This window comes from Alexandromys fortis, unplaced genomic scaffold (genome assembly GCF_014885135.2).
Source record: "Alexandromys fortis isolate MF-2015 unplaced genomic scaffold, M_Fortis_MF-2015_v1.1 scaffold_7, whole genome shotgun sequence".
NCBI lineage: Eukaryota > Metazoa > Chordata > Mammalia > Rodentia > Cricetidae > Alexandromys > Alexandromys fortis.
In genome coordinates, this window is record NW_026067920.1 from 6,539,880 (window position 1) to 6,603,007 (window position 63,128).

General features: G+C 48.9%; 4 protein-coding genes across 6 annotated transcripts; 1 reads left to right on the top strand and 3 right to left on the bottom strand.

The window, feature by feature from the left end:
• Positions 1-9,157: 9,157 nt before the first annotated feature.
• Positions 9,158-17,182, bottom strand: CUNH5orf52 (chromosome unknown C5orf52 homolog). The gene is made up of 4 exons (XM_050140955.1): positions 16,935-17,182; positions 12,924-13,032; positions 11,256-11,399; positions 9,158-9,911 (listed from the first exon to the last, which is right to left on the bottom strand). Exons 1-4 carry the CDS (start codon positions 17,180-17,182, stop codon positions 9,783-9,785), a joined length of 630 nt encoding a protein of 209 aa, XP_049996912.1. The 3' UTR covers positions 9,158-9,782.
• Positions 17,183-17,368: 186 nt separating this feature from the next.
• Dusp18 (dual specificity phosphatase 18) lies at positions 17,369-25,877 on the top strand. Of its 2 annotated transcripts, XR_007591434.1 has the most exons (3): positions 17,369-17,675; positions 19,463-21,019; positions 24,651-25,877. XR_007591434.1 is itself a non-coding variant. In XM_050140957.1 (2 exons), exon 2 carries the CDS (start codon positions 19,537-19,539, stop codon positions 20,101-20,103), a length of 567 nt encoding a protein of 188 aa, XP_049996914.1. In that variant the 5' UTR covers positions 17,369-17,675; positions 19,463-19,536; the 3' UTR covers positions 20,104-25,877. The 2 variants fall into 2 exon arrangements, 1 of the variants encoding a protein (XP_049996914.1); XM_050140957.1 differs by having other exon boundaries at positions 19,463-25,877.
• A 4,853-nt stretch (positions 25,878-30,730) lies between these two features.
• Slc35e4 (solute carrier family 35 member E4) lies at positions 30,731-37,659 on the bottom strand. The gene is made up of 2 exons (XM_050140954.1): positions 36,495-37,659; positions 30,731-31,694 (listed from the first exon to the last, which is right to left on the bottom strand). Exons 1-2 carry the CDS (start codon positions 37,102-37,104, stop codon positions 31,261-31,263), a joined length of 1,044 nt encoding a protein of 347 aa, XP_049996911.1. The 5' UTR covers positions 37,105-37,659; the 3' UTR covers positions 30,731-31,260.
• Positions 37,660-39,640: 1,981 nt separating this feature from the next.
• On the bottom strand, positions 39,641-55,962 carry Tcn2 (transcobalamin 2). Of its 2 annotated transcripts, none has more exons than XM_050140952.1 (10): positions 55,798-55,962; positions 55,244-55,421; positions 52,019-52,211; positions 50,117-50,286; positions 48,796-48,957; positions 46,999-47,171; positions 46,690-46,876; positions 45,304-45,475; positions 42,863-42,978; positions 39,641-39,878 (listed from the first exon to the last, which is right to left on the bottom strand). In XM_050140952.1, exons 2-10 carry the CDS (start codon positions 55,305-55,307, stop codon positions 39,775-39,777), a joined length of 1,341 nt encoding a protein of 446 aa, XP_049996909.1. In that variant the 5' UTR covers positions 55,308-55,421; positions 55,798-55,962; the 3' UTR covers positions 39,641-39,774. The 2 variants fall into 2 exon arrangements, with proteins under 2 accessions (XP_049996909.1, XP_049996910.1); XM_050140953.1 differs by lacking the exon at positions 39,641-39,878 and adding an exon at positions 41,354-41,819 and having other exon boundaries at positions 55,798-55,959.
• Between the last annotated feature and the right edge of the window lie 7,166 nt (positions 55,963-63,128).

Here is a 63,128-nt window from a genome sequence, read left to right on the forward strand (position 1 = left end):
GATGATTCCTATTCCTTATTATTTCTTGTAACTGAATAAATAATAAAGTCAATTCTGTATCAGCTGGAATAAATTCAACCATTTCAATATATAAAACAATTCTTTCTGCATATTGCAAATCAGTGAGTATGTTGAGAGGTTCTGTAAAATCCATTAATACCATGAAAATAGCATATAATTCTGACTTTTGGACAAAACCATAAGGACTTTTAGCCAATCTACTTAAATTTTCTGATTTGTAACCTGCTTTTCATGATTTATTTGCATCAGTATAGAGTATAGAGGCTCCAGATATTGGTGTTCCCCATACAATGTGAGGAAGGATCCAATCAGTTCTCTTTATAAATTGAATTCTCTTCCTTTTGGAATAGTTGTTAATCCCTTCCAAAAAAAATTACTGCACGCTCTTTGCCAAGGTTCACTTTCTGCCCACAATTTGTCAATTTCATCATTAGTAAAAGGCACTACAATTTCTGACGGGTCTATTCCTGTTAATTGACAAAGTCTCAATTTCCCTTTTAGAATCAACTCAGAGACCTTTTCCACATAAGTTTCTAATTTTTACTCTGTTTATGTGGTAAAAGATTCTGTGATAATATCTTTCCTCTGAATTAATATTCCTGTAGAAGAATGTTTAGAAGGTAAAATAATGAAAATGCAATTTAGCTCTGGATCCAAATGATCCACATGTGCATCCTGTGCACCAAAAGAACCAAAGCCAGTTCTCCCTCAGCTTCAGCTGGTAATTCTCCTGAATTATTTAAGTCCTTGTCACTGTCTAAGGTTTTGAAAAAAATTACTTAGTTCATCATTGTTTACCCCAACAGTGGGCTGTAGATAGGATATGTTTCCTACCAATTTTTTTAATTCATTAAGAGTCTGCAATCAATCTTTCCTAATTTGCACCTTTAAGGGTCTAATTTTTCTGTAGATCTATTTTAAATCCTAAATAATTAATAGAATCTCCTCTTTGTATTATTTCAGGAGCAATTTGTAATCCCCAATAAGGCAAAAATTTTCTTTACCTCTTCCAATATTCTAAAGTATCTACATTTGAATCAGCTAGTAAGATGTCATCCATGTAATGGTAAACGATAGACTGCAGAAATTGCTTACATATCATTTCCAATGACTTACACACAAAATATTGACACAGGGTAGGGCTATTTAAGATTCCCTGTGGGATATCTCTCTCAAGATAGTGTTTCTTCCTGTAGCTTTGGAGCCTGCCCTGGAACTCGCTTTGTAGACAAGACTGGCCTCGAACTCACAGAGATCTGCCTGCCTCTGCCTCCTGTGTACTGAGATTAAAGGTGTGTGCCACCACTGCCCAGCTTGGATTTTGTTTTTATTTTTTGTTTTGTTTTATTGTTTTTGTTTTTTTCACTGATATCTCTTAACAGAATGAGAATTGCTATAAGTAGGCACCATGAAATCAAGTTTTTCTCTGTCTTTTTCTTGTAGAGGTACAATGAAGAACCAATCTTTTAAATCAATAACTATAAGAGGCCATCCTTTAGACAATAGAAAAGGCAAAGGAATTCCAGACTATAGTGAGCTCATTGGCTGAGACACCTTATTAAGAGTTCTTATATCTGTTACCATTTCTCCATTTTCCAGATTTCTTTTTAATAACAAATACAAGACAATTCCAAGGGCTGGTTGATTCTTCAATATGTTAAGTATTTAGTTGCTCCTGTATGAGCTGTTCTAAAGCCTGCAGTTTCTCTGTTGTTGAAGGAAATTGCTCAATCCATACAGGTTTGTCCATCAACCATTTTAAAGGTGGGGCTTTTGGTGACTTTGAAAGATCAGCAGCTGTTGTGCCCTGTTCGTGTATGTTTCTGGAGAAAATATTAGAGGGAAAATATTAGAAACATACATTAATTTATGGCTTGTTTCTAAGATTGGAGGAATGTTGACCTGAATATACCATTGCTGTAACAAATCACATCCCCATAAATTCATTACTATGTTAGACACATATGGCTTTAATTTTCCTCTCGGTCCTTCTGGCTCTATTCAACCCATCTTGCTCTCTATTTTACATGAGATAATGTTCCAATCCCTAAAAGCTGAACAGTTACCTCCTAAAGAGGCCAATTTGAATGCCAAGATTCTAGTGCAATTGTTGCTACATCTGCACCTGTGTCTACAAGATCTTCAATGACAGTGCCATTTATTTGTATTTTTAATTTTGGTCTTTGTTCATTTTTAAAATTTGCAAAACTACTTGCTTTACAGTTTTTCTGAAATTTTGTTCTCTCTTCGAGAGCTTTTCTATCATCCAAAGCAGTACGGTTTCTTAAAATAGGCATTAGGTTCTTTCATTGCTCTGAGAAGGAGCTTCCCCCATGATAACGGGAAATGACTGAACCAAATTTGGCATGGGGGCCAGCAAGAGGCCCCTCAAAGTGTTTCCTAACAGCAAAGTGTTACCTTGACTATCCCTTGTCAGTCTACATTTGACCAATAATTGCCCTTGTCACACCTTCTGCACAATCCAGAAGAGAGGGGCATTCTGTTTGAATTATGCTTAGGAAAAAAAATTGTTTCCAGGAATGTTCTGTTCACAATCCCTTTTCAGGTGACCCTGTTTACCGTGATTGAAACACTCTCCTGTCCAAGTATCCTCATCGTCATGAAATTCAATATTGATTGTATCTCGGATCCATTCCACCAAGGGTACTGATTTTTAATGGCCTAAGTACCTTTTTACATTGTGCATTAGCAATTTCAAAAGCCAGAGATTCAATTATTATTTGTCTACCTTCTGAATTTCGTATCATTCTATTTACTGCTGAAGTCATTCTTTATAAGAAATCCATGAAGGTTTTCTTTGGGCCCTTGTATAACTTGTATAAATGACTCAATTTTCTTTCCCATTTCTCCAATTCTGTTCCAAGTATTCTGAGTGGCATAAAGTCAAAGTCTGGTCATCATATAGAGATTGCCATTGTACATTAGCATAATCTTCCTCCCCAAGAAATTGATCTTGGGAGATTTCCATACCTAGCCCTACTTCATTATTCAATGGTCTTAGCCTCATCTTTCTACCAAATACTCTATTGTAATTGAGGACCAGGCTCTAAGACTGCTGTAACCAAGTCTTTCCACTCTTGAAGAATAATTCTATTACAAGTTGACCACAAGTTTAACATCTGCTTCACAAAAGGTAAATGGATGATATATGAGACTATTGCTTCCTTGAATCTCCTTAAATCTAAAATTTTCACAGGACTCCATTTAACTCTTGCACAGCCTTGGGGATATCTATCATTTGGCAGTTGTTCCTGTAAAATTTACTGCTTAAATTAAAGTTGGCTTTGGCTTTCGAAAACCTTGGGTTGTTCCCTCTTACCTTAAAGTGCAATGCTGAGATTGGTTCCCCTTTAAATTCCTCTGTCTGGGTCTGACTATATCTATGATCTGCTTTAATTAGTTTTCCTAAGGCTTGTTATCTTGGCACTCATATCAACCAACTTTTTAAAGAACAAACCAAAAATTATAAAACCAACAATAAAGATTATAAAAATGATAATTAGCATTATGTCAATCTTGGTTAAATTGATTACCCCTTCATTTAATTGCTCTAATTTTAAACCATCCATTCCCTCCATTGCAATAGTGTTTCCGTCTTTTGACGTGGGAAAAACACTCTTTCAACTAATTTTCCCCTTTAAGAAGTCCCCATTGTCTCACCAAATCTGATGATGATGTTGGTGAAATAAGAGGCACAGCATATCTGAGTGGAGAACACAGGCGGTAAACAGCCTGGCTGAAGTCAGCTGCAGCTGCTAGCATGTAGCCATGAGCTGAGAGTGGAGCCCGAGGGAGGGGGGGTCTTGGAGAAGCCGGTAATCCATGGGGGAGAGGGAACTGGCTGTCTGAAAAACACACACAGGATTGTGCAGAAGGAGCATGTGTGGCAGTCAGGCAGTCTCGGGCAGGTAAGTCTTGTGGCATTTACAGCCTAGGTGCTTCTGGAGTTTGGATGGCAGCTGAAGACTGTTTTAGAAAGGCTGCAACAGGAAAATCCCAAAACTTGCTCAGAGGCTTGGGGAAAAAAGAAAAAAAAAACCTAGCCAGCAGGGGGGGTGACTCTGGAGGGAGCCCCACATGCAGCTCCAGCATGAGCAGAGTCACAAAGCCACAGGCTAGTGGCTTTTCTGTGAATTCGTGCCTGAAAGTGGGGCGCCAATTGTTGCAAAGCTCTAATTGGTCTTAAAAATAAAAACCCATAATAATAATAAAAACTGGTAGGTCTGCCAGGCAGAGAGAATAACTATAGAAGAGGAGGAAGAGGAGGAGGAGGAGGAGGAGGAGGAGGAGGAGGAGGAGGAGGAGGAGGAGGAGGACGCCATGGGGTAGGAAGACACCCAGGCAGTCAGCCACGGAAAAGGAAAGAAAAAGTAAAAGCCCAGAGGCAGAAGATAGACAGCGTTATTTAAGAAAATCTGGCTAGAAACAAGCCAAGTTAAAGCCAGGCATTCATAAATAAAAATAAGTCTCCATGCATTTATTTGGGAGCTGGGTGGTGGACCCCTCAAAGAGCAAAATAAAATAAAATTTAAAAATAGAAGAAAAAACCAGCAACAACAGTAGTGGTTCATGCCTTTAATCCCACTACTGAAATATGGTAAAAGATCCAAAATTAAAAACACAGGGAGCTCACACAAAGAGAGACTGCATTTAAATGGCTTCTCTCTGAGTCCTAAAACTGGAGACTTTTGGGGACATGAAGACTTCTTCTTGTCTTTATGTTTTTGCTGATGCTGACCCTGTATTGGACAAATACCCAATGTCTTCCAGAGCGATCTTCACTTTAGTAGCCTCCCTTCCTTTTGGACCAAACATCCTCTTCTGGCCACACACAGCTTTGCCGTCTGTGGACCGGACAGGTTTTCCCACCCTCCTGGGACTCCAAGTTCATACCCCCTGGGAAGGTTAATGTTGTAGCTAGAGGGTGTTTCTCAAGTGGGTGGGACTTTGGGAAGAAAACACCCCGTTGAGATCTAAACAGGTACATCTGTCTTTGTCGTTTCTAAACCTGGAACATGAATCCCCTTGCTGGATGGATGCGCCTGTGGATACCAAGTATGGAGTTAGCTTTAGAAACAGGGGCAAGACAGCTCAGTGGGTGAAGGCACTTGCTGCCAAGTTGGTCAACACGGGTACAATCCAGAACCTACATGGTACAAGGAAAGACCCACTCCTGCAAGTTGTCCTCTGACCTCTACACACATGCTGTGACCTACATGCACCCACATACATACACTCACACAAACGAAGGAGTAAATGAAAACAGGAGTGGGAGGAACAAATGAACAAAGGAAGGAAGTAACCTATCATGTCCAGCACAGCAAAGCAGCAAACAGCCCAGGCCAATAGAGAAGAAAAGAGAGGGAGACTGGGGTGAGGGCTCAGCCTGTGAAAGTTTGCCACACAAACATGAAGACATGAGTTTGATCCTCAAAACCCATGTTTACAAAAATGGAAATGTAGGGGATACACGGAGGAGATGGAAACAGATACCTGGGACCTGCTAGCTAGTGAGCCGAGCCAAACCAGAAGGCTCGAGGCAATGAGAGACCCAGCTCTAAAGACAAAGTAGCTGGCTCCTGAGGAAGAACCAGAAGCTGTCATCTGGTCTCCACATGCATGCACAACACACATGTGTACCCACCCGTAAGCATGCACAACATACATGTGTACCCACCCGTAAGCATGCACAACATACATGTGTACCCACCCATAAGCATGCACAACATACATGTGTACCCACCCGTAAGCATGCACAACATACATGTGTACCCACCCATAAGCATGCACATATACATACACATACCAAAAAAAAAGAAAGAAATCCAGCCAACATTTGCAAGCCTTTCTCAATAATATATCTTAAATGTATAAATATAAATGGCCTCAGCTCTTCAGTTAAAAGGACTGAGACTAGTTAACTAGATTAAATAAAACAGATCTCATGTATCTATTGTCCCCAATAAATATATCTCACTAGCAATAACATCCAACTGAACGTCAACAAAGGGTGGAAATCAATTTACCAAGCAAATGGAGCCTCCCACAGAAACACACATAGCTACTTTCAGGTCTTTTTTCACATTTATTTATCGTGTGTGTGTGTGTGTGTGTGTGTGTGTACAACACCATGGTACATATTTGGAAGAGAGCTTGTGGGAGTCACTCCACCATGCAGGGCTCAGATATCAAACTCAGGTTCATCAAGCTTGGCAGCAAGCACCCTAACCCACTAACCCATCTTGCTGGCCCCAGAAGAGATAAAGGCAAATATTAAGCTAGGTACTGAGGTATGGTAGCATACGCGGTTTCACAGAAGGGGGCAGGAGCAATGGTAATCACATCACAATCGTGAGGATGCACAGAATGTGTAAGCATCAAATTTGGGGCTCTGAATTTTATAAAACAAACACTAAAGGGCAGAAAAGGTCAGATAGGTACTGATACAATAACAATGGGTGGTTTCAACACAACACTCTCTTCTTTAGATAGGTCTTTCCAACCAAATCAACAAAGAAACTTCAGAATAAACTATACTATAGATCAAATGGACTTAACAGATTCCTATTGGATATTCTATCTGAAAGATACGGGCTATGCATTCTTCTCAGCAGCCTATGGAGCCTTCTTTAAAATAGACATTCTAGGTTACAAAACAAGCCTAATGAATATAAAATTATCAAAATAATTTATTTTATATTATCAAATCATAGTGGAATAAAACTAGATATCAATAGCAACAGAGATCACATGAATACATGTAGACTAAGCTTACATACTTGAACAAACAGTGGTTCGCTAGAGAAATCAGTGAGAAAGTTAAAATATTAGTAGCCTCAAATGAAAATGAAAGCACGGCTTATTAGAAGCTTTGGAGACAGTTAAGGCAGTTCTAAGGGGACAGCTTATAGCTAAATTAATTAAAAATCAGAGAGATGACAAATGAATGACCTAACGAGGCAGCTGTACTACTAAAAAACGAGAACACAAGCCCTAAAGCAGGAGAAGGCAATAAATATGAAATTCAGGACGCAGATGAAGAAGACTGAAAGAACGCGGCACAGACAGCTGTGGTGGCTGTCATACACAGCAGTTCCCTTCTCGTTGAAGCCGTCTCTTCCATGAGAGAGTGGAAGGATGAGACTCAGGAGGAAACAAACGTCACATGCTCGGGAAGGCTGAACCTTAAAAAAGATCCATGAGAGCCCCGGCCCAAGGTTACAGAGACAGTCAACTGTGCTGGGCTGGGTGAGACGGTGACTCTAACCCACACAGCTGCCGGGGAGAGACTCTCGGAGCTGTCAAACTGCTCTCCAGGGTTGCAGCATCCACCGGTCACCACCCACATGGCGTCTGCTTGTGTAATAAAAGCTACTTCTGAGTCCCTGCTCCTGTAAGTAACCCACAGTCATACTTCTGTGAGACTAATGAACAGACTCATCATCATACGACACATTTGTCTGTTCATCAAGTTGGATTCTGGTGTGGCCAAAACTTTTGTCTGTCATGGGTTCCCTATCTGGGGTGGGTAGAGAAATGTAAGTTGTGCCTCCTCAGGCAGGCTCACACGACAGTGGCTCACACCTGTAATCCCAGCACGAGGAGCCGAAGAGGAGTGTGATTCCGGGGCCAGCAAGTGAAAACGCAGGGCTGGCAATACGCCTCAGTGGGTAAGGTGCCACCACACCCGACAAATTCGAGTTCAGTCCCCAGAACCTACACAGTACAAGGACAGAACCGACTCCTGAAAGTTGTCCTCTGACCTCCACGTGTGCACTGGCACACACACTCATGAGTAATTACAATTTTAAAGATTTTAAAAAGTGATATTGACAAACCTCTAGCTAACCTAATGGAAGAGAAAGCTTAAGTGAATAGAATTGAGATATAGAAGTGGATGTTAAAACAGCCTTCAGTGAAATTCAGAGGGTCGTTAGGGACTATTTTGAAAACTTACACTTTGAAGCTGGGAAAGGTAGCTCAGAGAGATGGCTCAGGGTAAAGGCACCTACCATACAGGCCTGACAACTGAGCTCCATTTCTAGAATCCATGTAAAGGGGATAGAAAAGAAGCAAATCCACAGCATTGTTCTCTATCCCCTGTGTCTCCCCACACACACACACACACACACACACAAATGAGATGGCTAATCTTGATTGTCAACATGAATATCTTTGGAACCAAATAAAATCTAAGCAGCTGGGCACACCTATGAGGGATGTTTTGTGATTGGATCATGTGAGGTGGGAAGACCCACCCTACATCTGGGCCACACCTACTGGCAGCTGGCAGAAAAGGACACCTAAGAAGGAAGCTTTTGCTGTTGGCCTGCTTGCCCTCACTGTCGATGGCGAGCTCATCTACCCTGTTGCTAAAGCACTTCTCCACTGGGCTAGAACCTACTACTGGGATTCTAGTGTAGACTGAAGGCCAGTGGCCCTCTAGGAATCCTCCGGATGGATCACCAGCACATGGACCGAACAGCTACTGACTTCTTGGCTTTTCTGTTGGAAAGCACCCATGTTAGGCTACTTAGCCCACAACCTGTGAATCACCTAATAAATCCTAATAAATTCCCCCTTAACATATACCCATATTCATTCCATCAGTTCCGTCCCTCTAGAGAATCTTGACTAAAACAATAAGATCATTTTAGACATGAAGCCTAGGGCTGTAGACAGTGCAGGAGCTAAGGGCACGCACCGCTCTGGCAGCAGACCTGGACTCAGTTCCCAGCATCCATGCCAGGAGTCTAATAACCCCTTGTAACTCTAGCTCCAGGGATCTAACGCCCTCTTCTGGCTTTCTCAGGCATTGGGCGCCCACATGGTATACACACGCGCGTCTATATGCAAGCAAATACTCATACACGTAAATTTTCAACAGTAATCAGGGAAATGGCACTTTAAAACTACTTTGTGATCCCAACTCACTCAAGGCAGAAAGGCTATGATTAAGATACCACCAACAACAATAAATGCTGGCAAGGGCACACTGCCAGTCATATGGAAACTGTTGCCACCACTACAGAAATCACAGGTTCCTCAAAAAATATTAAAATTAGCATGCTGCCCACCCTTGAGCACTCAGAAGACAATAAGTCAGCATAACACATAGGCATCTACACATACATGTTTATTAATGCAGTATTCACAATTGTCAGGAAATGAAATTAGGCTAGATGTCCATCAACAGATGCATGGATTTTAAAAATACATAAATAAAAATAAATTTTATTCAGCTGTAAATAAAAGTGATGTATTTGCAGAAAAATGAGTGTAATTAGATGTCATCTATAAAGCAGAATAAGTGCCACAGATACAGCATGCTTTCTCTCAGGAGTGTAGGAAGAGTGTGAGGATGGACTGAGTGTGTTAGCACACACCCATAGTCCCAGCACCCAGGAGACACAGACAGGAGGATCAGGAGTTCAAGGCCATCATCAGCTACATATTGAGCTCAAGGTCAGAAAGGTATACATTAGACCCCGTCTCAAAAACCCATCATCATCATCATCATCATCATCATCATCATCATCATATGGACCAAAATAGCTTGACTGTTAAGAGCACTTGCAGAGGAGCTGAGTTTGATTCCAGCACCCACACGGCGATCCCAACCCTCTGAAAGTCCAGTGCCTGGGGATCCAATGCTGCCTCTGGCCTCGGCAGGCACCAGGTATACATAAGATACACAGACAGAGATGTAGGCAAAACGTAAAATAAAAAGTTACAACTGGTCAAAATGCAGATATCAACTGACCCCAAGTAATACAATTACAATACAACTCTATCTTCAAGACGCGGCGGACATCATAGAAGGGGCAACCAAAGCCAGAAGACCAGGACATCTGATTCAAAAGTCTTTCCTTAAAAAAAAAGAGAGACATGAAAGCAGTGGGGATGGCTAGGGTCAAGAGACATTGTATGAAATTCTCTAGGATAAAATAAAAGCAAATACCTGTTCCCTTTCCTAGATTTGTGATTAGAGACGTCAGTGTCACAGCCTGACCAGGAAGAAAGGTATGTGAACAAGTCAGAGCCAGCCAAACACTTGGCACAGACACAGGTGTGGGTTCTGGGTACAAGAGTGGCCTATCATCAGGGCTGGTTGGAGAAGCATCCAAAACAGACCTGTATCAAATCTGAGAGGGGTCTTACTTCCGGCTCTCAAGGTAAACAATCTAATCAGGCTAAGGACCACAATCTAATCAGGCTAAGGACCAAGACCTGTGCTACACTGCGGGCCGAATGAAGCCCCCATGGGAACCCAAGGTCAATGAGAAAAGCAAGCACGGGACTTGAACAGGCTCTGAAAGGGGCAGACAGGAAGCAGGATGTCTGAGATATCTGAGGGTGCCTTGCAGAAGCACCAGGAGGGCTGGGAGCCCATGGGTATCGCCACTGTTACAGCAGTTGGAAAGGATGAGCTCCGGGCCAGCCGCTTGCCCTCTGCCAGCTCCTTGAGGCAGGTTATCTTTTCACTGCCTGCCTGATTCTTTCAGAGGAGGAAACAGGGGCCCAGAGAGGTCCCAAGGTCATACAAGCTGGTAGGTGGCAGAAACAACACCGCCTGGTGCCTCACCCTGACCTCCTTACCACTGGAATGTCGCACAGTGGCATTGCTCAGTCCTTTCCTTCTAAGATGTCAACAGCCGCAGCGCAGCTGGCAGATGTGTCACCAGGAATGTGTGTACCGGGACTGGGGAGAGCATGTTCCCTGCGAATATGCAAGCCCTGAGCTGTCTCCAGACCAAAATGAGGAAGGAAGGAAGGAAGGAAGGAAGGAAGGAAGGAAGGAAGGAAGGAAGGAAGGAAGGAAGGAAGGAAGGAAGGAAGGAAGGGTAGACGTGAAGGAGACGGAGGGAGTGGGGACGGTGGAGGGAAAGAAGAAGTGGGAAAAAGAGAAAGCAAATGTGGGTGCAAAAGTTTCCCTGTTTGCACAAACCAGGAATACTGGCTTGACTCCGCCTCTTCCACCAAGCATTGGTGGCTACAGGTCTTTCACTGGGATGGAGGGGATGGTGGAGCAAAGCAGACTGGAACCGAGAACTTGCGCTCTTGTCCTATCCGCTGCTAACCCTTTATTGCTCTACAGTGGTGGAGGCCAGCAAGTTCCGGCCCCTCAGCTCTCACCAGGGTGGTTTTGTGTTCCAGGGCAGATCATTCTGCCACTGCTACGGTGGCTGGCTTGCCATCTAAGTGGAGCCTACCCGCTGCCTATTCAAGTACTGCTGGGTGCTCAGAGACTCCCGCCTCCAGCGCAGCATCTTCCTCAGCTGGTCTGTCATGAACTTCTTTTTCAGGTGGTCGTACAAATGGCTCATTTTTCTCTTGGTCTTGTCCGAAGCTTTCATCTTAGGGAAAACAGAGATGAGTTTAGGATATGAACAAGTCACTTGGTAGCAAAAGGCAAGGCTGCTGACCTGGAAGGACAAGGGGCCTAAGGGGCCTGTGAGACCTGTGAGACCCAGTCCATATTCATCCCATGAAACAGCGTGGACCACACAGGGCCTCACAGTTTCTCTACTTTAAAGTGGACATTGAGCTGGATAGAGTACCGTGGCGCCCTCTGACGGTCTGTAGCTGCGGAGCCTGCTTTACACATGGGTATTCACAGGGCCAGGAATGCAGCCTAGTGTGTGTGAAGCCCTGAGTCTACTTCCCAAGAATAAATAATAAATAAGTGAAAAGTGTAAGGGAATAATGAAATGGAGGTTTCAGTAGAAGGGAGGTCCATCTTGTGTCTTTCTTCTTTCACAAACCCCCCCACCCTGTCCTTACTAATCACTGTGCTGTCTATGTATCATCTGTGACATAGCTACATGTCTATCTAAAACATGTCAGCTTCCCTATGACAGCCCTTCCGTCACAGGGATTCTAACTTCATCCACTCCTTAACTCCTCTCCTGTCTCAAGACTGCAAGGCTGGGAGGACAACTCCTCTCTTACCCATTCAGCCGTGCATTTCAATGAACTGCTGCAGAGGGGGATGTGGGGAGCCGACGCAGGGGATCCCCCTAACTACAACACAATCAGGATGTGAGACACATGCCTGGTGCAGGGGATCCCCGTAACTACAGCGTAATCAGGATGGGAGACACTTGCACAAGTATTTCTAAGTCAGGTAGAAGGGGATACACCCTTAAAGGAGGGGCAGGTGTCAAAAGGCTGATAGCGAGAGCCGCCAAGGAAGCCGGGAAGCATGGGTCGTCCTGTCCTAGCCATTCTTGCTTACGTGGACTCAAGTTCCCGACTCTGCTTAAAGTAGTTCAAATTTACTTTACACAACCTGTAACTAAAAGAGTTTCAAATCTTATTTTAAAAATGAAGAAAGTGTGGCTCACCCAAGATCATATACAACCAGCCTATCTCAGACTGCAGCCTATTTCTACTAGGCCATAGCACAGGAAGTTTAACACAGGGCCCTTGTTAACTCAGTCCTTGTCCTTCTGTGGGTTTATTGCTGTTGTTGCTGGCCTCAGCTCTTCTCTGGAGATGAGATAACTTTAAAAACAAAAAACTAGCCAGATAGTGTTGATGCCGATTCAAGCAGGAAAGCCCGAGGTTCTGCACGGGAGATAATATGTTCTGAGGGAACAAAGCAAGAAACCACTCAAGAGGCGAGAGCTTTCTCTCTTGTCAGGAAGTGAGAGCAGGTGTGACACCTTGGGGGAGACACTAACCCCAAGTATCATTTTCTCCCCCATAAAGATGGGGCCTACCTTAGAATACATTCATGGCCTCCTATTAGCTCTAGGAGCTGAGAATCCCTCTTCCACCCTGGGCTCCACAGGCAGCTATCTTAGCAAGGAAGGAGTTATGAGAGAAGAATGGTCAGGCTGCTAACAGGCTCCAACCCAGAAACCGGGGTACCCTACCTCCATCTCGTAGATGCGCTGTGCATTGAGGTTGTCCCGAATAATCACCCGAGACAGATGACTCTTGGGTAAAAGCTTCTTCACATTGGCATCGCTGGAATTCAATATGCTAGAGAGGGCGGGGAGAGGGAACCGGTTAGAGACAGCTGGTCAAGGGGAGAGGGAACCGGTTAGAGACAGCTGGTCAAGGCCTGTTTGACAGCTGCTCTTTGAGTTTATTTTGTTTTGTTTTTGAGACAAGCTCTTGCTACGTAGCTCTGGCTGGTCTGGAAGTCGCTCTGTGGTCAAACTGGCCTGGAACTCACAGAGATCCACCTGTCTCTGCTTCCTACATGCTGGGACGAAAGGCGTGTACCACAGCACCTGGCTCCTCCGTGGCTTTCAAGATAAGTGGTTTTCTCACTTCCAGAGGAGCAAGGAAACCACTCTAAGTTTTGCCTGTAGATGAGGTCTGCTAAGAGGCGGCTTCCTGAACAGGAGAAAGAGCATCCTGGGAGGACACAGAAAGGCCCAGAGCAGGCCTCAAGAGAGGTCAGCAGAGAAGCAGAAGAGTCCTCAAGAATTGCTGTTGTCGTTACTGACACTCTGTGCTGGTGCTTGGCCGGAACCCAGGGCTGCACACACTAATCAAGCGCTCACCCCCTGAGATCGCCCACTGTGCTGGCGTGGTCATCTTATGAGAAACTGCAGGGTAAGAGCAAAGGTGGAGATCTTAGATGAATGTTAAGTTGGAAGGTAGAGGCAAAAGATGAATCTGAGAGAGGCTGAGATGGGGAGTTCTTCCTTCGTAGCCTGGATCTGAGGGGGTCTGGGAAATGGCAGAGAACAGAACAGGATGAAGAAGGTGGGGAGGAAAGCTGGTTGTGCTGGTGCGCGTCTGTGGTCTCAGCACTCGGGAAGCTGAAAGGAGGAAGATGGAGAGCTCAAGGCCAGCCTGGGCTACACAGGCAACTCTCTTTAAAAGAGAAGAAAAGGAGGAGGGAGAGATAAGGAGGAGTGTGGGTGGACACAGGGTTCATTAATAAAGGAAGTCTAATGAATGAGTTTGGGGAGGGAGGAGGTGTGGGGTGCTATAGGACTTCTGGAGACTCTATTCGGTATGTTCCACCTTTTGACACCACAAGGCAACAATGTCATTGACAGAGTTCACATTCAGGAATCACATAATTGAGTTACCAAAAAAAAAAAGATTCCCCCATCTATGCCTAATCTCCCAATGCTTTAATTTGCTACATTGTGTTGTGTTGGACATTGGCATTCACAGGAATCCTGAGCCCCTCGGCATCAATGGGTTGGAGACACCCACAGGGTGAGAATTAGGGAGCAATGTAAGAATGAGGAGCTGGGGACCAGGCTCAGTTGGTAGAATGTGTGTTTAGCAGGCACACAGTTCTGGGTCTCCGGCACCAATAAAAACTCACCTATTTGGGAGGCAGAAGAAGGAGATCAAGGGCATTCTTAGTTACATTGTGGTTTAAGTTAACCTGGGCTACATATCTTAACAAAAAACAACATCAAAGGATGTTGCTAGCCAGTAGGTTTTCATTTTCTGATAATTTAGTTACACTACGAAGCTTTTAAAATGGTTTTTCCATTTAAAAAAATTGTTCAAACCAGGCGATTGTGGTGTATGCCTTTAATCCCAGCACTGAGAAGGCAGAGGCAGATGGATCTTTGTGAGTTTGAGGCCAGCCTGGTCTTCAGAGCAAGTTCCAGGACAGGCTCCAAAGCTACAGAGAAACCTTGTCTCAAAACAACAACAACAACAAAATTGTTTATACATTCTAAGTCATCAGATAAAATACATGTACTCAAATATAACTATTTTGGTGTGATAACTAGTTAAGAGGAAAAAAGGAGATTGCTAAACAGTGATGTTTTGTGCTGTTTGTTTTTAAAACTATAACACACATACACATATATGTATTATCTTAGCCTATTAGTTGCTGTGATAAAACACTAACCAAAATCAACCTGAGGGGAGAGTGTTTGTTCCAGCTTACAGGTTACAGTTGCTCATCAAGAGAAGCTGAGGCAGGACTCAGTGCAGGAGCTAAAGCAGGAAGGCCACTACTGCCCTGCTTTCCATTACTCTATACAACCCAGCCACCCGCCCAGGGGTGGCACCACCCACAGTGGCTGCATTATCCCACATCAATCACTAGGAACCCGCCCCACAGACAGGCCCACCAGTCAATCAGCTGCAGGAGATTCCCCAGCCAAGGTTCTTTTGTCCCAGGTGACTCTAGCTTGTTTCAAGGTGACAGCAGCTAACCAGCACAGGACCTTACGTGTACACATCAAAATGTTAACAGTGATCGCATCTGCTCATTCGTTTTGCTGGTCTGTCTTCAGTTTGTTGTTGATGATGTTCTAATCAGTGTACATTACTTTTGTAATGATTGACAAACCATTTTATTTATTTTATTTTATTTTATTTTATTTTTTTTTGGTTTTTCGAGACAGGGTTTCTCTGTGGCTTTGGAGCCTGTCCTGGAACTAGCTCTGTAGACCAGGCTGGTCTCGAACTCACAGAGATCCGCCTGTCTCTGCCTCCCGAGTGCTGGGATTAAAGGCGTGCGCCACCATCGCCCGGCTTGACAAACCATTTTAAAGGAAACCAGGGAAATGACCGATGTGCTGGAGAAGTGTTCCCTGAATACAGATTCCCAAACAAACAAGAACAAGAAAGGAAGAACTCCATGCACACTTTCACGAATTGACTGAACAGAAACAGCTGGCTGGATGGCTAATACACACAGGGACAGAAGGAGCAACAAACATGAAAGCTCATGTTACCTTCATAAATTCTTTTCATTAGCACATCAGAACAACGTCATCAGAAAGTATAATACTTTTATCATTAGGACCAAAACAAACAAAAAGATATATTTTTTGAGACAAAGTCTCATATATCCCAAGCTGGCCTAGAACGCCCTCTTAAACTAAGGATGATCTTGAATTTCCAACCCTAGTGCCAGGATAACAAGCATGGGCAACCATGTCCAGTTTAAGAAGGGCAGGGGGACAATAACCTTTCAAGGGATTATAAAATCTTTTCCAACTCACTGTCTTCTGGGTGTCCTTACCTTTACAAATATTACAACAAAATCAACATCCCGGGGCTGGAGAGATGGCTCAGAGGTTAAGAGCATAGGCTGCTTGCTCTTCCAGGGGACCCAAGTTCAATTCCCAGCAACCACATGGTGGTTCACAACCATCTATAATGAGATATGGTGCCCTCTTCTGGCGTACAGGCATACATGCAGACCGAACACTATACATAATAAATAAATCAAAAAAAAAAAATCCCAAGCTTCCTATTTCCATTTTTCTGGCTTCTATGAAAGTCAATCCAACATACCCAGGTGCTGACGGGAAAACAGGTTTAAAGGTCAGGAATTCGCACACAAGACTAAACCCTGTTTTCGAGAGAAAGAGACTAAATACTTAGATCCTCTCTACTCAGTGACACATCAAATTTATCAACAGTAGACATGAAAAAGAAGAAAGGTTGGAAGTACTCTTTCAAGCAATAAATAATGGGCATTTTGAACCCAATTGTTTTTCCATAATAAATCCTCTGTAGGAACTTGGCTGAGGGAAGGGTTGAGAAAGCGGGGCAGGATTAAGGCTTGTGGGGATTGGGGCCAAACAAGGGGAAACTGAAGGCTTTTCCAGAATCACTGGAGAATGGGAAGGCTTGAAAGCGGGTGGTCAAGTAATTGTGAGCCTGAGACCTGAGCTTCACCGGGTGTCACCTCAAAGTGCGCTCGGACCGCACAATGTCAAGCCTACAGTAAGCCAGGGCCAGGATTCATTCGGAGGGCTGAAAATGGGACGACTTCACGCCCGAGTCCAGGCTTATGTCCTACAGATTGGTCCGGGTCTGAAGTCTGAGGAACTCGGATGGGCGGGGGTGGGGGACACGACTGGGGCGGTGTGGATCTGAAAGCTCGGATTCCCTCAGAGGTCCCGGGTCTGACGACCGCTCGGCAACCAAAACCACACCTGAATAACAACTGCGGAACTGCAGGCCGCGGCCGCAGGAAGTAGATCTGTGGTTGGACGCGGACGCCGAGATCCGGCTGGCTGTCTAGTCTCTCGCGCCGGAAGTCCATGCCAGAGGCAGTGGGCTCCTTGGCAACAGAGTCGAAATTCGAGCCCAAATCCCATTTGACTGAAGGCCTTCTGGGCTGTGTGGAGGAACCTAACAGGCCGGCGAAGGACTCGGGAAGGTTAGCTATGCCAAAAACCATGCTGGAAGGGCGCGCGGACGCCGAGCGACTTTCTATACTTAAGTCTAAGGCGGAGCTCTGCGCGTTGCCCTGGAGACAAGCAAGGGGCGGAGCCTGCAGGCTGCAGACCTCCAGATCTTTGTGACTCTCGGTAGGGTGTTGCCTAGGAGACGCGTGAGGGGGCGGGGCCTGAAGGCGGCCGCCCTGAGGTCGGTCCTTCCGGCTGTCTGAGACGCGCTGCCAGGCGCGTTTCCGTGGAGACGGGCCGGTACGCTGTGCTGCAGCCTTCCCGGCTTCTCCGAGAGGTCTGATGATTGCGCGAGTCCTACGACGCTACGTCCGGGTGCAGAGCAGGCCGCGGCTTCCCCCTAGGCCCAGAACTGCCCATTGTTGCGCGAGGAGAAGCCGTTGCTACCGAGATCCAGGATCATGACGGACCCTCTCGGAGACCATCGTCCGCGGCTCTGCCCTGTGGTTGCTTCCTGAAAGACTCCCGCGGTCCTGCGGCTGAGAGGTAAGATGGTCGGAGCCCTGTCTCCACATAAGAGCCATTCTAAGCCAATTCCCTAGGAAGCGTCCTAGACTTGAAGTGGCACCTCCCGCCCATCAACTTGTGGACTCTGGTCCAGTTTATAACCCAGAATTTAACCAAAGCCCCACCTGTATTTGCCAGCTTTCTCCCGAAAGAACTTGCTGTCTGACGGTGAACAAAACTATTTTTCCTCAAGTCTCACTTTCCACGAGTAACAAATTAACTAGATGTCAAAGGCCTCATTGGCCATAAAGTGCGAAAGCAGCCGCAACCAAGTTTCTCTCTTCTTCCTCCTCAATCCAAACTGTTCATTTTTGTGGGGAATGATACTGGGTCTGTTCTTTTGTTGTGGGTTGTTTTGTTTTTAAAGAATTTCAGTAGTCCAGGCTGGTCTAGAACTCCCCCGTCTTTTGCCTCAGTTTCCCCGTCTGCTCTATGCCCTCCTGTCTGTGATGGCTTCAGACCATCTTAACAACTCTACAGCCCCCAGCCTTTACGTGTCATTCCCACAAGGATCTGCATTTTAACCTCTCTACACGCCCTTGGATTGTCTCGTTTCATCACCTCTTTATAAGGTAGACATCTTGCCCCGTTGATCAACATTTTAAAAATCTTATTTGGCTCTATTTTCTAATGTTGTACAACACTTTATTCTGTACAACAGAATGTTACAGTGAGCCAAGCAAAGGAGGTTTGTGGTTTTGTGGATAGAAAAGGACTTGAGAACAGAAACAAAAACACTGGTCACTTCAAAGTTACACTCCTTGGAAGGCAGGAACAGGGAGACAGACCTGTAGGAACATCACTGACTGGCCTGATGTTACTTTGGATGACCCTTTGTTGTGGGAGGATTTAGATAGATGTCCCTTATGCTAGCTGAAACTGGCCTGCTTGGGAAATTTGCTTGTTCTCTCTGTAATCCCATTTTCCCAAAGGTTAATTTTAAGTAAACAGCTCTGTTTCTTTGCCAAAGGAAAAAAACTAAAGAAACCCTGTAGCTTGTTTCCCTGGCTCTTTATTCAGTGTAGGGGGCAGGAAACAGCGCCCTTGTGTCCAGAGCCCCCCACCTTCCTCTTCTGCCTCCTGAGCGCTGTGTTCCAGGTGAGCACCGCCGGGCTTCACTTTCACTTGGTCTCAGTTGACTTGGAGTCATTAATGTTGGAAGGCGCAAAGTAGGGCGGTGGTGGCACACGCCTTTAATCCCAGCACTCAGGAGGCAGAGCAGGCAGATCTCTGTGAGTTCGAGGCCAGCCTGGTCTACAAGAGCTAGTTCCAGGATGGACTCCAAAAGCTACAGAGAAACCTTGTTTTGAAAAAAACAAGCAAACAAACAAAAATGTTGAAGGCACAGCTGAGCAAAATACGTGACGAGTTTCTCATCAGCTTTGTGTCCAGTTGTGTGGGTACTCTCTAGGGACCAAGACCCTGCCGAGTACCACCTGTTCTCCGGAAGCTCTTTAGGACCTGACCTGAACCCATCCCAGTAAACCCAAGTTGCTCCTTCCTTTGTCCCATGGTCTCTCGGACCCTGGCTGACCCCCTTCCACTCTCTAGCTGAAGTCCCTTTAAAGTCTATCCCGTACTCCTTTCATGGCTGACTGTTCTCGTTTCCATTGTTTTCTGTGTGAAAAGACCCCCCAACAGTCCAGTAACTTTAGTGTAACTAATGGGTTCCCTGACCGCTGCTCAGAGAAGGCCTTGGCTAGCCGTGGAGACCCAGCCGTCCACTTCCCAGAACTCTTCTCAGTTCTTCACCCTCCTTTCCACAGTGTTCAGTGGACACAGCCTGGCAGAAAGATGGACATGTAACCCAGCACCGGCTGTTGACCTGTCTGTCACCTTGATGACTTCTCCTTTGGGTGCCTTTGCAGTCCAGTTCCCACAGCCTTCAATCAGTGGCCTCTCACAGATCACCAAGAGCCTGTTCATCAGCAATGGTGTGGCTGCCAACAACAAGCTCCTGCTGTCCAGCAATCAGATCACCACGGTCATCAACGTCTCAGTAGAGGTAGCCAACACCTTCTACGAGGATATCCAGTACGTGCAGGTGCCTGTGATGGATGCGCCCATTGCACGTCTCTGCGATTTCTTCGACCCCATCGCTGACCATATCCATTCCGTGGAGATGAAGCAGGGCCGCACCCTGCTGCACTGTGCTGCTGGTGTGAGCCGCTCCGCTGCCCTGTGCCTCGCCTACCTCATGAAATACCACGCCATGACCCTTCTAGATGCCCACACGTGGACCAAATCATGCCGCCCCATCATTCGACCCAACAGTGGCTTTTGGGAGCAGCTCATCCATTATGAATTCCAGCTGTTCGGCAAGAATACAATGCACATGATTAACTCCCCGATGGGACTGATCCCAGACATCTACGAGAAGGAGATCCGTTTTATGATTCCACTGTAAGCCAACCCAACCAGCTCCTATATCAGGGTCAGCAGTACAGATCTGTCATTAATAGTACACCAACGTCTAAACTTGAACACTCTACTTGTGTTGCTGCAGGAGCACACCAGATGGTGCTTTTCATAAGGGCAAGAATAGAGCATTGCCATAACTTTTCACCTCCTAATCCACAGGTTTAGGGGGTACATGCCTTAGATGGCTGAAGCAGAAAGATTGCAAGGTGAGTTTGAGGCCAGCCTGGGCAACATAGTGAGACCCTGTCTCAAAAAAACAAACAACTCAACAATTACTGCCCTGTAGTATGTGTCTTTAGATATTAAATTCTTTGGTTAGAGCATGGTGAGTGGTAGGTCACAGCTACTGTCTGGAGGATGGGGGAGGCAAGTGGTGGCCATGCCAAAGAGCCCAGTGCACAGTGCATATGGCAGCCTTGGGGTCCTGCAGCTCTCCCCTAGATGACCAACCCAGAGATGACTCTGCCAAAATCCCACCTCATTCATTCAAAGTCAGAGCCTTGAGCATCCTGGTGCTCCCCAATGTCTCACAGTAGGTGCCAACCTACTAGACACGGGGCCTCCCCTCCACCTTCACCACAGTGGCCCAGCTCTGGTCTTCCAGGCCAGACTTGCACAGGGCGTGGATCACAGCGCTGCTCCGATCAGCAGTACTCATCCGGAAGGCCGTCCTGTCTACACACAGCCCTTTGTTTATGTGTCTCAGAAGCCTCTGTGAGAAAGAAGAAATAGCTTAATCTTTGCTAAGCCTCATCTGAGAAGTTTGCCAGAGCTCCCGCTGTGCAGCCTAGGATGCACGCCCAGCTTTCTCCAAAAGGCCTTATGTAGAATTGCAGACCGTGTGATCCAGTGTCCCAGGCTGGCTGGCTGTTCAGGAGTTATGGGGACAGAGGTCAGGACAGGTGAGTTGACTCCAGGAGGCCCTGAAATTCAGGGTTGCTCAGAATCACTTAATGTCAGGACCCAACTCAAGAAGGCTGTATTTGGTTTCAGAGGTGAATCCAGCTGGGTAGTGGCACTCGGGAAGCAGAGGCAGGAGGATCTCTGTGAGTTTGAGGCCAGCCTGGTCTACAAGAACTAGTTCTAGGACAGGTAGGACTGTTACACAAAGAAACCCTGTCTCAAAAAATCAAGATAATAATAATAATTAACAATAACAATAATAATATTTTTTATAAAAAAAAAAAAAAAAGAGGTGTCCCCTGTAGCCCAGGCCATGTGGCCTTGAGCTCCTTATCTCTTGCTTGTACTTGAGGAATGCTGGGGTCTAGGTGTGTGCCACCATGCCCTGCAAAGACCAGTGCTCCACTTTGCTTTTTGTGGTATAACACCAAAAGCAGCTTGGGGGAGGAAAGGGTTTCTTTGACTTACAGGTCCACACAATCCACCATGAAGGGACGTCAGGACAGGAACTCAAGGCAGGGACTGAAGCAGAAGCAAGGAGGAATGCTGCTTACTGTCTTGCTCCTTCCCCATGGCTTGCTCATCCCAGTTTGTTATACAGTCCGGGACCACCTGCCCGGGCTGGCACAGCCCAGAGCAGGCTACACCCTCTCCCATATTATTCTTGCATTATTAGTCCAGAAGCCCCACAGACATGCTCACCTAGTGGAAGGACCTATTCCAAGGTGACTAGTTTATGTCACATTGACAAACACTGACCAGTTGGTCAGATCTAGAGCTTTCAGATTGCTTATGAGCAAACAACAGCACGGCTGCCCTGTTGGGTGGCTTGATGCGGTGCTGTGCATCTCGAGTGCTGTAGAAACTGCAGACCTTCCCCCTGTATGAGCCGGGTTCTCAGGAGGCGCAGAACCGGTAGGGTGAAAAGAAAAGAATTTAACTTAGCATATGGGACGCTCAGCAGTGGAAGTGGTTCCACAGCGTCTGTCTCTCATGGGAGAGGGAGAGGCCACAGTCCATGAGTCTGGGACATCAGCAGTCCCAGCCTGGCCCCAAAACCTGGAGTGCTCCCAGAGAGCCTGGAAATGCTGGTTCTGATGTCAGCGGCATGTGGGAAGGCCGAGAGCAGGGGTGAATGATCTTCCTGCCGCCATGCCGTTTTTATCTGAGCTGCTTCCAGAAGTGCTGCCCACTCTTGGGTGGGTCTTCCCACATCCATTATAGGCAACCAAGCAACGCTCCAGGTGTGGCTCCCTATAGGTGATTCTGATTTATGGCAAACTGACATTTAAACCAACCATACTCCCCAACCTACCTGTGCCCTGTTTTCAGAAAGGGACTGCCCAGGGGTTTGGTATGAGGCGGTCCAAGTGGGAGGAGGCAAGCCGCTGCTCTAGGACTAATCTCACCCTTCAGCAGAAGCAAACCCCCCACCAAACACACACACAGCAGGCAGGTGTGGCCAAGCCCCCACCCTCTAACTCTCCTGGCAGAAACACAGATAGAAATTTTCTTTTAAAATAACTTTATTTAAATCTTTTAGTCATAAAAATAAAACAATAATCTAGGGGTGGAAAGATGGCTCAGTGGTTCTGAGCATTTACTGCTCTTGCAGAAGACTTGGGTTGGATTCCCAGCATCCACCTCGTGGCTCACAACTCTCTGTGGATTCAGCTCCAAGGAATTCGATGCCGTTTTCTGGCCTCCTAGGGTACTAGGCATGCATGTATTGCACATACATACACGTAGGGAAAACACTCATGCACAGAAAATAAATCTTTTTTAAGTTCAAATTAGCATGTCAATTCAACTTTTTTTTCTTTTCTTTTTTCTTTTTGTTTGGTTTTTTGAGACAGGGTTTCTCTGTAGCTTTGGAAACTCCCTTTGTAGACTCCCTTTGTAGCCTGGAACTCCCTTTGTAGACCAGGCTGGCCTCGAACTCACAGAGATCCGCCTGCCTCTGCCTCCCAAGTGCTAGGATTAAAGGCGTGCGTCACCACCCCCCGGCTTCAATTCAACTTTTGAATCCACAATTTTCTGGGTCACCTCATTCCCAAATGGGACTCAACCCACGGCCTTGTGTGTGTTAGGCAAATGTTCTACCACTAAGCTAATCTCCAGCCCAGTTCTTTGAGGCTTGTTTTGAGTCAGAGTCTGGAACTCTTGTCTGGTCTGTAACTCAATATGTAGTTGAGGCTAGCCTCAAATTCAGAGAGATCAGGCTGCCTCTCAGCTTCTGCCTCCTCAGTGTGCTTACCACCACCACCCCTGTTGGATTTTAACAGGTGCGTAGAATGACGCCATCACCACAAATCAGGAGCCAGTCACGGGTCCCTTTTGTGGCCAGACCCCAACCCAAGCCTTCCCCACACGCTGACAAGCACACACGTGTGTGCCTACAGGTTTGCCTCTCCGGGCAGCCTGGCGCTCGCCCCTCACGCAGCCCCTGTCTTTGTTCTATGGCATTTGTACGGCTCTGCCACTTTTTACCCACTGAAGTGTATTTAGTTGTCGGGTGTAGGGGTTATAGGTGAAACTGCCATACACATTGCACACAGGTTGTTCATTTCTCTAGGGTGTGTACTACAGAATTCTGGTCACATGATGATGGCCTCACCAGAACTGGATTAAAACTAATCATATTTACTCCTCATTACCCTCCCTCATCCCTTCCCACTTTTTCTGAACCCCTTTCTCTTCCCAGTAAGTTCCCTTAAATGTTCATAACTTTTCTGTGACTATATAAGGAAGTATCGATATTTTAAAATATTAAAAATTAAATTTTCTTGGTTTTCCAAGGTATGATTTTTCCTTGTAGTCCTGGCTGTCCTTGAACTCACAGAGACCTGCAGCTTTGCCTCCCAAGTGCTGGGATTAAAGGTCTGTGCTACCACCGTTCAGCTGTAAATGAGGAGTTTTGTTATGGTGTATTGATAGATGTCATTACACTACTCCCTCCCTCTCCTTGTCCATATTTTTTATTTTTAAATAATATATTTTTGGAAAATATACACGTATAGGTATATTTTGATTGTCTCCGTCCCCCAGGGCCTTCTCCAAGTCATCCTAGTGCCCTTGTTCTGCCTCCCTCCCAATATCATGTCCTCCTTTTGTTGCTGTTGTTGTTATTAATAACCCTGAAACCAGGTGGTGCTGCCCATATGCTCGTGGGTGTGGGATCATACCTAGGGTGTGGGCAACTTAGCAGTGGCCATGCTGCCAACGGAGAGAGGCCCTGTCTCTCTCAGCAGCCATCAACTGCTGGTAGCTCCTCCACAAGGTGAGGCTTGACTTGTGCCAGTAACAATCGGTGCTAAGAGTGGACATTACAGTGGCCACGTGATATCCAGCAGCCAGCCTGTCTCCTCATCCTCTAGCCCTTACATTCATGAGAGGGAGCAGGAGACTGGTTGGTGCTTCCTGCAGAAGAGAATATTCTAGCACAGTAACATTTGTTGTAAAGGGTGACAGCTAGGAGTTGCCCTTTAATTTATAGACACATTTTATGTTAAAATAAGTGAACCTTGCTTAAGGCCTAAACCTATATGACCTTTAAGTGTGACCTTACTCCTTTCCTAGATATTTTTGGGATTCCCAAAAACAAGACTAACCCCCCTTTTTTTTTTACAGTAGAAACGTCTTAACTTCCCCAGCAACCCTGTGATCTAGAGTTTTACCTTAGCAGTGCCCCTGTCCAGTGCATAGAAACTAGCCATGAGCATCTTAGGCTCAAGTCCAAAGCCACTAGAAACATACAGATGGCTGCTGTGAAGACACTGAGCTGTGGCTGAGACACCCAGACACACGCTCTCGGAGATGCTGGCTTTCCTCCCCTGCTCCTCTTTTTCTACATCTTTGCGCTTAAAATGTTTGTTTTTTTAAATAAACTAACTCTGCTTCAGACTGGCTCTTCCTGAAATTCTTTTCTACTTGGAAGCCTAGAATCCAGCTCTACTTGAGTGGAGATCCCTAAAACTAAGGGAACTCAAAAGGCTGCCACTGGGAGACACTGCCGCCCCTGACCCTTGAACAAAGCAACCGTGGAGATTATATTCAGGGAGCCTAGACATATTCCTACAGGTGCTGGCCCATTCCTGGACATGCTCAGTTGGACTTCACAACTGAAGAGGAAAGAGTAGACACACTGGGACATGCTGAGCTGACCTCGGGTCAGGGGCATATGTGTACAGAAGATGGAAGGCCAGATTGCCTCAGCATGCTCAGCCTGCCCAAGGAATCAGCTTTGTAGAAAGAGAACTTTGGGGGTGTATTACACAGGATTTGGCCTGGAAAGGCGCCTGCCTCAATTAGTGGTTGGTTAGCAGAGGCAAGGAAGGTTTTGCGGGGTTCATGGTATCATGGCTGGGATGAGCAGTGTCCTTGTCCTCAGGCTCAGCTGCTGGGCTTTTCTCTGGACACAGCCTGGGTAGAGGAACCTCTGGGTGGTCCTGTTTAAGCCCCGCCTCCTAGGTAGGTTGGTAAAATCTATGTGGATAGGAAAGAGACCTGCAGGTGTCTCCCTTAGACTTTCTCTTGGTGTTTTGAGACAGGATCTCAGTATGTAGCCCAGGCTGACCTGGAATTTACTTACTGGGTAGCCTAGGTTAGCCTCAGAAGCCTCCCAAGTGTATAAGACATCATGTTTCTAGGAATTCATACACACTTGAATGTAAAAAGTAGAGGAAGTGTTTAACTGAGCAGAAAAATGTGGAGTTATAGAAAATGGGGGACAAAAACAGAAAGGTGTACTTGAAGACAAGACCTTGAAATGGGTAATTAAAACCAAAAGAAGCTGCTCATTTCAAAGTTTGTGTGTTGGGGACTGGAGGAGTAAGGGTGTGTGTGTGTGTGTGTGTGTGTGTGTGTGTGTGTGTGTGTGTGTAAGGGAGGGGGCATGAGGCCAGCTCTCCACACAGCCCAGGACTAGCAATCCTCTCTACCCTCCAGAGTGCCAGGCAGAGGGACAGACGCGTCAGGTTACTTCGTTACCTTTTGGTAAGGATTAAAGGATTACAAAACGCCCAGGCGACCTCACTGTCATGCCAGTCACGGCTGCCTACTTGGGAGCCCGGGCTATCCTTTCTTCTTCCCTCCATTTCTACTGAATAGTAATTTAGTCTCAGTTTGCTGGTAGGAACTTGCGCAGGTTTTAGTTTTTAATCTGGCACATTAAGACCTAGTGCAAAAGCTAATTCAAAATAGTGAACTTCCAGAGTTTGTTTTTTGTTTTGTTTTGTTTTTTTCTCGAGACAGAGTTTCTCTGTGTAGCCCTGGATGTCCTGGAACTCGCTCTGTGGACAGGGCTGGCCTCAAAATCAGAGATCACCTGCCTCTGCCTCCCGAGTGCTGGGATTAAAGGTGTGCGCCACCACACAAACTTCCAACAATTTTTAAACAATGTACTACTCTACTCTGGCCCTAAGTCTTTCCCCATTGTCATCTGGCCCTGGGCCTTCTGGCTCAGCTCCTCCAGTGAACTGGCAAGATGGCTCATCAGGGAAGGAGGCTCGCGGTGCCACCTGGGAAAGGACACACACAAGAAGAGTCCTTGCTTCCTTTTGTTCCTACTGTTGATGTGATTTACCAGCCTGGTCTCAAAATCACTATATAGCTGAAGATGACTGAATTTCTGAACCTCCTGCCTCCACCTCCTGAGTGCTTGGATCACAGACATGAGCCACCACAGTACTGGCGGGATAAACCTAGTACTTTGTATGTGTATTCTACCAATGGAGCCATAGCCTCAATCCCCAGCCCTCCTGTAGGACTAGAAGGAAAAGGTTGCCTAACAGGCACACAACCCTTGGGTTCCGTCCCTAGCACTGAGAAAAGGAGTCCTTGTTTGCTCCGACCTTCTCTAATGACAACCCAAGGGTACCAGGGCAGGATGGGAGGGGAAGCCTGGTAGCTAAGGCTGAAACAAGGCTTTGCCTGAAGTCCACAATGGCAGGATGCCCAGCACAGCTCCAACTTCCTGGCTTCCCCCAAGACCTGGCAGGAAGCCTGGGGGCCTGGGCTACACCCTGTTCTGTCCAGTAGGAGTAGGCCTGCCCTGAGGTTGTCAGTGTGCAGGTGGCCACAGAGGAAGTGGAGAGACCAGCTCCCTAGCATCTGTGACAGTGACTCAGGACACTTGGGCTAAGCATTTCCCAGGCAGCTCCCCAGAGCCGCAGGGTTAGGTTCACTGCCCCATTTACAGCACAGAGGCAGGGGAGCTGAAGGCCCTGGCTCCAAGTCACAGCATGTAAGAGCCAGGACTCAAACCCAGTTCCGACTCCAGAGCTCCGTTTGTCCCTAGTGCAACAGCACACCGCTGTCCCCACTTCCACTTTCCAGGATTCCTGGTACTGATCTTCGTGAAGGGTAGTCTCAGTTGTCACCCTGGGGCCTCTGGGCTTGCTTGTGGTGCGTTCATTGTATCTTGACTAAGCTAACTGAGGTGGGAAGCTCTGCCCACTGAGAGTAGCACCATTCCCTGAGCTGGATCCTGGGCTGTCTGAAAAAGGAGAAACTGCCCTGAACACGGACGGGTCCATCGCTCTCTGATTCTTGACTGTGGATGTGAGGTGACCAAGTGCTTCAGTCTCCTGCGCTGGACTTGCCTGACCCGAGGGACTGTAACCTCAACCTCTGAACCAAAGTAACCCTTTCTTCCTTCAGTGTTGCTTTGGGTCAGGGTGTTAGCAACAGAAGAAGTGACTAATGTCACTGTCAACTACAGTCTGAAAATATCAAATGGTAAATTCCAGACAGAAACAAATGCCTGCGCTTCTGAGGGTGCACCATTGCAATGCCACACCTGTCCTGCTTCTGCCCACCCCTGCCATTGGTCTTCGTTACGGTTATCAGATGTGGGGTCACCACGGTTGTGTGTAGGTGACTTATCTTACTAATAAGCACAAGGACAGCAGAGTGACGTCTGCATTTCGGACATGCCGAAAAGAAGCCTTAAAGCGCTTGCTTTACGTGGAAAGGTGAAAGCTGCTGCCCCACTAAGAAAGGCATCGAGCAGTCATTGCTAAGATCAAGACTCGGAAGCTCGAGTCTGTGACACTGTGACAAAAGAAAGTTATCAGTGCTGGCTTGGTTCTGTGCTTCAGACCGCAGAAGCTCAGGCCAAGTGTGTGGTAAGGGCTCAGTTAAGATAGAAATCACAAGAAACACACGCCTAAAAGAACAGGGCAGTATAGGGCTGTTTCTGCATCGCTGGATGTCTTGCAAGGCAGCTGGTCCTTACATCTGCTCCCTCCTGCCACACCCTTACTCCTCCCCCACCATGCTGGAGGCACTGGTCCTGAAGGCAGGTCTGGTGAGGAAGACAAGAAAGGCTGACCTAGCTCTCAGGTGGAGTGTGACCATGTGATCAGGGCCCCATCTGGAATGATCACATTCAGTTGGGGCTTCAGACTTGCTGTGGTGGAGGGAGGCAGGCAGCGGAGAGGGAGAGAAGAGCTCCCCCCCCCCCACACACACACACACCAACCCGAAAGGCAACATTTGTTATCCTGGGCAAACCAACCAGCAGTGACTGGATACAAAAATCATGAAGCCTCAGAGAGGTGCGGCACTTGCCCAGGACAACAGAGTCCCAGAGGGACAGTGACCTTGCAATGGGATTCCTGCTGCTGTGATCATCACTAGAGGTGACCGTGGGGTCCGGCAAGACTAGCCAGATTTCCTGCTGTGAGTAGTGAGATCCTGGCTTTCTGCTGCTGGTCTCTGCTTCTGCTGGAAACTGATTGGAGGGCCTTGGGGACATCAATTCAGTTACTGGTGATAAGCCAGCACCTAAGCCCAGCACAGATCCATCTAACCCCTGTCCTGTCCCCACACCGCCAGGCTTTGACGTGTGTGTGTGTGTGTGTGTGTGTGTGTGTGTGTGTGTGTGTGTGTGTAGGGTCAGGGAATGACTCCCCAGGCAGTAGGCATCTCCTGAGGCCAAAGAGCCTGGGTGAGGCCGGGCAGGGACACTCCTAGAGTGGTGTGGAGTGCCTCCAATAAGGAAGACAAGAGTCACCAAGGGGGCTTTCCCCAGCCAAAGCATCTCTTCTCTCCTGCTCAGCCCAGCCTGAGAGTGGAATCCAGAGATGGGCAAGCTGGTAAGGGTGGGACAGACCAAACGAGTGGCATCTCTGAGTCATAGAGAGGTGGGTGGCAGTGACTCAGCAAGGTCCTCTATAAGGCCAGCCTGGGTGGAGGCTGAGGCTAGGAAACCCTATGTCACTGTTCCTTGCCATTCACCACCCGTCTCTCTCCCACCCAGCCTCAGGCCACCCTCCACATGCCCTGGCACAGGAGTCCTTTATGAACAAATACGTAGTTCCTCTCTGGATTCCAGCCCCCCTGCCCCCGCACCTGCTCTAACTCTGTCCTCACTCAGAAGGACCCTATTTCCAGGTGGATCTGCAACTGTGGTGGGGAGCAGGGTGTGCGTGACTAGCCACCTGAGATGGTCACCCCTCCTTCCTCGCCACTGGGCTCCCCATTCAAATCCTCCCCACAGGGACCATCACAACCCTGAGCATCATTTACTGGTGCTCAGAAAGGGGAGGGGAGGGGCTAGAGATGTAGCTCAATTGGTAGGATGCTGTTTGCCTGGCATGCTTGAAGCCCCAGTACTGCATAAGCCCAAGGGTTGTGATGAACACGCCTGTAACCCCAGCCCTGTGGAAGAGAGGCAGGAGGATCAAGAGTCCGGAGTCACCCTCAGTACATGGTGGCTTTCCAGCCAGACTAGGCTACATGAAATCCTATCTCAAAACAACAACAGAAAGAAAGAGAGAAGGGAGGAAGGGAGGAAGGGAGGGAGGGAAGAAGGAAGGAAGGAAAAAACAAGAAAGAAAGAAAGAGAAAGGAAGGAAGGAAGGAAGGAAGGAAGGAAGGAAGGAAGGAAGGAAGGAAGGAAGGAAAAAGAACAATGCAGTCTAAACAGGGAGAGCAGTTAAGCTGACAGAGCAGGGGGTCCGGTCCCAGGCCTTTGTGCCCCAGGCTAGGTTCTTATTCATTGTAATAGGTATAGGAACTTAGCTGTCTATCACCAAAGACTGAGAGATGGATAGACAAAGCTGGGGCCAACCAACAGGGGCGCTCTGGGCTAGGTTCATGGTATGAAAGGCCTACTCCCTAGGCCCTAGGCTAGCCTGGGTGCTTCCTTGGTGCCTGCTCCTCCATGAAGCTGTCCTTATGACTGATCCTGTGTACCCACAACCCTAGACTCACCTCCTCATGAACAACTCCTCTCACCAGGCCTCCTTGAAGGGAGAGTAGCATGCAGGGGTCTTTCTCTTATAGGTGAGGATGTGTCCAGGAGAAGAGCGGAGGGTGGAGGGCATATAGGAAAAGGGACCAGATGGGATAGCACAAGCGAAGGTTCTGGTGGGTGAGCTGGCATTATACTCAGCGAGATAGGCGCCTGGTAAGGACACGGAATAAGAGGAAAGCCCTGACTTTGTCCTCAGAGCAGAGTGGGACTCCAGAGCACGTGTGTTTTGGGAAGATCTCTCTAAGAGGAGAGAGGGCATATGGGGGTGGGGGACAGGGCCACTACCACCATCCTGACACTGGACAATGGTAGCCTGGGCAGTCGAGGACCTTGTAGAGAGCAGTGTTAGGCTGGAGGCCAACAGAGAGTCAAAGGAGTCAGAACCATGCGGTAGCCAGCCACTCCCTTTATGTCCCTTTGACTGTAGCCCCAAGGAATGACACAGATGTCCAAGCAAAAATAGTTTATTTGAGGATGGAAGACCCAAATCCGGGGGAGGAGGAAGCACTGGAGTGAGGCTACGGTAGCTACCTGAAGTTGGCACAGGCTACTCCAAGTTTTTAGAGGAGCCCAGCAATGAAGAAGCCTTCTGTGGTGTGCCTCAACGGCCTCCCCCACCGGAGGAAAGATTGTGCAACCACTGGGCATCGTCTTCATAACACATTGAGGTTTTCTAAGTTTGCCCAGCAATTTTCATCGTAATACTTGACCCTAATCATAATGACTCATCTGACAGGCACACATGCCAGACTTGGACCCACCATCCAGTGGCGGGCCTTGCTGTAACAGGTGAGGCTGTCAGGGGCGGGGGGTGGTGGGGTGTCTCTCTGAAGGTCCCTGGCCTCCCAGGCAGCCCTTCTAGAAGGCACCTCCTCTCCTTGGCCTGGCAGACATAGTAGCTCTCCACTTAACCTCATTGTCCATGGTTAAGAGTCAGGCTAGGACTGTCCAGGTATGGCTCGTGTGCTCCCCCAGGTCTCAAAGACCTTTGCCAGGCTGGTCCCTGTGCCACAATCCCCAACGGGTTGCCCAGGAGGCCACGAACTCACAGTTGTGGTAAAGAAACATTCCTGAAAGGGTGAGTGCAATGCCCAAATAGCTGAGCGCGCTGAGGTGACTGCCGAACAGGAGCCGGGACAGGATGAGGTTGCCCACAACTGTGAGGTTGCCCAGTACGTGGACGGTGAGGGCGGACGTGAGTGCCAGCAAGGAGAAGCTGGCCAGGTTGTAGACCACAGACAAGAAGCAGCTGAGCAGGACACAGGCCCAGAGGTGACAGTCAGTGGGAGCCAGAGGTGGGGCCACTCCAGCCTCCATCACCAGAGCAGCACCTGCCAGCAGGCAGAAACTGGGCACAGAGGTGGCATACAGCAGCGTCACCGCGTCCAGCCTCTCTTCCTGCAGCAGAGCACCTGCAACCAGGAAAAGTGGCTGTCATCACTGGGATCGAGGCAGCACCCAGAGCCAGCCCTGAACACCCCGTCCTCATGACCCAGCCTCCTGAAGCTGGCCCTCACTCAGCAGGGTTAGTGGCTCCTGATGTGAGGTGTCACTTGCAAGGCCAGCTGGGCTTGTGACCTGTGCCCACTCCTCCTTTATAGGTAACAGCTCACAAAGGTAACATGTACAAAAGCCTTAATGTGGCGAATGCGTAGGAGATGTAGAAAATAAAACTTATCCCTACAACTCCAGCCGGGAAGCAGGGACTGAGCACGGAGCACCTGGCTCTACCACTTACAGCTACAACGAAAGAAAGAGCGAAGGAGCTGGGGGAGGGGGGAGAGTGTGCAGAGGAGGGCGGGGAAGGAAGGAGGAAAGAAGTTCGATAAAATAGTTTTGAGTCGCAATGGTGAGACTAGTCATCCCCCCATTTGCTATGACCGCCGGGTGACAAAGGACCAACAAGACAGCCATTGTTGGCTCTTGGCAGCTGCTCACTGTTTACGATCTCAAATCAGGGTGTTTGGTTGCCTTCTTTTTTTAAAAAATGTTTTATGATTTCATGCAGCCAAGGCTGGCCATGAGCTCTCCATGTGGCTGAGGCTTGCCTTGAATTCTTCATCCTCTTGTCTAACACTGTATTTTCACCCCCCACCACTTCCAAATGCTGGGATTACAGGTGTGCACCACCATGTCTAGCTTGATAATCTGCGTATAATCTAAACAAACAAACAAACAAAAACTACCAATAGTGGGGCCTGTCAAGATGAATCCAGAAGCCTTTTAGGTTTCCAAGGAATAGAAGCACTTCCGCTGCCTGCGTGGTTGTATGTGCCTCTGTCCATACCACTGCGACCATCAAAGGCTGACACAGGGTGAAATGGCCGTGTGTACTCAAGGACAGACCCCAGACAGAGCCTTCTCCAAGTCTAAGTAGAAGAGAGACGACAATTGGCACCGGCGTCCTCCTGGGCCCCCTAGATCTCTGTTTCCTGACACACACTTTCCAAAGAGCCCCACAGTGCTTACTCACAGCCATGTTTAGAACAGGAAATGGCACTTATTCCCCTCTCCGTTCATCCCACTGTTTGGGCTGGGTTCTCTAGGCAACAGTCTCTCCAGCTCAAGCCTTTCTAGAAAGGAGCAGAGTGCCTCTGCTCACTCACTCCAAAGTTAGTACCTAAGGAGCTGTTTGAAGCTTGGGCCTGAAAGACACCAGGACAGAAAGGATCTGGTTTCAGGCGGACTTCACCCTCCGGGGTAGCCCCTGCACCTGTCCTGCATCCTGCCAACCCCCCACCCCTGCAGCCCACAGAAGGGCAGCGATTGCTGTGGCAGAAGTGACTAACTCGCAAAACGTTAGCCTGTTGTGCTGACTCCTCAGTAACTCCACCCTTGCCAGCCCATCTTCACCATCCTCTGTTTTTCCAGAGACATTCTATTGTTTCCTTCTGGTGCTGGGACCCAGCCCAGGGCTTCCCTCCCTAAGGAAGCTCTCTAGCGCTGAGCTACACAGTCCCAGTCCCCCCAAAGGCATTTTTATTTATGGGGTTTTTGAGGGAAGAGAGATTGAAACAGGATCGAGGTTGAAATGGGGTCTTTAACACTAAAAAAATTACATCATGTGTATGTATGATGTGTGTATATGTAGATCACACACAGTTTGTGTGATGTATGTGTGTGTCTGATGTGTGTATATGTAGATCACACACACAGTTTGTGTGATGTATGTGTGTCTGATGTGTGTATATGTAGATCACACACACAGTTTGTGTGATGTATGTGTGTGTCTGATGTGTGTATATGTAGATCACACACACAGTTTGTGTGGTGTATGTGTGTCTGATGTGTGTATATGTAGGTCACACACACAGTTTGTGTGATGTATGTGTGTGTCTGATGTGTGTATATGTAGATCACACACACAGTTTGTGTGGTGTATGTGTGTCTGATGTGTGTATATGTAGGTCACACACACAGTTTGTGTGATGTATGTGTGTGTATATGTGGAATATGTGAAGGTCACAGAATGACTTTCAGGAGTTGGTTCTTTCCTTCCTCTGTGGGTTCTAAGCATCAAGCTCAGGTCATCTGTGCAGCAAATGCTTTCACCCACTAAACCTGCCTCACTAGCCCTGAGCCAAGGGCCTTCCATGTAACTCATGCTGGCCCAGAACACTCTACAGATCCCAGACTGGTCCATCCTAGCCTAGCCCTGAGGCACTCCTACCTCAGTTTCTAAAGTGATGGGATTACAGGCATGTGCCACCATGCCGGGCTGAAAAGGTATTTTATTTTTCTGCTTCTAGACAGAGTTTGACTTTGTGGCCCCAGCTGGCTTTGAACTCATGATCCTCCCAGGGTACTGGGATTGCAGGCATGCTCTTCCACGCCTGCTTCAAAGGCACTTTCACGTCAGCATCTGAACACACGTCACCCCTGCTGCAAACACACAGCAGTGACCTATGTAAACCCTCACCTCCTGTCCTGTTTCCACTTTGTTCCTTCCCTGGATGTGTGACATAGTCAGCTCCCTGTCTCGGTCTCCTCGTGGATAGCATGGGGAGGAACAGCGTACACACCCAGTGTACCTTACCCAGCACCGGAGCTGATCCCCCAGCTCTCCTCCTGATGACTGACAGGGCTCTTCCACAGCCTGTGTCCCATCTCAGGATGCCCTTTCCTGCTCTGTTGGCATGGCCGTGGCTGCACAGCTCCCTCCACAGCCTTCTCGAGCCCACACCACACCTGTGTCCACCTTGCTCTATAGCTTCCCTCCTGCAAAGTGTCCTCTCTCTGTGGGCTCAAAGGATGAGGACCAAGTGAGGTTCTGAAACACAGGTGGGTACAGATGACAGCAGGCTTGGCAGGCTGGCACCTCACTCCCTTGCCTGTCTGAGTATGAGGGTGGCATTTCTCCACTGAGCCTGTAGCTGGCCCACATAAGAGAGCAGAGGCTCTCTGGCCACCTGCGCTCACTCTCTGGATCCCTGGTCCCTGTTCTCGTGGCATCTGATCTCAGGGGGGAATCCAGCACCAGGGAACATCTGTATCCTCCAGTCTGAATCTGGCCCAAGAGTCTCTAGCAAAGAGAAACTTCCTCTTTTTAAAAATCCATTCCAAGCCCTGGATCCAGTCCACTCCCCCATCTCAGCAAGGCTCCCGTTTCTGTTGGTGGAACCATTAGCTTTCTTTAGCACCTGGCCCAAATGCATGCAGCCTAATCTGTTTACCCATCTGATGTCAACTGATATCAAAACCACCAATTAAAGACATCATTTTAATTTCTCCTCTATGCCAGACCCCAGGTCAGGTGCTGAGGATAGAAATGCCCCAAAGCCTGTCGGGTTGGGAAGCAGATGGGTGACCAATAACTCTGAATACCCCATAGCTGGCAAAGAGGGCACCCAACACTGTAAGAAACTGAGCCTTGAGGGGGAAGAAGGGAACTGGCACAAGCCAAGAGGAGGCTGGGTGTCAGTAACATGCCTCTGTGAACACGCCTGAATGCCCTGATGCCTGGCTAGTCACAGCCCCTCCTACCGACAGGAGCTGCCCAGAGCCCAGCATGAAGAGTTCTTGGCTCTAGCAGGTGCAATGTGGGCCTAGAAGCTGGGGCCTTCTCTGCTTGGTGTTGTCCCTGCCCAGGAAGGCCCTACAGGGTCGGATTTCCCCGAACCAACTCAAGGCCCAGCTCAGGGCTCGGCTCATGTAACCTGAGGCTAAAATAGACCGGGCTTTCACCCCGCCCATGGGGTAGGGTGAAGATGGGGACAGGGCCTTTGGGTCCCGGCTGAAGATGCCAGGCAGGACAGAGTCCACACTTCACGGTTCCTCAGCTGGAGGCTGCCCCAACCATACCCGGCACCCCGAGACCCCTTACTTTCCATTCTCGACTCTCCTACTTCTTCCTTATGTTAAGGTGGAGGGAGGGTGGGGCTATGACTCAAACGCCCCTCAGCTGCCCAGACAGGAAGTCAGGCACACTGGAGCTGGGCGGACAATTGCACCTTACTTCAACTCGGAGTCCTGCTGCCCACTCCCGATAGCCACCACCCAGTCACTCAAGCCAGGCGTGGGAGTCCGGGGAGCCATGTGAACCTGGGACAGCCGTACACCTCTTTGGCAGCAGCTGGAAGGCTGAGACAGGAGAATCACAAGTTTGAGGCCAGCCTGAGCTTCACAGCAGGACAGCCTCCTCTCCCCTCCCACTGTATAACACTGTCTTATCAGTACTGTCCCCTGTACTGTGAAGATGGAGTTGGAAATGGCTGTGACAACTGATGATCAACACTCAGAGTCAGACTGTCACACCGTGGCCACTAGTAATCACTTCCCTGGCTTGGATAAACCGGTGTTCCCAATCAGCTCACAGCCTGGCTGCTTTCCCTTTCCTTCCCTAGGTCACACTGGCCTTCTAGGTTCATAATCTTAGGACGTATAGCTTAGGCAGCATAGACTCTGAATGCCATGTTCAAATATTGCCTTTGCTGTTCACTGGCACAAGGCCCAGGCTGAGACTCCACAGCTGTCAAATGGGGATAATAAAGACCTGACTAACTCAAGGAGAGGCCGTAGGAGGACCCAGTAAGACAAAAGGCTTGCCAAGTTATAGAGCACACTTCACCAGCACCTGTTATTAACTATGCCTCTAAGGCTTAAGTTTGAGGCCTGAACTCCCTGAATTCTGTCAAAGAGGATCGCTGTCACCCCCTTGACAAGAACATCCCAGCCACACACCCCACCTCCTCAGATGGAGACCAGGCACTTACTCTGTTGAACGGACTTGAAGCCTCTGAGACAGGTGGCCACTAGCAAGAAGCCACAGCCAGCTGAGGGTGCCCGGATCTCTCCAGCTAGGCTGCACGCAGCTCCCAGGCAGAGCGGGCCCATGGCAGCAAACTGTAAGGGATGGTGTCTTCGGCCTAGTAGCAGCGCAGACAAGGCCAATGTGAAGAGTGGTGTGGTGGTGGTGGCCAGTTGTGCTAGGTCCAAGGGTACAGTGCTCAGGCCTACATTGCCGCAGGCCATGGAGGTACCAAAGGTGAGGCTGAGCAGTAACACTCTGCCTTGGATGCTGCGGGGCATGGGCCGCCGGGCCCCCCAGTGGCATGCCAGGGCAGCTGCCAGCATGTGCAGTGCCGAGAGGAGCAGGGGCCGTCCGAAGCCATGCACTGTGAAGATCCACTTGTTGAGACTTGACATGCTGGCTCCTGCCAACAACCACACCAGGGCTGCCACAACCACTCTGACCCGAGCAGGCTGCCCAAGGCTGTCAGGAGGCCACTTGGGGTGGCCATGCTCCCGGGCACTTCCAGCCACAGCCACTGCTTCGGCTGAGGTCATCCTGCCTTCATGGCGCTCCAGTGGGCAGCGGCACATCCGCACCAGAAGGGCTGGGGCAGGAGGCAGGCTTTCCAGGGACTCGCTGGGCCAGGTCCTCAGACAAGAGAAGGCACCACACCGCTTCAAGAGCTAGATCCTAGAGCCACCCGATTATTCTAGCTCCCTCAGGGCAGAACGGAGGTCGTGGCTGCTGGGATGCCGGACTCCCTGGTACCCTCCCAGGCCTCGTAAGCCCTGACACCTCCCGTACCAGCGGAAATTTTCACTCTGCTCCACGCCCCAAGCTCACGCGATGCTCTTACGTGGAATCCTCTTGGTTTTTATTTTCTTCGGCCCCCAGATCGTCAGAGTGAAGACACTGACCCCGACCTCCGTATTTGGTGCTCAGGCCATGAGCAGACAGGACAGGGGAGATCGCGCACCGAGCTTGGAAGCAAAGGTGGCAGCCACCGCTCCCCCAGTCCCTCTCGCCTCCGACAGCGCGAAGAATAGGGGGAGAACAGGCCGGTGGTCGCGGATCTGCGAGCTCGGCCTGGCTGCAGCTGCTCTAGCTGCTCTAGCTGCTCTGGCTGCTCTGGCTGCGGCTCGGCTCGGGATCTGGCAGCGTAGAGCTCGGGGCTCCAGTCTGGCCCAGCGCGCCCGCGCCGCTCGGCACTCCCGACCCCGCCCTCTCCGCGGCTACCGAAGCAGCGCTCCACCCGGAAAGTTGGGCTCAGTCGGCCCCGCCCCACGAGGCCCCGCCCCGGAGCCCAGAGGACGTCTAGCCCCTCCCACAGCCTTTGCGCCTTCTGGCTCGGCTTGCGCAGCTGCGGGCAAAGTCCCTTAGTGGGGAGTGTCGGCCGCACGCGCCACCAACGGGAATCCCGGCCGTCTCTAGCACCTACAAGAGCCTCCCTTAAAGTATCCAGCGCTGGAAACCCTGGTGTACCCTGCAGAGATGTCCCAAAGCTGTCGTCAAGAAGCTGGGCGATGAAAAGCGACTCCTGACCCCAGACCACAAATGTCTCCAGAGACCTTGGAATTTAGCAGAGCTGGACCACGTGGTCCCTTAAAACTGCCTCATCTTGTTACCTCTCCACTCCCCTCTAAATCTTTTCTCCCCTGCCAGACCAGGGCGGCGCCCCCTCTGGGCCAGCAGAAGGGGAAATGAATCACCAGGGCTAACCACAGCTACGAGAAGCAGGGTACCGCGGGCCGACATCCATCCCGGGCTAGCCGACCCCGTATGCTGCTCTCTGGGCACTCTGAGGTGACTCACAGCTGGACTTCCTGGGGCTCACACGACAGAATCCTAGGCCGAGAAGCAGAGCAGCTGTCACTAAAATCTTGTTCCTGGGTGGGTCTCGGATTTCCCATCCGAAAAAGAGATGTTCTCTGAATTCAAGATAGGTTAAGTCCCTCACCCCAGAGGCCGATTCCAAACACAACTTGCTCCAGGTGATCAAGAATCAAGGCTCATCCTGGAACCTAGCTTCTTTCCAGTCATTGGATTTCTGGGGAAAGCTCCCGCCCAGCTGGACAGGCATCACCTGGCTCTGTCATCTGACTAACAAGCCCTGGATGACAACCTCCCTAGAAAAACAAGATCGCAAAGCGGGACCAGTAGCTCGGCCCGCAGCACCCTCTGGTGGTCATAATCCCGTATGGCCGTAAGTGTTTCAGATCCCTTCACAGCCATCAAAGGTGAAAATAAGCCAGTCCCCACTGGAGACCTGAATCAGACCTCCGTCCCGGATGAACCAGGAATCTACATTGTCACACTTGCTTCTGATGACTCTGATGCCGTGGGAGCTCTTATATAGCTGCTGAGCAGCCCAAGTTGAAGGACAGGAACTGTAGATAGGGGACTTCCAGGCAGAGGACCAAAATCTGGGACATTTAGATAGTTTCTCCAAAAAGAGTTATGGGAGGGAAGCTGAGTCAAACACACACACACACACACACTCTCTCTCTCTCTCTCTCTCTCTCTCTCTCTCTCTCTCTCTCCTTTTTTTAAGAGGAGGAATTTGGGCTTCTTGTGAGTTATATTCCTCTGGGATTTTTAACCCATTATCCACCAAGCTTCTTTTAATTAAAAAGTATTATTTCCAATTTTAAAATTGTGTGGGATAATCTTTTTGTACGCTGTAAAGATGTGTCTCTGCCTAAGTCGCCTTCCGATTGGTTTAATAGAAGCTGAAAGGCCAATGACTAGGCAGGAGAGAATAGGTGGGACTTCCAGGCAGAGAGAGGAACTGGGAGGAGGAGTCTAGGCCCATGGATCTCGCCAGCAGACTCTAAGCAAGTCAGATGTGCCATACTGAGGAAAAGTAAAGAGCCACGAGGCAGAATGTGGATTTAAAAATATGTGTTAATTAGATAAGAGCTAGTTGGGAATAAGCCTAAGCTAAAAGCCAAGTGTTCACAATAAGAAGCCTCCGTGTCGTTATTCGGGGGCTGGTGGTCCTGATGAGAAAGTACTCCCGCAGTTTATTGTTTGTGGTGTGTGTGCATGTACAGGAGCACTGGGATTCCAAGCGTGTGCCACTGCCCACTTTTGAAGCCCGTTTTAACTTGTCTCAACAGCATAGACAACAGGGCTCTCAGTAGGAGAGTGTTTGCATGCGGGAGAATGGGGGGGCCAAGAAGCCCAGATTCAAAGAGCACATCGCTGGAGGGGAGGGCTTTCTCATTCCTTGGGGTCCGCTCAAAATCTCACAGCGGCCTTCACTTCCCATGGTGTCTGGTGTCCGCAAATCTGAACCCTGCTGTTTGAGGGCCCAGCAGCTCTTCTATGAAGCAGGTGGTGCCAAAAACACTTCTGAGGGAGGCTGGAAAGGAAAAAGGAACTCATCCCTGGTGACCAGGCTGCAGATGTGGAGGTCTGAGCTTTTTTTCTTATGGTCTCAACCCTGACCAGATCATTTCTCTACCGGGGCTCTAGTGTCCTGTGTCACAAACACCATGAACCAGAGAGCACCACCCCACAGTGACACAGACTGGTCCCCCTGACCTGGAAAAGGGGCTTCTTAAAGCTCATGGTGAGACCCTGCACCAAATATGACTTTCTTCTCATCCCTGGCTTCTCTGGGTCCCTGCTGAGTGTGTCAGATTAGATACCTGTTTTAGGACATAAACTCAGAAAGAGGAACCTGGGGGCTGGAATTGGGGGTGGCAACCATCGTGGCTGGCCACACCCAGAAGAGGAAGAGATACCGAGCCCTAGTGTAGAGATGAGGCAGGCAAGTCCCAACTTCAAGTTTTTGATTGTCCTTAGCTATTTCCAGGTTGGTGGGTGGGATCTTTTGGGCAAATATGGCTTTGTGGGTTTGGGGATTTAGCTCAGTGGTAGAGTGCTGGCCTAGCAAGCATAAGGCCCTGGGTTCGGTCCTCAGCTCAGGAGTGTGTGTGTGTGTGTGTGTGTGACAGTTATATCCCAGGCTGGCCTCAAATTCCTTATGTAGATGAGGATGACCTTAAACTTCTGATATTTCTGCCTCTGCCTCCCAAGCACTCGTATCTCAGGTGTGCTCCACCAAGCTGACTTTATGTGATGCTAAACTCAGGGCATTGTGCATGCCAGGCAGGGCCTGTAACAAGGGAGTAATATTCCTACCCCATCAAATATCACTTAGTTCTCGTTTCATGCAGTTCTGGGATGCAGCCTCTCTCTTGACAGCTGAGATTATGGGTGTAGTGTACAGGTTCTTTTTAAATAAGCATTCTTTGGTATGACTGTGTGTCCCCCAAAATCCATGTGCTTAAATCTAACCTCAAAGTGATAGTATCAGAAGGTGAATGGGCGGGGATTAGGTCTTCAAAGCCAGGTATGGTGGGGACACACTGGTAATCCCAGGAGGCTGAGACATGAAGATTGTGGGTTCAAAGCCAGCCTAGGCTACATGCATAATAAGGCTTTGTGCGTGGTAAGCGAGTGCTCTACTACTCAGCTACAGCCCAGTCCGCAGCAAATATCTTTGGTCCATCAGGAGTCAGTAGCTGCCTCTGTCTCCTAAGTCATGTCTCCTGCCCGACACTGCCTCCTACAGTGTTACTGCCTAGCTGTGACCTTTCTGAGTCACTTTTACTTTTTTACCACTGGTTCCCTCGTCTTCCTAGTGAGAGATGAAAATGATGAACAACCCCCAGGGCTGTTCCATATGATATTTATAAAGGTGTGGGTAGTCAGCTCTGTTTGTGACACTTCATGCCTGATACACAGGAGAGTGCTCACAAGTCCTGCTGGACTCCCAGACACCTCTGCTCCTCACCCCAGGCAATGACTATGAGAAGTCAGAACACTGTGGCCAGGAAAGGTAAATCAGGCTTTAATTATGTTGGAAGGCCCCGCCGAAGGCTGGCCAGCAGCTGCCTATGACCAGCTCTGGGAACACCACCCTGACAATAGACAGCAAAATTGTGGGGGAGAGGGGGTCAGAACCACAGCCCCTGGGCTGTGGAGGCCTCCTTGCAGGACTCCATTCCCAGAGCAGTGGTACTCAACACCCACAGCCAGCAGTCTTCCCATGGGGAGGAAGTCAAGGGCAGCCTGTTCTTTAGACTGCTGCAGCCTTCATGAAAGGCCCCTGAGTTAGGCAGGGCCAGCCTAGGATTCTCTTTGCTGAGATAGTGGAAGTGATCTGAGGGACATTGCTCCAAGTGCACTTGAGGTGGCAGCAAGGTACAAGGACATCAGGAGGGAGCCCAAGGCTACCAGCTAACTAGCCTTAGCTCGATGGTTTCCCCATTCTGGGGTTTGTAGTCAGCAATGCCTGCAGAAACAAATGGAACGAAGGGAATTAGCAGGACAACGTCCCACCCCCACCCACATCAAGTGACCACTGCCCTGAAGCCAAATCTGTAAGACCCACTCAGGGTTTGTTGATGAGAAGCTGGGAGCTGTGCAGAATCAGTTGGAGACTCTCATCCAGCCTTAGCCACAGGCTCATACAGCAGAAAGGGCGCCCCCAGTGGGTAGACATGGAACTAACAAGCTCACAGCAGAGAGAGCGCCCCCAATGGGTAGACATGGGACTAACAAGCTCACAGCAGAGAGCGCCCCCAATGGGTAGACATGGGACTAACAAGCTCACAGCAGAGAGCGCCCCCAATGGGTAGACATGGGACTAACAGTTGAATGGCAGCATGAAAGAAATTGGGACAGGATCACCACCTTCAAAATAGAGTTGTCAGAGAGAGGGACTGTCTCAGCGTAGTCCAGGGGTGTCATTAATGAATGTCCCAGAAGTGACCTTTGAGTCCAGCAGATAACTGGCTTCAAGTCCCAGCTCTGTCACTCACTAGCATGGTGAACACCAGATTCTCATTGGAAAAAATTGGAGGATAATAAAATCAGCCTCCAGGTTGGTGTGGCTCAGCGGAAGATCATTTGCATAGTGGAAGATCATCAGGCCTGAGGCCCAAATCATTCCTAGATCCACAAAATTAACCATTTAGAAATAATATCACAAACTTGGAGGAAATAAAAGGGCCCCTTGAGAACCCAGGCGTCCAGAGACAGTTCTATTTGTGACTCATTTTGTTTTGGTAGGGCCAGTGGTTGAAACAGGGTCTTACTATACAGACCAGGCTAGCCTCAAACTCATAGCAATCCTCCTGCCCCAATATCCTGAGGATTACAGGTGTGCATCACCAATGGAGATTTTCTTTTAAACACACATGCTTTGAATGCATCTCTGAAGCTACAGCCCAGGAAGGCTCAGGGGAAAGGCTGGGTTGGGTTGATGCAGCCTTATCTCAAAGTGGGTGAGGATCCGGGTGGGAGGTATCCAGGGCGGCAGGCCACCAGACTCACCTTGCTGCAGGGGGGTGTCAGGGTCTCGGAGGAGTTGCCAGAATTCTCGATCCCCAACTTCTTTCCCCAGTACGGATGTCAGGTAGGGGCCTGACAAAGAGGGCTTTTTCTCATACCTAGAAAATTGAAAAGAGAGGAAGTGACTGCTGTCCCCAAAGAGGAAAGCAGGGGGCTCACCCACGCCAGCAGAAACCTGCCTGCCCTCGGGTGCCCTCCTCCTAGCCCTGCTGGGCTGGTTAGTTTAAATTTGCTTGAAACAAACTAGAGACCCCTGGGAAGAGGAAATTGACAGGCTGCTTCCATCAGATTGGCCAGTGGGTGTTCCTTGGGCCATGTTTGATTGATAATTGACCCCCCAGAACATACCCTGCCAGAGTGCTGGTGATTCTGGGTTCCTGTCTCCCTTGAGTTCCTGCCTTGCCTTTACTCAGTGATGGTCTATAACCTGCAAATCATATAAACCCTGTCCACCCCCAAATTGCTTTTGACTGTGGGGTTTTTACAGAACAGAAGGCCAACCAGGCCAGCTTCCTAGGCCATCTCACTGCAGGTCGTGGCACCCCCCCCCCCTTTCTCTACAGCTTCACTGATGCTGCCCACCTGGGTTTTATCCACCATCATCCCTCAGCAGTTATGGGCCTCTTGGCATGGGTGTGTGGGTGTTTAGGGCTGATGGAACTGAGCTACCAGAGTGTGAGACCTGAGCTCAGAGGTACGGGGCCAGAGGCAGGGAGCAGTGGCACTGGGTCTCAATCCAGTTTCCTCACTTGGTAGTGTTCCCGTCTTTGAGGGTGCAGGCTGCCTACGCTGCTATCTGATTCTTTTCTGGAGAGAATGGAGTTAGATTTGGGGTCCTGGCACAGAGAGGTGCTTTTCTCACTGACCACACAGCCTTCTCTGAGCCTCCAACATCACATTCTCCAACCCTCCTAGACACCACCACCAGTCAGCACCCCATAGATCATGCACTCTGTCCCTCCAAAGGGCTTATCAGCAAATTCCATCTTAGACGGGGAGGGAGTGCCTCTATTCCAAGAAATATAAACCAGCCAGGTTTGTGACTCTGGCCTGTCATCCATACTACTTGGGAGGTTGAGGCAGAGCACCGAGAGTTCAAGGCCTGCCTGCACTATAGAACAAGGCCAACCTGGGCAACTTATAAAACCCTGACTCAAACTTAAAAACACAATAAAACAACAAAAATACTTCTGTCTCAGATTTTTTTAAAATGTGGGGACCAGAGATGTAGCTCAGTTATCCATCACGATGAACTATTTCCCCCAGAACGCTGAGCCCACACCGGTCCTTTCCTCCTCAGTTTGCCTGTGTGCGGCCTTTTGTCATAGCAGTGAGGTTTGTGACTAGTACAAACTTTGTTTCCAAGTGAGGAGCAAAATTCTAACGGTTCAGTGGGAGATCTCCACTTAGCCTGTCAAAGCTCCAGATTCAGTCCTCCGCGGGGATGTGGGGAGGAGATGTCATTTAAACTGAAAACTGGGACCATTTCTGTCCCTTAAAGACAATAGTATGGTCAGGCACACACCTTTAGCCCTAACACTTGGGCGGCAGAGGCAGGTGGTTCTCTGAGTTTTAGACCAGCCTGGTCTACAGAGAGAGTTCTAAGACAATCAGTGCCACACTGAGAAACCCTATTTTGAAAAACCAGATTAATTAATTAATGAAATGTGGTGGTATTGATGCAGCTCTGGTCTCAGAGTTGCTGACCCAAATGGTCCCCATTGTCAACCTTCCCTAGAACTACTGCTGGGAACAGAAAGCACGGATTTCTCAAGATGAGGTAAGAATTCAGGGGAACGAGCAGGCCAGCAGAAAGAACTCAACCTCTCTGAGCCAGAGGTCCCCCCAATGAGCCATGTCCACCTTCTGGTATAGCCAGGGCCCAGCAAGGAGCAGCGATTGAGATATGCTCATTCCCAGGCCCATCAAATCTCAAGGGGACAAACACGTTGTCTAGCTTTTCAGGGTTATTAATGGCAAAATTCTAGCAAGATGAATTGATACTAATAGTCTTCCTAGAGTACCTACTGCTGCCGGGCATTAGACCTACTCAGAGCATGTCACCAGTGACCATCGGCTCCTCACACTGGCCTATGAGGAGGCGGGATATCTCAAGTCCAAACTGAATAACTGTCCTTGCTCGATAGCTGGGGTGGGGGTAGAAGAACTGAAATTCCTGCTTCTAGAACTGGGTCTCTGCTTCTAGAGCACGCTCTCAATGACAGTGGTGGTCCACAGCTCACACCACAGGCTAAACACCACAGGTCCAAAACACTGGCTGGGAAGGAGTGTAGGCGGCAGAAGCAGAGATTAAGCCAGAACTTCTCCCAAGAAACCTGTCTGTTCCCATCCTTCCCGTGATTCCTTTCCAAGCATGGAGGGCTGAGCGGGGTGAGGGCTGGGAAGTGGGGAGGGAGTCTCACGTGAAGCCTCCTATGTTTTGAGCCATCTTCAGGACATCTTCCAAGGAGGACCCAGAAAGGATAAAAAATGTTTGTTTGTATGGTGGCAGGACACTGGAGACCTTCAGCGTGACACTGATGACCTCTGGGATGTGGGCCGGTGACGGGTCCTCGACAGTGGGTACCAACATGACTGCACCAGAGAGACAGGAAGAGCAGCGGTCACGAGGACAGGGAGCCGAGGACACCGCGGCCCATGTGGCCATGGCCTTCCCCCACAATGGCTCAGTCAATGAACACCCACCCGGGGAAGCCTGGCTCTTAACCCAGTCCCCTTGGCCCTTGCTGGTGTCTCTGCTTCTTGCCTCCCACCTATCTGCTACACTGCAGCTCAGAGGACCCTCTCCGCTTGTTCATGTCACTTCCTGGTGACCTCTAATGGACTGACTCATCTTTCTGTGAGGTATTCTTCTCCTGCTCACTCTCCTAGACCCACAGTTCCAAGATGATGCCCCCAGCCCTGCATCACCGGTCTCTGCGCATTTGCCTTTGCCTCGCCTCCCGCTGCTCTGGCAAATCCCACTCACTCCTTCAAGTTCTTCACCGAGATGGTGCCCAGTGATTCAGTGCTGGGAATTAAGCTCCTTGGTTATCAAAATGAACCAACTGTGTCTGTCTACTCATTTATTCACACATCTGGGATGACCCATCTTACTGGTCAACCCGACTGGATCTAGAACCAGCTAAAATGCAAGTCTCTGGGTATTCTTTGGAGAGATTTTTCTTGATCAGATTATTCAAAATGGGGAAGACCCTGTGTAAATGTGGGTGGCACCTTCTGATGGCAGCCCAGATGGGGAACATGAAAGGAGCAGCTTCTGCTTGCCCTCACTCTCAAGTTCCTCTATGCTGCTCCTACAGCATTCTTCGCTGATATTGGAATCACCTTCTTTAGACTTACAGTGTAAACAGAAGGCCAGCTGCTGTCCAGAATCCTTTGGGCCTTCTGTACCATGATGGGACTGCCGAGACATCCCATCACAGACTGCAACACTCTGGGATTCTCAACCTCTCCAGAGTGAGACGGATGTTGTCAGACTATCTGGACCATATGCTATATGTCAGTCTAATAAATCATTCTATAAACTTTGCTCTATTAGAGAACCTTGGCTAATACATCTCTCCATCCATTCACTCAAACATTTCCACAGTGGGTACCACTCAGAGGGCTTATTTGGTACCTGTCTCTACACCATGAGCATCAAAAAGCTGCGACCTCATTTAAGCTGCCGTGTCCTGTGCAGACCCACACACTCCTGTTGGCTCAGCAAAGCAGAACCAACCGACTGCCCATCGCTGGGACCCACAGAGAGCAGATTACTCAGGAAACAGAAAGGGTTCAGCTACCTCTGGGCTCCTGGCAGTCTGGGAAGATAAGATCCAGGTAGGTCTTGTGGTTCAGCACCGGGAGCAGCTGTGAAATCATCAGAGGATTCTGGAAGGCCCCGCCCTGGATACTGGTCTGCAGAGATGCCCTTGCCTTGAGGCATGCTGCACCCAGTCCTACCCCAGAAGCAGGGGAGGTCATCAGAAACTGTGGGGAAGAGAAGGAGGAGGTAGGTCAATCACTGGGGAGGAGCCAGGTCTTCCAGCCTCCGACCAGCCCTCCCTCCATTGACTTGTTGAGTGGTCGTGGTTCCAGGATCTCTTTCCCACCTGTAGTGCCAGTGGGGTGCTGTAGACATTCCCAAAGTTGCCCTCGGGGGTCTGGGCCTTCAGGATCTTCTCTCGCACGGTCTCAATGGCCATGGTGATTCGTGGTCTCAAATCAGGATTGAAAAAGAAACGCTCCAAACAGGTGAAGGCCAAGCCAGCCATGGCTTCTGTGTCTGGGGGGATAGAGCCTAGGATGAACTGGATAGCTTGATGGAACCAGGCTAGGCGAGTTTTGGGGTTCAGGAACATCTGGGGTACCAATCCAGGACTCCCCCATCCAAACATTGGACATACTAAGCCCCAGGAAACCTCTCAGGTCTAGACAAATGGATTTGATTGGTCACTGAGCGAGAGCAGCAGGTCAGACGGACAGATTGAAGACGAGAATACAAGAGGACGGATCCCAAAGAACCTGCTCCCCAACCAGGATGCACATTAGGCTCACACAGGGAGCTTTATTTTATTGATTAATTGATTCATATTGGTTTTTTGTAGTGCTAGGTATTGGATTTGGGGCCTCAGGCATGCTTGGTGCTGTGCTGCTGGGCTAAACCTCCTGCCCCGCAGAGAACTGGACAGGAACAGCTGCCTCATCTACCCTCAGGCAGTCTGATTTAATCAATAGGAGGAGCAGCCAGGGCCTGGGAGGGAATCTTTAAGTTCTTCTCCTCCTATAGGTAATGTGTTCACTGTTTCTCTGCAAGCCTTTGAGACAGTTCAAGCCTCTTATTGACAAAGGCCCCGGTGCCCTTTTCTCTCTGGGCAATCACCTACCAAACACCACCACCACCCTCCTGTTTCCCACCCTCCCCCAAAGAGTCCCGACTATGTGAACCTAACTTTGCAAACTCCATTTTAAAGAAGGCTTCATCTTAAGCCATATAATGAGTGGGGGGGCAGTGGGGGCGATCTCAGCTCCATAAATGTGCTGTCATAGCAGAAATTTGAACAGATACCCTGAAAATAGCCAATTAAGGACATAGGGGGCAGGGCCATAAAATTTAATGAGGTCCAGATATTCTTGGGAGGCATCCTGTCCTTGAAGATACCTTGTCAGTAATTTATGGCTCTTTGTTAGATTTTCACACCCAAAAACTGACCAATGGTTTCAAAAACTACCTTCCCCTATGCCCTCCTTACCCAATCTCAAGACAACAGGACATGACCTCCCCTGATTATGGCGTTTCTCCTTTAAAAGTTCTCCCCTCCAAGGGCCCCCTGCCACACTTTCTGCACCCACCATGCTGGGGTGCTAGAAAGGTGTTGGTCCAAACTTAAGTTTGAATATTATTTAAACACTCATGTAATTTATATTGGAAATCTGGCTTCGTGAATTCATTTGGGGACCAGAAACTTGAGCATAACCCTACCCACTCACTCAAGAAGCCCAAGCCTAGCAGAGACCTTGAAGCAGGATGAAAAAACTGACTGTGGTGGCCCCAGGTCATACAACATACAACAATCAGACCGGAATCCAGGTATCAGGATCCCCAGGCTAACTGGTGTCAAGAGCACCCAGTGTGTGCTCAGACCTCTGTTTGTAATGCACCCTTTAGTGGGAGGCTGCTGGGAGGCCATTTTCTAGGAAAAGCCCAACTGACAGAGTAGGGGACGCCCTGCAGGGAACACGTGATGGAGCTGGGGTCAAGCCCGGTTCCAGAGCTGACTCTCAGCCCCTCCCCCACTACCATTTCACTTCTAGGGGTCTAATGAGGACATTCACAAGAAAGGTGAGCATAGGAGAAGGTCATAGAGGCCTTCCCTGGGACTGGGGGGAGGCTAGGTTTGTCCACTCACCCACAGAGAGGTGGCCCTGGCGGACATGGTGGCCGTGTTCAATAGCATACAAGAGCTTGCCCACCACACTGTCATGGACCCGCTTCTGGTGGACGCACAGTGCCAGGATGCTGAGGCTGTACTGGTAATAGCTGGTACGGGGGTGACCTTCATGGTTGTGCCCTGAGACGAGAAAGGCAAGGAGTAAAGAGACATGTCAGGCTTCGGGGTTTCCCTTTCAGCTTCTTCCCAGAAAGAAGCCCCATAGCTCACGGGACCCCACAGTCTGCATGCTCCAACATATCCCATGGAGGCCACGGCATCATATCCTCCTTCAGTGCCTAGCTGAGGTCCCAGTGTAGGCCAGGTTCTGTGCTTGGAGGTCAGAGTAGAAGGTGACGGCCCAACAGATACTCGTGAGACAGCACAATTATAACAGAAGTATGGCCTAAGGTCCCTGGAGCCACACAAGTCTAAATGGCTGGGAAATTGAGAAGGATTCTTTACAATAGTGACTCGGGAGTGGAGAGAAGTGAGCACAGAGCTAGGAGTCATCTAGAAGGGGATGGAGGAGCACACACGAATACCCAAACTTGTGAGGAAAGGTCAGTGTGGCTGGAACACACAGAGAAGTAACCAGAACAATGCCTAAAAAGTAGAAGAGGCAAGCCAGGCTGGGCCCGGGGCTGCGAATGGAGGGGCCCTGTAGGGCTTAAGCTGCTTGAAGAACAGATTCATAGTGAAAAGCCTTGCTTCAGCTGTTGGGACTGGGTCCAAAGCAGGAGGCTGGACAGTTGACCGAGAGGCTAAGGGTCAGTTGAAAGGAGGCTGGACAGGTGTCTCAGAGCTAGACAACAGGTCAGTCTTGGTGACCGAGCAGCCCGGCAGATTGTTCGTGGGTCCAGCCTGAGCCTCTATGTCAGTGCTTCTCAATCGTGGGTCTTGACCCCTTTGTGGCTTGGATGATCTTTTCATAGGGGTCTCCTAAGACCATTGGGAAACACAGTTATTTACATTACGATTCATAATAGTAGCATAACTACAGTTATGAAGTAGCAATGACAGTTTTACAGTTGGAGGTCACCACAGCATGAGGCACTGTCTCATCAGGGCCTCGTTAGGAAGACTGAGCACCACTGCTCTAGGAGGACTTGATGTGGACCGGGGTGGGGGGGATGGGGGTGAGAAGAGGCCTGGAAAGAAAACCAAAGCTCTGACTCTCACCCAGGACACCGCTTACTGAGAACAATTACAAATCTGAGGCCTGCCTCGAAACTACAAACAGAGCGAATTGATGAGCCCTCCCAGAGGTCCCTAACCACTCAGATGGCATCTTTCTCACCAATGGCATTTTTCTCATCCTCCAAGAACCACTTGAGCTGTGAGACCAGCCGGTCCCCCTTGCGGCTCCCAACGAACTCGCAGTTGGCCCTGAGGGCAAGCAGGTAGAGGGCCAGGTGGCCTGCCGAAGGCTTGGTCTGGCAACCGCTGTTGTCATCACTGGAGACAGACCTAGGACCAGGCAAGTCAATACGCTTTTATGAGAAACTGTCCCCTTTGTAAGCCCAACTTGGGATCACCTCTGAAGGGCCCAAGAAAAAGAATATAGAAATGTAGATTCCAGGAATAGGAATGTAGAAATAAACAAATATAAAGTTGTAAGCCTAGGAGGATGAGAGCAGGCTGTCATCAGCTTTCTCAGCAGTTTAGGGATTAACTATTAACAGTGGGTTTTCCGCTTTGCAACCCTTAGCTCTCTTTGTGAGGCTGAAGCAGCCCTCTGTAAACTGAGTGTCAGCTTTTAGATAACCCCCTGGCCACTCATGACCAGCAATTGATTTGAGCTGAGTTAACTTTTAAATGATGGGATGTACGTGACTTTTGATTTTGGTTTTATATTGTCCCCTACCCTTCCCTGCTTTGTGAAACTGAGAGTCTCAGGGGAGGTGCAGAGCCTTGGTAAACGCTATCAAGGAATGACAGGGAAAGCAAGGGACTAAATACAAACACTAGTTTAACTGCTAATGGAAACTGCAAAGAAGGGCAGTTTGCATCTGAGTTTTACCTTGAGATTGTAAAACTCTTTTGTTATTGCCTAATGCTTGCTATAAAAGGAGGAGTTCAGAAACCGGCCTTTGCCACAGCCTTACGAGTCCATCTCCGGCCATGGTCTCAGATAGCTGATAAGTTTTTTGTGCCCCATGGAGATTTATTTTTTTATTTTTTTCCTGGAATAAAGTTTGCTTCTGGTATAAGAACCTTTGGTGGTCTGCCCCATCTTTGTGCGACCCTTGTGGACTGAACAACCTGGCAGTCAGCTGTGCTGGTAGGGACACATGCCGCAGATACTTAGTTAAATTCCAGGAAGAACCATAAGGGTGCCCACACCAGATCGCCTGGCTTGACCTCCAGCCAGGCCATGCATTCTCCCCTACATTTCCTCTCCCTTCCCTGCATCTATGTCTTGAGAAGGACTGAAATCAGGAAGGTATTTCATGGCTTTTCCCCCCTTTTTCTTTTTGTTTTTGAAGACAGGATCTCTCTACATAGCCCTGGCAGCCCAAGAACTCACTCTGTAGACCAGGCTGACCTTGAACTCTCAGAGATCTGCCTGTTTCTGCCTCCCAAGTGCTGGGATTAAATGCATGAACCACTACATCTGGTGACTCGTGGCTTTTTCTTATTCTTCACCTCACTCACACCCCAGAGCAGGCCTCTCTTTCATGGCCACTCCTTGGAGAAAGAGCACAGAAATATGTTGCTTCTAGGTTCTGCATGAAAGAACATAGCTGTGGATTAGTAGTGTCTGTCTTTAGCACATGAATAAACTACAGAATGAGTTAGATACTACTTCTTTATACCAATATACAATCGCATATCTGGTTATGGATTAGTGATGTCTGCCTTGGGTACAGGTAGGGAGCACAGAAAGAGTTAAGTGCTACTTTGGGGCTCATGGATTAGTGATGTCTGTCTCAGGCACAAGTCAGGAGCACATGAAGAATTAAGTGTTGCTTCAGGAATCAGGGGAATGCAGTTTCAGGACAAAGGACATATGTCAGCATCTCTGGCCTAGTACCACCACTTACCCCTTCACTCTGCAGATGGAGGAAGGCCCAAGGAAGACAAAATATGCCTAGAGTTTGTCAAAAAGCCACAAATACCCAGATGAGAGAACCCAGTCTCCTATCTCTTACGACATGGATCAAGTCATGGGGAAAGAGGAGAGAGAGTAGCAAAATACCCCAGGAGGCACAGCTGATAATCGAGCTTGAGGCTGTGCAGGTAGAGGTCCTCCTTGGTCCCAGCCTGCATACTGGAAAGGCGCAGGCCAACATAGACGCTGGGGTTCAATTGCTCTGAGGAGATTCGGTCCATCCAAGGTAAGAGCTGCTGGCCCAGCTTCTCTACCAGCTGGCTGTCCATCTGTGGTATTACTGAGGAAAGAAAACAGTGTGAGGGAGGACTCAGGGCTATGCCACTAGCAAGCGATTATTCTGACCTCCTTACCAGATAAAACCTTCTCCGGGAAATACATGTCCCAGTTCCCATTACCACACAGCCCACACCCACTGTGTAGACAAATGTCTGCTATGACAAAAGGCGACACCTACACAGGAAAGCAGGCATCCCCTAAGAGGAGTTAGTGTGGGCCAAGGAGAGGTGATGGAGTGAGATCAAAGGCTGTTATTGCCAGGCAACCACCCCACCTATCAGTAGTAAGTCCAGGCTCCCAGACCCTCGCGGCAGCTCTGTGGTGTCGATAGTTCCACCATTGTTTTGCACGGAAGAGAAATCACAAGTTCAAAGTCAGACTGTCTTTCATAGTGTTTCAGAGCCAAGCCTGTGTCAGGCTGCAATCCCCTCCCCTTGCTCTGATTGAAACTCCAACCCTCATGCTGGGAATGTTCCACAACAAATCTTCACGCGCTGGACTCTGTCAGCTGATTCCCCAGCTGCCTGAGGAAAGTCCTCCACTCAAACCTTGAAAGGCCACTTTTTCTGCCATCCCTATTTCAGTGGAAAAGGTCTGACTGGGAGACCAGTTACTAACAACCTGTCACAACTGGGGATTTGCCTGAAAATCTGTAGCCAAGATACAGAAATACCCTGGTAGCAGAAATCTCAGAGCCATGCCCGGATTCCAGTTGATGGCTGCCTTTCTTCCTTGGGAAGGGCCCAAACTCAGAGTGAGGAAGACTGGATGTCTTGGAGGTCCTGCCTATGATAGGGGCTGGAAACCACAACTTACTCTTTTATTTTACATTTTTATTCATTGTACATGCCAACCACAGTTCCCCCTCCCTCCCCTCCTCCCGCTCCCGCACTGCATGCTCGCACACACCCTAAGAGGGACTCACCTGTCCTGGGAAGGGGAAATGACACAATTTACTCTCTTTAGCAGGAAAGAGACAGGCAGATTCACTCAAGCCAGAAAAAGTGGCCTTAGGCAAGGTTCCTATGATAGTTAATCTCAGTTGTCAACTTGACTGCATCTGGAATCAACTACACCCGAAGCTGCTGGGCACTATTAAGTGGTTTTCTTAGTGAAATTACAATTTGAAGCAGGAAGATGATGCACTCAAAATCTGGGCTAAACTTCCTGATGGCAGATAAGAGATAGGGGGAAGGGCTGGAGAGATGGCTCAGTGGTTTCAGAGGTCCTGAGTTCAATTCCCAGCAACCACATAATGGCTCACAACCATCTGTAATGAGATCTGGTGCCCTCTTCTGGCCTGCAGATATACACGCAGGCAGAACACTGTGTACATAATAAATAAATACATCTTTTTAAAAAAAACAAGAGAGATGGGGGGGACTTAGCTTTTTGCCTGCTTGCCCTCACTCTCACTGGCAAATTCATCTACTCCGTTGCTGGGGCCGGTATTAAATCCACCTTCTTCATGATTCCAACATACTCCTGAGGACCAGCAATCTCCAGGAATCCTCCAGAACTCCAGCAGAGATTAGGTCACAGAGATCAGCACCCTCATCAACTGGACAACTACGAGATTCTCAGACTTTCCATCAAAAGACAGCCATTGTTGGACCACCAAGACCACACCTTGCAAGCCAGTCTAAATTCTTTTAAAATACATGCTCATTCCATCAGTTCTGTTCCTCTAGAGAACCCTGACAGGTCTCCTACCCCCACACTAGGGCGTGCCGTTTACAGGGCTGCCCAGCCCTCTCACCTGAGGACTGACCGGCGGGCACACAGAAGCCCAGGGGCCCTCTTTGTATAGGTTTTAGTGAACGGTCTTGTCCACTTCACTGCATACAGAGCCTGAGGCTGAACAGGCAGGGTGTGGTGTCCTCACAGGGCACCAAGGAGGAAGGCAGGAGGGACAGCCTCTGCTCACTTTACAAGACACAGGAGGCAGGGAGCGTTGAAGGGACTGCACCCCAAACTCCCAAAGCTCTCAGGATGGTGAAGGAAGGGGCTTTGGAGCTGAAACGGTCAAGAAGGGAATCTCTGGCTTGCTGGCGGAATCCCTGAGGACTGTCTGGAAAGTAATCCGGGGCCCAAGGATGAGGTGCTTTAGTAGGACATGGTCAGAGATTCCAGGTGCCTAGAAACAAGGCTGGCCTGAAATCCCAAGAATTGAGTCCAGTAAAGTTCTGCTGGAGCTGGGGCCCCGTGAGTAGGTCATTTGGTCCCTCTGCCCCTTGACTTCTTCATCTGACACCTGTAGCCCAGGGTTTGCCCAAGGTCACCTGAGAATCAGTTTGCAGGGTCCGAGGAGAAAAAGGGAGAAGTGAGCCATGTAGCCTTACGCTTCCTGCCTGGTCCCAGGGCATGAATGTGCCTAAACCTGGAACCTGAGGCTCACAGTCATGCTTTGGGAGTTCCCTCGAATCCACAAGAGATTTCTTGGGGACTACAGCCCTGGGACAAATAGCCGGAGCAGGCAAGTCCTCCAGGGACAGTCCTGGGCCTGGGATGCTTGCCTTTTACTCCCTCCTTTCTCGGCTTCTTGTCCTGCTTTGGGTCCAGTCTCTGCATGCCCTTTCCAACCTCTCCCTGAGTGATGGGCCCCTCCCTGTGGCTTTCTATTGTTGCCCCAGGTTGACTCTGCATCACTCACGGTAACCCAGTTTGGCAACCCATGCCTTTGCCAACACCTTCTCTAGAACATAAACTCTGGGAGGGCTGGGATCAGACCAATATACTCCCCATTCTTTCTCCAAACGAAATACTGGCCTGCCCCCAGAGAGGTTTCCCTGTGTGTCCAGTGAGTAAATGAACGGATTGCTGGATATGGGGGCGGGGGCATCCACTAAGCACGCCCAAGCACTAACATCCAGTTAAGCCTAAACGTCTGTAGGAGACCTGAGGGACAAGTAAGCTTCCCCATGCCCACCCGGAGCTTCTGATTCCCCAAATATAGCAAGGGGACAGCAGAGGCAGCCATCCCTCCTCGAGACTCAGGAAGCAGCAGGCTCCAGTCCGTGGCTGGTTACTCACCACAGAGCTCAGCAAGAGCCCCCAGAACTCCCGACAGGAGCAGCAGCACCTTCAGTGGCACCATGGCAGGCACAGGTGGGACACCGGAGACTCCTGGGACCGGCCTTGAGGCTTGCCTGACTGCAGCTGGGCTTCCTGTCACTGATTAATTGTCTCTCCAACGCCCCGAAGCACACAGCTAAGTCAGCAGAGAGAAAAGGGGAAAGGTCTGTTATGGGGCAAGAGGCCGAAGCTCAGAGGAAGGAAGGGCAGAGCCGCTGTCCCCCAGGTGGAGAACAAGAGAAGGGGAAGGACCAGTAGGACCCTGTGGGACAACTTGAAGCCAACCGTAGGTGTTCCCGCAACTTTAAGAGCCCGGAAGGGACACAGAGAGCCCGTCCCAAGTCTATCTGAGAGTGCTTGCCGCGTTTCCACTTCTCACTGCTCCGCCCCTCCCTCCAGTCATTCCCCCCCCCCCCCCCCCCCCCCCCCCCCCCCCCCCCCCCCCCCCCCCCCCCACACACACCCTCACCCTAAGCGGTGCTGCTGCAGACTTTCGGGATTAGGATACCTACCTGGTGCACGCCACAGGAGTCCCTGGAAGTGCCCACTCTGACTCGGGGACAAGGAATGGAGCAAGGAGCTGCGGTGATCACGTGAGGAACTCTCTGGCGTCAGCTGTTGTCTGCCACCAGCCTGCCAAGGAGGTGGGGCGACTGCTGGACCTGGCCCAAACCAGCTAGTCTCCTCAATCAACCGGACACAGCTGGAGCTTCCTAGAAAAAAAAAAAACAAGTTGAAGAATGAGGATGAACCAAGCAAGTCACAACACTGATGGGGAACAGGGCTGCGGGGCTGCTTGCCCTGAGCGAGAAAAATTGCTTAAAAACATTTCAGTAGAGAGAACGAAAGATCCCTTATCTTCCCTGCCCCACTACAGACTCAAAGCACGAACCTAGCAAAGCTGTGTGACCTTGGCTAGAATGTTTAACCTCTCTGAGTTTCAAGTTGGTCCCCATATATATGAGTGTTGAACAAAATTATCCTAACCGCATTTGTTCAACTCTCCTTGTGAGGATGTTGGGGATCATAAAATGCCCTAATCATCTCCAGATGAGGTGTTTGTTACAATTATTTTTATGGCAAATTGCTATAGGTCACACTTTCCAGAGAACTTATTTTTGTACCAGGCTAATTATCGCCAGCCAAGCCGTCAACAGGTATAAACATGGGCCTGTATAAATTAGCAGTACTCATTAATGTAATGTCTGTTTTGTTGCCGCTGGGCTGGGCAAGGTCATGTTGTCAGGGAAAGTGAGAAAGACCAAAGACCCCATCATAACGGAGGGTTGCTATTTGAAGAGCTGCAGCCAGAGAGTCAAACTGTGGAGCGTGCACACGTCGGGTGCACACCCTAGCCCCAGCCACCCAGGAGGCTGAAGGAGGACAGCTTGAGCCCAGAAATTCCAGCCAGCCTGGGCAACCATGGGAGGAAGAAATGATGGAAGAGGAGGGGGTGGGGAGCTTGAAAGACCCTACAGACCCCCTCCTCAAAACCCGCAGCAGCCAGCCTGCTCTCGTAAGAACATCCCATGTGCTTGAGAGAGCAGGATGAGATAGGAAGACTGCAAGGCAGGATATCAATAAGATAGGACATCAACAAAGCAGGTTGACTGCAAAACAGGATATCTATAAGATAGGAACAGGATGACTTTTGCTGACACCCATGCTGAGAGAGGAAACCATTCATGCCCCCGCCTCATTCCAATAACCACGCTTTTTTTGCTTCTGTAAACTTGCTTTTTGCTCTTCCCTATAAAAAACCTGCCCTCCAGTCGGCAGGTGTGCAAGTCCTCCGAAAGATTTGCCGCCCGCAGGTACCTGTGTTTACCCAATAAACCTCTTGCGATTTGCATCCGTATGGTCTCGGCCTGTTCCTTGGCATGGGGAGGTCTCCTCCTGAGAGAAAGTCCTCTTCGAGGGTCTTTCAGAGCTGAGCATGGTTCTTGGTGCACATCTATATCACAGAACTGGAGAAACTGAGGCAGGAGAGTCACTGCAAGTTCTAAGCCAGACTCTGGGCTACATAGAGAGACCTCAAAACCTGAGGAGAAGTAAGATGAAGAAAGGAAGGGAGGGAGGGGAGGAGGGAGGGGAGGAGGGAGAGGAGAGGGGAGGGGAAGAGGGGGGTAGGAGGGAGAGGAGGGGGGAGGAGGGAGGGGAGGAGGTAGAGGAGGAGGGAAGGGAGAGGGGAGGAAGGAGGGGAGAAGGGAAGAACGGAGAGAGGAGTGAGCAGCGAGCAAGCAGCTTGGAGTAAAGAGAATTTGCACACGCATTCATTTTGTGAGAATAAGAGGTACAATGTGAACCAACAAACTATTTCTACCAAGGCCGTGCATCGGGGTGTAAAGTGTCCCAATAGCCAGTAATCTTTGAGGGTCTACTACTTGTTTAATGAAGATTTCTTTTTCTTCCCCTCACATAACAAGCTCTCAAGCTTTTGCTGTTCATAAGTGTTTTTGAACACTTCCCCACTCCAGCCTGGGCCACTAGACACTTCGACCAAGATCAGGAGCCGCAGGGAAGAAATCTCTGGACTTCACATTCCACATCTGCTTTGACCCCAGAGTCCCTGTGCTGTCCAGACCTGAGCTGACCCTCCCACACAGCCCTGTTCTCTCGAATGCCTATCAAAACCTGCTTGGTTGGCCCTTCACTCAACCCCACCTTCCCTCCGGTCCGTGGTGACCTTTATCTGTGAAGAGTCCACAGTTCCTCTATGGGAGCCTCCCCTATAGCAAAAGGTCAGCACGGCCTGCTGCTCCTGGGTGAACAGGCTAGAACTCAGCCCATTGTTAGACATGACCCCAGAGGGGCCACGGCATGAGAAGAATGGACAGAACAGATATGGACCCATGTGGGTACACAGAGAACATGCATTGTGTAATAAAACGCACATGTTACAATCTCTGCTTACATGGGTGAATGAGAAGACGAGGCCATGATAGCTCCTAGGTGCGGGTGAGGGGAGGTTTTATTGTAGGTATGAGGGCGAGCACAGCCAGCTCCGCCTGAACCAGGCCACAAGAAAAGAGAGGTGAGGGGAGAGCACTAGAAAGAGGGGGCAGGGAGAGTAGCGAAGGACCCAGAGCACCAAGAAAACGGGGAGCCAGAATGGCTGGATTATATAGGAGAGGTTTTTAGGGTAGGGGGCAGGGCATGCCCGCCAGGAGGACCCTGCAACAGGTACTTGTGAGTCGGGAATGAGGGGGCCTAGAGGGTACATAGACCTTGATACCTGATAGGCACCATGGGCATAGGTTAATGGAGGAGCCCTGTGTCCCTTTTGCCAGAGATCGAGGACTCCTTTGAGCACTTAGGAACTTAAGTCCCTGAGGGAATGTTGGTGTTTGTCTAAATGCCAGACTTTGGGGAAAGGAATTTCTTGGGACCTAATAACAAAAAAGATCTGAAGGGGAGAAAGAGTGAAGGAAATCAGGAAGGGAGCTCTCAGGAGTTGGGGACCAGCAAGGAGTGGGGGTAAGAGAATAACGGGGGAGGGGATGAATAAGAACAAAATATAATGGCGTACATGTATGAAAATAACAGCAAACCTCACTATTCTGTAATGCTAACTTAAATGCTAGGAGGGGCTGGAGCTTAGTAGGTAGGAGGCTTGCCTAGCAGCACACACGAGGCCCTGAGTTCAAGCCCTAGCACCTCATAAATTGGGCACGGTAATCCAAGTGCTCCAGAGGTTGAGGCAGAAGCACTGCTAAGAGTTCGAAACCATCCTGAGCTAGATAGTGAGTTCTGGGTCAGTCTGGGCTATAGTTGAGAAACTGTGAGACCTTGCCCCTCAAAAAAAAAAAAAAAAAGAAAAGAAAAAAGAAAAAGAAAGAAGAGCAAAACATATTCTTTCTTTGTCGTGGTTTGGTTTGGTTTTAGAGGCAGGATCTCACTGTGAAAGTCAGGCTAGCCCCAAACTGTTCATCATCCTGCCTTCAGCCCGAGAGTGCCATTACCATCATAGCTAGCTTAGGATGTCCCGGATAAAGTGACAACAGGAACAACTGATTATATCTCAAAAAGCAAAGTTAGACTGTCTGAAGGACTCAGGCTCCAGTTGTGCACCGCACACACACGCACATGCACACATGAACACACAGGGGCTGCACCTTCCCTGAGCTTGCTTCTCTATGAACTGAGAATGTAGCACCTTCCTGTAGAAGTCTTTGTGGTTTTCAGCTTTATTTGGATCTATTTGACAAAAGCTGTGCATATTTAGGGTATCCAGCAGGACGGTTTGATAATCATGGGCATTGTGAAAAGCTTCTGTTATAGAAAACATTTAACATGTTTTGGAGCCCTGTTCTCAGAGCACACCGCCGTCGGTACCAGAAGCAGCTCTCCTGAGACGGAGCCTGCTGACACTCTCTCGCAGACGGAGGAGAGGTCCAGCAGACCCTCCCTGGAGATGGCAGCCTCTTCCTACACCTCCTCTCAGTTATGTTTAGTGCCGTCCTAGTTGCAGGTCACCTCTGGTCTCAGAGGTGCCGGAGAGTGTGAGGTTTACTGAAGTCTAGACTCCACCGAGACAGCTATAGGGAAGTCATCCTCCCTGCTGAGACAGACTTTTCTGGGTCACTCATGCTCTGTAAGTCCAGTAAACTCCCGGGTTTGTCAGTGTCTGTCACTGGTGCCCCATCTTGGGGGAGTAGACATTTATTCTCATCTCCCTAGGAAAAGTTCACATAATATCCATCAGCTCCTTAGTCACCAATGCGTGTATGTGTGTGTGTTCGTGTGTGCACATGTGTGCATGTGTGTGTGTGTGTGGGTGTAGATTGAAAACACTTTTCTGTTTACTCAACAGATTTCACGTATACAATAGAACATTAACTCCAGTTACTCTAGTACGACTAATAAAAACCCAGAGACAGATATTATGGTTCAATCTGAAGGTCAGAAAAGCAAAATAGCCAGCTACTGGCTCTTACCTCTACCTCAGTCCGAACTGGAGATCCTGCCTCCAGGAATCTCAGAATGAGACTGAGCTGAGAGAGACCTGTCTCCTCCCATCTTATTTTCTTCTCTAGTGCAATATTATAATGCTAACGGATAATGCTCTTGTACACTGTACAGATTTGTCACCCATATTGGTTTAAGAAAATGCTGATTGGCCAGTAGCCAGGCAGGAAGTATAGACGGGGTGACCAGACTAAGAATTCTGGGAAGAGGAAAGGTAGAGACATAGTCAGTCACAAGTCAGACACAGAGGAAGCAAGATGAGAATGGCTTACTGAGAAAAGGTACCAAGCCACATGGCTAACCGTAGATAAGAATTATGGGTTAATTTAAGTTGTAAGAGCAGTTAGTAATAGGCCTGACCAATAGGCCAAACAGTTTATATTAAGCCTATGTGTGTTTATTTAGGACTGAATGGCTGCGGGACCAGGCAGGACAGAAACTTTCTTCTACAAGTCACCATGATGTACACTAACTCCTCAGAACTTTCTCACAGTTCCAGGTTTGAATCTTGGCAACATCTTCTGTTTCCCCTACACTATCCTGCCCCTAGCCCCCTGGCAGCCACCCTAGTACTCTCTGCTTTTGTAATCTCACTATTTCTGGGTTCTGCTGGAAATCGAGGAAATGTTGTGAAATACCGCAGAGTCTGGCAGGTGGTTCAAGATCATCCCATGCCAGCTCTTCCCAGCAACCACCACAGTTCAGGAAAGGGTGTGAATAGAACAGTTAGTGTCCCAGACAACAAGTTTCCAGATCCTACAATCTGGAGCAGAACTGAGAAAGAAGAAACCTCGGAGCACGTGGCACAAGACTTAGAACATTCTGCCAGGCAGTGGTGGCACACTCTTTTAATCCCAGCAAAAAGACTTAGAACATTCTAAGTGGTGGTGAGGAACAACGGGCGAGAATGTAGTGACTCAAGCTTGAGTTACCGTGTGTGTGATGGACTTCATTATAGCCCCAGCACCTCGTCTCTTCAAATGGATCACCTGGCCAGAACTCTTAGAGAGGTTCTGGGTTCCTGCTGACAAACCCCAGGAGAGTTTCTGTCCCCGGCCTTGGCACTGGTTTGTATCTCCCACCAGGAACTCTGAAGGCACTGCCAAAGCAGACACACAATCTACGTTACTTGCTTTGACCACGTCTCTGGCCAAGAAGTGGAGGTCAGAGAGGGCCCAGGAAAGGGAGCTGGAGGGGGATGTGTGAGAGATGATGCCTCCAGGTCCTATGTAACTCTGGAGTCTTAGACTTAGGTAAGCTGCTCACCTCTGTGTGGACTTAACTCTGTCACCTTCTCTCTCTGCTGTGTCCCTTATTTCTAGTGGAACCAGAACAGTGCCCAAGGCTGGGATTACAGTTATGTAACCCGCCATTCCTAGGTTGCTTTATTTTGATGGCTGTGTGGCAGTGGCTAGCCTGGTATTTGCCAAGTTGTTAAGATTATAGATAAAGGGAACCAACCCCTACCATCCACAGGGTTTTTGTTAGATAGCTCAGGCTTTTTCTCTATGCCTGATGGCCTGAGTTTGTCCTTCAGAACCTATATGGCAAAAAGAAAGAACCAGCTCCCACAGATTTTCTTCTTTTTTTTTTTTTCTTTCTTTCTTTTTTTTTTTTTTTTTTTTAGACAGGGTTTCTCTGTGGTTTTGGAGCCTGTCTTGGAACTAGCTCTTGTAGACCAGGCTGGTCTCGAACTCACAAAGATCCGCCTGCCTCTGCCTCCCAAGTGCTGGGATTAAAGGCATGTGCTACCACTGCCCGGCTCAGATTTTCTTCTTATTAAATAAATAAATGAATGAGTAAATGAATAAATAAATTTAATTTTAAATATTTAAATAAATAGATATAATTTAATTTTTTAATCACCTAGGGCTGGGGGGGCTGTAGCTCAGAGGTAGTGTGCTAATCTAGCATACACAAGGCCCTGGCTTCAATACCTGCAAGAGAGAGAGGGAGAGGGAGAGAGAAGGAAGAGGAAAAAGAAAGGAGCAATAAACCTTAATTATCAGAAATTAATACTGACTCATCAAAACCGAAGAAAACTGTGACAGCTGGTTTTAATTGCCAACTTGACACAACCTAAGAAGAGTTCTCAATGAAGGGCTGTCTAGATCAGGCTGGCCTGTGGGCATGTCTGTGTGGGTTGTTTTGATCACCTTGGCTGAGGTGGGAAGATCTGCCTGTTGTGGGCGGCACCATTCCCTAGGAAGGGATCCCGTTGTGTGTGAGAGCGGAGAACATGAGCTGAGCACTAGCAAGCATACATTCATTGCTCTCTGCTCTGACCATGATGTCATGTGACTAATTGCTTTAAGTCCCTTCTGCCTTGACTTCCCCAAAATGATGGACTGTACCCAGGTATTGTGAGAAAAATAAACCCTTTCTCCATCAAGATGCTTTTGTTGGGGTATTTAGCCACTGCTACAGGAAACAAAACTAAAACAGAAATTAATGCTGAAGAAAAAACTCCTCCCCTGAGGGAAAAGAGTGTGCTTGAGCATCCCATAAGGAAGTAGCAAACGTCAGCACTGACCATTGCTTCACACATACTTGTGGCGCACACATGAACGAGTTCCATTATGAAATCTCACCCATTTATATCGTGTGTTCTGTTCATGGTGTCCCTGTTACAGTCTCCTGAAACTCGCCCCTGCTTGTCCCTTTCTTCCCAAATGATTCCTATTCCACTTGCTTGTCACATCTAGACAGATGGATATATAGATATAGGCTCTGCTCGTGGGCGTGTCCAAATGATTCCTATTCCACTTGCTTGTCACATCTAGACAGATGGATATATAGATATAGGCTCTGCTCGTGGGCGTGTCCAAATGATTCCTATTCCACTTGCTTGTCACATCTAGACAGATGGATATAT

Excerpts from the sequence above, each read along its gene's own strand:
- CUNH5orf52 (XM_050140955.1), bottom strand. The coding sequence starts at position 17,182 with ATGGTTTTTGGCATAGCTAACCTTCCCGAGTCCTTCGCCGGCCTGTTA. Across the intron at positions 13,033-16,934 it reads GTTCCGCAGTTGTTATTCAG|CATATTGAATTCCAGCGATG; the intron begins GTGTGGTTTTGG and ends CGCCCTCTCTAG. Across the intron at positions 11,400-12,923 it reads AGCGCATCTACGAGATGGAG|ATGAAAGCTTCGGACAAGAC; the intron begins GTAGGGTACCCC and ends GTTTTCCCTAAG.
- Dusp18 (XM_050140957.1), top strand. The coding sequence starts at position 19,537 with ATGACTTCTCCTTTGGGTGCCTTTGCAGTCCAGTTCCCACAGCCTTCA.
- Slc35e4 (XM_050140954.1), bottom strand. The coding sequence starts at position 37,104 with ATGTGCCGCTGCCCACTGGAGCGCCATGAAGGCAGGATGACCTCAGCC. Across the intron at positions 31,695-36,494 it reads CTTCAAGTCCGTTCAACAGA|GTGCTCTGCTGCAGGAAGAG; the intron begins GTAAGTGCCTGG and ends TCCTGGTTGCAG.
- Tcn2 (XM_050140952.1), bottom strand. The coding sequence starts at position 55,307 with ATGGTGCCACTGAAGGTGCTGCTGCTCCTGTCGGGAGTTCTGGGGGCT. Across the intron at positions 50,287-52,018 it reads TATCAGCTGTGCCTCCTGGG|GTCTGTCTCCAGTGATGACA; the intron begins GTATTTTGCTAC and ends GCCTGGTCCTAG. Across the intron at positions 48,958-50,116 it reads GGATGAGAAAAATGCCATTG|GGCACAACCATGAAGGTCAC; the intron begins GTGAGAAAGATG and ends TTCTCGTCTCAG.